A 58,881-nucleotide genomic window follows, 5' to 3' on the forward strand; every position below is an offset into this window, starting at 1 on the left:
GAAATTACTTTTCTTTATTGACCTGTGACCTTTGTTGATTTTATTTTTTCACCATAATCTTCAAAATGGCGCTTGAGGGTTTCATGAATTTTACAAAAGATCAAAAATACTTTAGTTTTGTCTTTTTCCTTTTTTTTTTTTTTTTGGCTGCAACTTTAAGGATTATGTGACTTTTTGCTCTAAAAGGGGTTATCTGGACTATTTGAGAAAGTAGCTCCTAACTATCTGCCTGTTCTGTCCGGCGCCGGCTAACAGTGGTCCTGCACCGCTCCTGCCGGCGATTGTGCTGCTTCATTTGATTTCACGCCAACAGAGCTGCTCTACCTCTTCTGGACTGTTCTGTCAACAAGGCATCATGGCAGACGTCACTCTGATTGACAGCTGGCTCCCTGCAGTGAGGCAGCGGGGAGCCAACTGTTGACATGAAATCAGCAGAGACACCCCTTCAACAGCAGATTGAAGTGAAGCAGCTGCTCGCCAGAAGCCACAGAATCACCGGCAGGTGTGGTCTGTGACCGCCATGAGCTGGCATCGATCTGCATCTGGCAGAACAAACCCATAGGTCAGGATCACATAGGTGAGGAATACAGCCGAGTCTCGCATGTTAATCCCCGGCACTGCCGCAGTCACTCGGGAGCGGAGTGTGCAGCTCCATGTATTGCTATGCGGCCGTGCACTCCGATCCGAGTGCCGGCGGCAGTGCCGGGTATTAACATGCGAGACTCTGCTGTATTCCTCGCATGTGTGATCCCGGCCATAAGAAAATTCTTAGACCCATAAGAAAAAAATTCAAATGATCCCGGATACCCTCTTTAAAGTGTCGCATTATCGAATAGTAGGGGCGTGACTAATAGGCTGAGAACCAGACACTATGCATCCCCCTTATGTGAACAGCGCCTTATACGGGCCTTTATTGTGCAAACTTATACTAAGCAGTCACTCCCCCTCCATGAATGGGTAGGTGGTGAGTGGATGTCTATTTAGTAATTTGCACCTGTGTTGTGTAACATCTTCGCTATATGGGCTGGCTGCATCCTGTAGTGCATTTGTTCCAAGACCTGGGCAGGTAAGAGGTGCTGTTATTTTTTTCTGCTTCTTTTTTTTCTGCTCTTTTTTTTTTTTTTTTTTATTTTCTGCTCTTTTTTTATTTTCTGCTCTTTTTTTATTTTCTGCTCTTTTTTTATTTTCTGCTTTCTTTTTTTCTGCTTTCTTTTTTTCTGCTTTCTTTTTTTCTGCTTTCTTTTTTTCTGCTTTCTTTTTTTCTGCTTTTTTATTTTCTGCTGCTTTTTTTTTTTCTGCTTTTTTTTTTTTTTTTTTTTTTCTGCTCTTTTTATTTTCTGCTCTTTTTTTCTGCTCTTTTTTTTTTTTTTTTCTGCTCTTTTTCCGAGTCTGTCATTTGCACAGACAATTTCTGACGTTCAATAAAAATCACTCCTGTGGAGAAGAACAAGTAGAAAATAGACTTAAAATTAAAAAGAAATCTGAGGATTTGTTGCAAAAAATAAAAAAGCCTCAAGATGGAACAAAAATAAATATAAAATAAGCGGAAATGCAATAATGAATCGGGCCCTTTGTGATTTAATGCTCCACTCTCAGAATCTGCGCTTGCTGTCAAGGAATGGATAAAATATTGCTTATATTTGTAGTTAGAAAGCGACTCCTGGTCTCGTCCCGCTCACAGCAGAGGCTGTGTATTTGTAATGTCGGCTCAGAGTATATATAGGGGAGAATCCTCCCGGCAGTTCTGGCCGTAGTATCATTGTTTCCATTAATCCTATTTACTGAGGTGTATTTTTCATTAGTGCCCCTCAGTGAGGCAACAACTCCACTACATGAGCGGTCCTGTGTATCCAGCTGTCTGCACCAAAGGCGACGTCTGTGAGTCTTTCCAGACACTGCAGAGATGTCTCATGATGGTTCATATCCGTACAAGAAGCATTTGTGGATTCCCTGGTAAAACTGTGAAATGTCAGAATATGATTTGTTTTTTATTGGACAGAAGAGGACGACTCTGGTATCATAAGTATTATTTGTATAAAATCTGATCAACATAGTCCATTAATCCTACTGCAGAGCTGTAGTCGCAATTCTGCATGCTTCAAAACTGCCCAGGTGCCCTGCTTGTTCAGTGACTGCACGCAGCTTTATGATTTTATTTATTTTATTTATTTTTTTTTACAAAAGACACCGTACAGTAAACTGAAAAAATGAACTGCTCCTGTATTCTAGGATCTCAGATAAGCTGTTTAGGGATGTCAGCTAATATACAGCTGCAATAACATACAGCAGAATAGTGAGTTCAGCTCTGGAGTATAATACAGGATGTAACTCAGGATCAGTAATGTATGTACAAAGTGACTGTACCAGCAGAATAGTGAGTGCAGCTCTGGAGTATAATACAGGATGTAACTCAGGATCAGTAATGTATGTACAAAGTGACTGCACCAGCAGAATAGTGAGTGCAGCTCTGGAGTATAATACAGGATGTAACTCAGGATCAGTAATGTATGTACACAGTGACTGTACCAGCAGAATAGTGAGTGCAGCTCTGGTGTATAATACAGGATGTAACTCAGGATCAGTAATGTATGTATGTACACAGTGACTGTACCAGCAGAATAGTGAGTGCAGCTCTGGGGTAAAATACAGGATGTAACTCAGAATCAGTAATGTAATGTATGTACACAGTGACTGCACCAGCAGAATAGTGAGTGCAGCCCTGGGGTATAATACAGGATGTAACTCAGGATCAGTAATGTATGTACAAAGTGACTGCACCAGCAGAATAGTGAGTGCAGCTCTGGAGTATAATACAGGATGTAACTCAGGATCAGTAATGTATGTACACAGTGACTGCACCAGCAGAATAGTGAGTGCAGCTCTGGGGTATAATACAGTATGTAACTCGGGATCAGTACAGGATATGTAATGTATATACATAGAACCTCCACCAGCAGAATGTTGAATGCAGCTCTGGAGTATACAGGATCAGTAAAGTATGTACCCAGCAACTGCACCAGCAGAATAGTGAGTGAAGCTCTGGAGTAGAATTAGAGATGGTCTGGATCATTATAAGAGAAATAATATTATTACAAAATGACTCGACTATTTATGTGGATTCATGTTATTTGAAAAATGATCAAATCCATAGTTACCAATGTGATGGTTGTTTATCTATATTTTGTGTGTTTTTCTCTCTCATACACTGGATTTCCCCTGCCGCTCTTGGACGCTGTCTTTTCCATGTTTCTTGTGACTTAAACACAATGAGTTTGTCGCTGTCTTATAAATTCTCCCAGACGATCGTTCAGAAGAAGCCGGCGTCTTCATACATTTATTTGCACCCCTGCTGCACTGACCCAGATTTTCGTTGATTGAACACGGATGAGACAGGCTTTTTTTCCTTCTTTGCACTTTTGTAACAGCTGAATGCAATCCAGTCACAAGCGATGAAAGCCGGTGACGCGTAATCTAGTAAGAACCTGCTGCTTTGGTGTGAGGACAATGTAAGACTTCAGGGTAAAAAAAAATAAAAATTGCAATAAATGAAATCTTGTTGGTGTTTTTTTTTTTTTTTTTTTTTATGGTGCAGCAAAGGTTGCATCTTGGATGAGTCAATGACGGTGACCAGTGCAGGGTGCAGAGTCCGCTGGGCTCGTTGGTACCAGAATTTCATAGAATGTTAGAGTTGGAAGGGACCTCCTGGGCCATCTGGTCCAACCCTCTGCTCAAAGCAGGAGTCACTAAACCATCTTAGACAGATGTCTGTCCAGCCTCTGAAGACTTCCATTGAGGGAGAACTCACCACCTCTCGTGGCTGCCTGTTCCACTCATTGATCACCCTCACTGTCAAAAAGTTTTTCTAATATCTAATCTGTGTCTCCTCCCATTCAGTTTCATCCCATTGCTTCTAGTCTTTCCTTGTGTAAATGAGAATAAAGTTGATCCTTCTACAATGTGACAGCCCTTGAGATATTTGTAGACAGCTATTAAGTCTCCTCTCAGTCTTCTCTTTTGCAAGCTAAACATTCCCAAATCCTGCAACCGTTCCTCATAGGACAGGGTTTGCAGACCGGTCACCATTCTGGTCACTCATCAACTGGAGCAAGTTCAGAAAAATCTTTTTTAAAATGTGGACACAGTGTTCCAGATGGGGTCTGACCAAAGAGGAGTAGAGGGCAATAATGACTTCACGTGATCTAGACTGTATGCTTCTGTTTATACATCCTAGAATTGCTTTTACCTTTTTTGCTGCTGCATCACACTGTTGACTCATATTCAGTCTGTGATCCATTAGTATACCCAAGTCTTTATCACATGTGCTGTTGCTTAGCCCTATTCCTCCCATTCTATATATGCTTTTTTTATTTTTATTGCCCAGATGTAGTACTTTGCATTTTTCCCTGTTAAAAACCATTCTGTTAGTTGCTGCCCACTTCTCCAGTTTATTTATATTTTTTTGAATCCTCTCTCTCTCTCTTCTCTAGTATTAGCTATCCCTCCTAGCTTTGTGTCATCAGCAAATTTAATCAGTTTACCCTCAATTCCTTCATCTAAATCGTTGATAAAGATGTTGAACAATACAGGGCCCAGGACAGAGCCCTGTGGTACCCCACTTGAGACATTCTTCCAACTGGATGTGCAGCCATTTACGACCACTCTTTGGGTCCGATCACTAAGCCAGTTATGAATCCACCTAACAGTTGCCTTGTCCATTCCATACTTATTGAAAAAATGACTAAGGATGGTGTGAGATACTTTGTCAAATTTGTACCACTGTGGACCGGATGGTACTGAGACACTGCCCATTAGTAATTACAATGTGCTCTTGAGATCCTGTCTCCCCCCTGGGGATTTCTATTTAGAAGTGATGCAGCTATTTTGGGGGGTTACATAGTTCACATTTTGAAACCTGTTCACAGAGAGACCACTGCAGGGGAATTGTACTGTTGTGTTCTTGTTTTTTTTTTTTTTTTTTTTAGCTCATATATGGAAAAAAATTATTCTTTTAGTGCTGTGACTTTGTCGCCCTCTGACTGCTCTCATGAGTATTTGTGGAGACAGCTGAGCTTTAGATGCAGGTCTTTTCCAGACATGGCCACAAATACTCGGCTGCTGAGGCCGGGCGCGGGGTCCAGGGTTTCCTGTCCAGATGAGGGTTTACGAAAGATATTAATACCTGCTTATGACAAATGAAATTACATTGTTACTTCCCATCTATAGATTTGTCATCTGAAATGTTAAATTGCAACAATGTTACAATTGGACCAGACGTGTGTGTGTGCATGAGTGTCTGAGCCTCCGCTGCGACTTGCTGTTGTGCGACTATTTTAGAGCAGCGATTCTGCTGTAAGTAAAGCAGCCGAGCTGCAGACAAGTCGCATTTCATGTGGGATTGGAGTCTACGGAAGAAGCGTCACCTGCAACAAAATCCAACACATTGGAAAACCAATGCCACGGCCCCCGCCTGTCACAGCATGACACCAACGTAAATCATCACATCCAATGCTGCAATGTGTCGGTGCGATTTTAGTGTCTCACTACATACGTCGCCATATAGCCCAGACTAAAGCTGACAACTATTCTACCCTCCCCTTCCCCATACACCTGCTCCGCACAGCTGGTGTTCCCAATGCACAGAGGTGGTTGTCAGACGCCTCTGGCCGCAGCTTCTCGCACTTGACAGTAATGGATCGGACATGTTTAAATCCAACATGCCCAATCCTCCTTTTCCCCAACATCCCCCTGATTAACATCACAAGAGTTTTCTAAAGAACAAGAGGGAGAAAGGTGAAAAGTATGGGATGTGATCAGAGCAAATGGGGCCTGAAGCCAAATGATGCAAGATGGGATTAGATACACGGCTCAGCAGTCAGTATCATACAGGAGAGGATTAGATACACGGCTCAGCAGTCAGTATCACACAGGATAGGATTAGATACACGGCTCAGCAGTCAGTATCACACAGGAGATGATTAGATACACTGCTCAGCAGTCAGTATCACACAGGAGAGGATTAGATACACGGCTCAGCAGTCAGTATCACACAGGAGATGATTAGATACACTGCTCAGCAGTCAGTATCACACAGGAGAGGATTAGATACACGGCTCAGCAGTCAGTATCACACAGGATAGGATTAGATACACTGCTCAGCAGTCAGTATCACACAGGAGAGGATTAGATACACTGCTCAGCAGTCAGTATCACAGGAGAGGATTAGATACACGACTCAGCAGTCAGTATCACACAGGAGAGGATTAGATACACGGCTCAGCAGTCAGTATCACACAGGATAGGATTAGATACACGGTTCAGCAGTCAGTATCACACAGGATAGGATTAGATACACTGCTCAGCAGTCAGTATCACACAGGAGAGGATTAGATACACTGCTCAGCAGTCAGTATCACAGGAGAGGATTAGATACACGGCTCAGCAGTCAGTATCACACAGGATAGGATTAGATACACGGCTCAGCAGTCAGTATCACACAGGATAGGATTAGATACACGGTTCAGCAGTCAGTATCACACAGGATAGGATTAGATACACTGCTCAGCAGTCAGTATCACACAGGAGAGGATTAGATACACTGCTCAGCAGTCAGTATCATACAGGAGAGGATTAGATACACGGCTCAGCAGTCAGTATCACACAGGATAGGATTAGATACACGGCTCAGCAGTCAGTATCACACAGGATAGGATTAGATACACGGCTCAGCAGTCAGTATCATACAGGAGAGGATTAGCTACACGGCTCAGCAGTCAGTATCATACAGGATAGGATTAGATACACGGCTCAGCAGTCAGTATCACACAGGAGATGATTAGATACACTGCTCAGCAGTCAGTATCACACAGGAGAGGATTAGATACACGGCTCAGCAGTCAGTATCACACAGGAGATGATTAGATACACTGCTCAGCAGTCAGTATCACACAGGAGAGGATTAGATACACGGCTCAGCAGTCAGTATCACACAGGATAGGATTAGATACACGGTTCAGCAGTCAGTATCACACAGGATAGGATTAGATACACTGCTCAGCAGTCAGTATCACACAGGAGAGGATTAGATACACTGCTCAGCAGTCAGTATCACAGGAGAGGATTAGATACACGACTCAGCAGTCAGTATCACACAGGAGAGGATTAGATACACGGCTCAGCAGTCAGTATCACACAGGATAGGATTAGATACACGGTTCAGCAGTCAGTATCGCACAGGAGAGGATTAGATACACGGCTCAGCAGTCAGTATCACGCAGGATAGGATTAGATACACGGCTCAGCAGTCAGTATCACGCAGGATAGGATTAGATACACGGCTCAGCAGTCAGTATCGCGCAGGAGATGATTAGATACACGGCTCAGCAGTCAGTATCGCGCAGGAGATGATTAGATACACGGCTCAGCAGTCAGTATCGCGCAGGAGAGGATTAGATACACGGCTCAGCAGACAGTATCGCGCAGGATAGGATTAGATACACGGCTCAGCAGTCAGTATCGCGCAGGAGAGGATTAGATACACGGCCCAGCAGACAGTATCACACAGGATAGGATTAGATACACGGTTCAGCAGTCAGTATCACACAGGAGAGGATTAGATACACGGCTCAGCAGACAGTATCACACAGGAGAGGACTAGATACACAACTCAGCAGACAGTATCACACAGGATAGGATTAGATACACGGCTCAGCAGACATCACACAGGATAGGATTAGATACACGGCTCAGCAGACAGTATCACACAGGAGAGGATTAGATACACGGCTCAGCAGACAGTATCACACAGGAGAGGATTAGATACACGGCTCAGCAGTCAGTATCACACAGGATAGGATTAGATACACGGCTCAGCAGACAGTATCACACAGGAGAGGATTAGATACACGGCTCAGCAGACAGTATCACACAGGAGAGGATTAGATACACGGCTCAGCAGACAGTATCACACAGGATAGGATTAGATACACGGCTCAGCAGTCAGTATCACACAGGATAGGATTAGATACACTGCTGACAGTATCACACAGGATAGGATTAGATACACAGCATTACCCATAAGCTTAGATACATGACAGGTTTGCAGTACTCTCTCCCTAGTATTCTCTCTGTATTGCTAGGAGCCATGTTCCCTCCTGACATCTCTGCTTATATCCAGGGGTTAAATCTCTTTCCATGGAAGTAGGTCATTGTGGCGCCATTCACTGTCGCAGCGATTTAGATTACGGTAATCACTAGATCGGGAGGTGCAGGATCTGGAGAACCCGTGATACATGTCCGGCCATCTGCAGAAATCACTGTGCAGAGCATCGGTTATTTACCCCTGCGTATTTATTACCAGGAGCAATGCTCTGCAGACCTATTACAGGGGGTCTTTTCCCATCCAGACCCTTGAGCGAGATCCCTAATGGTGCAGCTTCTCTTGGAATATCCTGCACCAGGATCGGGCCCTTTATCTAGGGCCCATAAGGAGCCACATGGTGTAGGATATAACATTCTGGACTCTGCTGTCGCTGGATAATGGGGTCTAATCATAGGGGGCACTACTCTGAATATTGCCATAATTGTGAGCCAGAAAATGAGAAAACAAAAGCGTGGAGTCGCTGTCCCGACGCAGACAAGGATGAGAAGGGGAAAAAGAACCATCATGTGTTAAGACAGCGACGCGTTTCACCATTGATCTGATTTCTTCCTCGAGCTTCATACAAAGAAGTATATAAAAGCCTCGGATACATTTCATTCCTTCATTTACTGTTTTCCGTTTGTATTCTGATTTACTAATCATCTGTTTTTCTCTTGTGTCCGGGTTCTGATTCTCTTCTGTAGGTGGGACGCGTCATTTCCTTGGATCGCGGCTTCCGTTATAAGATGATTTATCATATATACTTCAAACCAGATCAGTTGTGAAACGCGTCGCTGTCTTGTAATAAATGCTGATTGTTCTTCCCTTTCTCATCCTTGTCTTCATCATGACCCCGACCCCACAGTGTTTTATTTATTTCTCATTTTTTGCCTCAATTGTTTTAATGAGCCGTTCTGTCGGGTGGAGCAGCCGTCTATACGAGGACTACCACCTCACTGCGACTCTCATCAGAGCTGTGGCGGACCTGCAGGACTTCACCAGGTGAGCGCTTTCCATTAACTCTCCCCTTATCACCAGGACTTCACCATGGAGCCTTCTATAGAATACTACAATCAGGACCCTGTATATCCCCCGGCTTATAAATTCCAGGCTCCTTCCGGGCCTCCAGCCTGAAATGGCTGATAACAGAGAGCAATGCAATGTATTCCTCTGTTGCACTGACAGCCTCTCTCCAGCCTGAAATGGCTGATAACAGAGACAACAGCTTGCATTCAGCAGCTCCGCCACGGACACCACAGATCACTACCGCCAGACTGGTCTCCGCTCACATCCATGCAGCGCTGTCTGGCTCCTATCAATGCGCCATTGTTCTGCGCCTTTGCATGCAGAGAGGAAAATACAGGAGGACCAGGATAAAGCCCCCTGTGGCCATTGACCGGACTGAGGATCTCATTACTATCTCATGGTGCCGTCCAGACAATGGCCTCTGCTGTAAGACCCTCAGGACAGATATCACCCCCATGTCTCCGCTGCAGAATATTCCCTTTCTATACGACTCCTCTTAGATCTGATATTAATTGATAAATACATTTGCAGAAATATCTGCGCTTTTGACACTGATGTTAGATTTCATTATCCTCCACTCACATCCAAAGCTGCAGGCAGAATTTGTCTGGTCTCTTGGCAGTCTCTGCTGCCCCCTGGTGGGATTTATTGAGAATGTTGCTCAGTGTAATGCGGCCCCCCCACACCTTTTTCTATTCTGTTTTTCAGAGGTGTAGCTAGGGGTTTTGGTTCAGGGGAGCAAAACCAGGTAACCCTGATTACAGCTATGGTGGCGCCTCCTACTAGTGAATGAAGAAGAACCTCAACAAATGACTGCGCTGTTACTAATAAAAGGACCAACACTGATATTCCCGCCATATAGTGGAAGCTACCGATACTGCAGAACATATAGAGATCACAGCACAGGTATTGATGTTGACTTACAGCTGACGTTCTTTCTGATGGAATTGTTCACTTTACTCAAGTGCCCCTATAACAATAAGTGCCCACTTTACATTTAATAATGTCTCAAGTCTCCCCCTGTTACAGCTCCCCTATACACAGTATGATGCTCCCCTATGCACAGTATAATGGCCCCCACACAGTATACTGACCCCCTTAGCCCTCAAACTGTTTGATGGCTCCCACACTGTAATCCCCACGCTTTATGATGGCCCCTAAAAGAGCCTCCATATAATATATTGCACTCCCCATAGTCCTCAATATAGTATAATGCACTACTCATAGTCCTCAATATAGTATAATGCACTCTCCATAGTACTCAATATGGTAGAATGCACTCCCCAAAGTCCTCTATATAGTATAATGCACTCCCCATAGTCCTCTGTATAGTTTAATGCACTCTCCATAGTCCTCTATATAGTATATTGCACTCCCCATAGGTCTCCATATAGTATAATGCACTCCCCATAGGTCTCTATATAGTATAATGCACTCCCCGTAGGCCTCTATATAGTATAATGCACTCCCCATAGGTATCCATATAGTATAATGCACTCCCCATAGGTCTCCATATAGTATCATGCATTTCCAATAGACCTCTACATAGTATAACTCACTCCACATAGACCTCCATATAGTATAATGTCGTAGGCCTCTTTACAGTATAATGCACTCCTCATTAAAAAAAAATAAATGGATACATACAATGCTACTCCTCATGGACAGAGTAATGTATCCTGTGGTCGTGTACAGCACATAGAAGATAGAAATCATCTGAGACCACAAAGGATAATGAGATATTTATTATGGATACATCGCTATTAATTCCACAGCTTTACAGATATTCTCATCAATGTCCACATTGGGGTTCACAATCTAATTATCAGTCTCTCCTGAGATTTGAATTATAATAGCTGGAAAATGAAATGTTATGTCCACTGTAACATATAGAGAAATCCAATCAGCTGAAAAGACTGTTATGTACTGATCCTGAGTTACATCCTGTATTATACTCCAGAGCTGCACTCACTATTCTGCTGGTGCCGTCACTGTGTACATACATTACATTACTGATCCTGAGTTACATCCTATATTATACTCCAGAGCTGCACTCACTATTCTGCTGGTGCAGTCACTGTGTACATACATTACATTACTGATCCTGAGTTACATCCTGTATTATACTCCAGAGCTGCACTCACTATTCTGCTGGTGCAGTCACTGTGTACATACATTACATTACTGATCCTGAGTTACATCCTGAATTATACTCCAGAGCTGCACTCACTATTCTGCTGATGCAGTCACTGCATACATACATTACTGATTCTGAGTTACATCCTGTATTATACTCCAGAGCTGCACTCACTATTCTGCTGGTGCAGTCACTGTGTACATACATTACATTACTGATCCTGAGTTACATCCTGTATTATACCCCAGAGCTGCACTCACTATTCTGCTGGTGCAGTCACTGTGTACATACATTACATTACTGATCCTGAGTTACATCCTGCATTATACCCCATAGCTGCACTCACTATTCTGCTGGTGCAGTCACTGTGTACATATATTACATTACTGATCCTGAGTTACATCCTGTATTATACTCCAGAGCTGCACTCACTATTCTGCTGGTGCAGTCACTGTGTACATACATTACATTACTGATCCTGAGTTACATCCTGCATTATACCCCAGAGCTGCACTCACTATTCTGCTGGTGCAGTCACTGTGTACATACATTACATTACTGATCCTGAGTTACATCCTGTATTATACTCCAGAGCTGCACTCACTATTCTGCTGGTGCAGTCACTGTGTACATACATTACATTACTGATCCTGAGTTACATCCTGTATTATACCCCAGAGCTGCACTGACTATTCTGCTGGTGCAGTCACTGTGTACATACATTACATTACTGATCCTGAGTTACATCCTGTATTATACTCCAGAGCTGCACTCACTATTCTGCTGGTGCAGTCACTGTGTACATACATTACATTACTGATCCTGAGTTACATCCTGTATTATACTCCAGAGCTGCACTCACTATTCTGCTGGTGCAGTCACTGTGTACATACATTACATTACTGATCCTGAGTTACATCCTGCATTATACCCCGGAGCTGCACTCACTATTCTGCTGGTGCAGTCACTGTGTACATACATTACATTACTGATCCTGAGTTACATCCTGTATTATGCTCCGGAGCTGCACTCACTATTCTGCTGGTGCAGTCACTGTGTACATACATTACATTACTGATCCTGAGTTACATCCTGTATTATACCCCGGAGCTGCACTCACTATTGTGCTGGTGCAGTCACTGTGTACATACATTACATTACTGATCCTGAGTTACATCCTGTATTATACTCCAGAGCTGAACTCACTATTGTGCTGGTGCAGTCACTGTGTACATACATTACTGATCCTGAGTTACATCCTGTATTATACCCCAGAGCTGCACTCACTATTCTGCTGGTGCAGTCACTGTGTACATACATTACTGATCCTTAGTTACATCCTGTATTATACCCCAGAGCTGCACTCACTATTCTGCTGGTGCAGTCACTGTGTACATACATTACATTACTGATCCTGAGTTACATCCTATATTATACTCTAGAGCTGCACTCACTATTCTGCTGGTGCAGTCACTGTGTACATACATTACATTACTGATCCTGAGTTACATCCTATATTATACTCTAGAGCTGCACTCACTATTCTGCTGGTGCAGTCACTGTGTACATACATTACATTACTGATCCTGAGTTACATCCTATATTATACTCTAGAGCTGCACTCACTATTCTGCTGGTGCCGTCACTGTGTACATACATTACATTACTGATCCTGAGTTACATCCTATATTATACTCTAGAGCTGCACTCACTATTCTGCTGGTGCAGTCACTGTGTACATACATTACATTACTGATCCTGAGTTACATCCTGTATTATACTCCAGAGCTGCACTCACTATTCTGCTGGTGCCGTCACTGTGTACATACATTACATTACTGATCCTGAGTTACATCCTATATTATACTCTAGAGCTGCACTCACTATTCTGCTGGTGCAGTCACTGTGTACATACATTACATTACTGATCCTGAGTTACATCCTATATTATACTCCAGAGCTGCACTCACTATTCTGCTGGTGCAGTCACTGTGTACATACATTACATTACTGATCCTGAGTTACATCCTGTATTATACTCCAGAGCTGCTCTCACTATTCTGCTGGTGCAGTCACTGTGTACATACATTACATTACTGATCCTGAGTTACATCCTGAATTATACTCCAGAGCTGCACTCACTATTCTGCTGATGCAGTCACTGCATACATACATTACTGATTCAGAGTTACATCCTGTATTATACTCCAGAGCTGCACTCACTATTCTGCTGGTGCAGTCACTGTGTACATACATTACATTACTGATCCTGAGTTACATCCTGCATTATACCCCAGAGCTGCACTCACTATTCTGCTGGTGCAGTCACTGTGTACATACATTACATTACTGATCCTGAGTTACATCCTGTATTATACTCCAGAGCTGCACTCACTATTCTGCTGGTGCAGTCACTGTGTACATACATTACATTACTGATCCTGAGTTACATCCTGCATTATACCCCAGAGCTGCACTCACTATTCTGCTGGTGCAGTCACTGTGTACATACATTACATTACTGATCCTGAGTTACATCCTGTATTATGCTCCGGAGCTGCACTCACTATTCTGCTGGTGCAGTCACTGTGTACATACATTACATTACTGATCCTGAGTTACATCCTGTATTATACCCCGGAGCTGCACTCACTATTGTGCTGGTGCAGTCACTGTGTACATACATTACATTACTGATCCTGAGTTACATCCTGTATTATACTCCAGAGCTGCACTCACTATTCTGCTGGTGCAGTCACTGTGTACATACATTACTGATCCTGAGTTACATCCTGTATTATACCCCAGAGCTGCACTCACTATTCTGCTGGTGCAGTCACTGTGTACATACATTACATTACTGATCCTGAGTTACATCCTGCATTATACCCCAGAGCTGCACTCACTATTCTGCTGGTGCAGTCACTGTGTAAATACAATACATTACTGATCCTGAGTTACATCCTGTATTATACTCCAGAGCTGCACTCACTATTCTGCTGGTGCAGTCACTGTGCATACATTACATTACTGATCCTGAGTTACATCCTGTATTATACTCCAGAGCTGCACTCACTATTCTGCTGGTGCAGTCACTGTGTACATACATTACATTACTGATCCTGAGTTACATCCTGCATTATACTCCAGAGCTGCACTCACTATTCTGCTGGTGCAGTCACTGTGTGCATACATTACATTACTGATCCTGAGTTACATCCTGTATTATACTCCAGAGCTGCACTCACTATTCTGCTGGTGCAGTCACTGTGTGCATACATTACATTACTGATCCTGAGTTACATCCTGTATTATACTCCAGAGCTGCACTCACTATTCTGCTGGTGCAGTCACTGTGTGCATACATTACATTACTGATCCTGAGTTACATCCTGTATTATACTCCAGAGCTGCACTCACTATTCTGCTGGTGCAGTCACTGTGTACATACATTACTGATCCTGAGTTACATCCTGTATCTCTTTTATTATAAAAATATCAAAAACACAATACATAATACATAAGACAGACAAAAACAACATTCCAGAACTAAAAAACAAGACAAAACCATACAGAAACATACAACGCCTGTGCAAAACTTGCAATGTCCTTTGTGGTCCTCAAGCTTTCCAGCTTGGAAGGCCCCCAGCAGGAACTCTCCACCAACACTATACAATTTAAAAAATAAAAAACCCCAGATATAATCCATTCATCCTCATGCATACCCGTTCACGCCCCATTCACGTTTCCCACCCATACCTATATACAAATAACTAAAGAAATTCTTCCGGCCCATACTGCCTCAAAACTAGCTTTAGCCATTAACTTGGCAAAAAGAACCACCACCGAGCTTACCACCCCTATCCTTTTTTTTTTTTTTTAAATTTTTTCCCCCCACCTTTTTTCCTCACCACAGGTCCATATACGGCCATGGCCTATCACTCCACAAGGTCCATAACAGTTCGTGGCCTATCACATCTACTTGAGGAGCACGAAAGTTTTATGCCCCTCAAGAAAAAAAAAAAACCCTCCACCATTTGCCTCCGATGTGCTCCAGCATGCCTTCTTCCTCCATGGTCCATGGTATATCTCAACTTGCCACTTCCCTTGACTTGGGGTCCTTTGATTTTTCCATTCTCACCTCCCCCATTCACCCCCCTCCCAACCTCACTATACCCTCCCATGCCCTCTAACTAAAAGAAAATAACACATACACAACACATAATAGCATACAATACAATACATAATACAATATAACACCAATTAAATATAATTACTAAATACACCATACCCTTCAAAACGTTTCTTACAGGCCCAAGTTCAGTGCCTGCAAGCCCAATATCCATTAATGCTCTATGTTTCCAAAACAAAAGACTAGAGTGGCATGCTTTTAGCCCACCACCAGGAAAAGGAGTTCTCGAGGCCCCGTCCCTCACTAACTCATTCACCCTGTCCCTTAACAACTAAGACTGTCCCTGCTTCTGTCCCTAAAGAAACTGTCCCTATCTGTCCCTTCCTGTCCCTACTCCACCTAACTTAACATAACTAACTCTCTGTCCCTCAGTGCCTGTCCCTCCCTGCCCCTACTTCTGTCCCTAACACACCCAGTGAAACTTATGCTATCCCTACCCTCATTCACATGGAGCTAGCCCTCCCTTGAGTGCGTTTTTAAAAGGAGAGGCCTCTCCAAAGCCAAGAGGCCTTCCTCACACCCAACCTTTCGAACTCCAAAGAACGGACCTTCACCAGGTCACCCAAGATGTTTCCTACCACCTCATCCCTTGGGAGGGTTTTTTTCCGCGTCGAAACTAGGCACCGTGCATTCCAAGTGTAGAACCTAACCACTACACTGACTAGGAATAAAGTGCACGGGTCCCGGCCACCCAGGGATCTGAACGCTCCATAGGCCCACTCAGCGTAGGAGAGGGACGCCAGCCGCGGCCAGCGTATGGAAGCACCCACCCTGTTGTACACCTCTGCATTAAAGGGACACTGAAGCAGGAAGTGCTCCATGCTTTCCAGCACGTCGCCACACTCCTCACGGGGACAACCCCGATCATCGGATTTCCTGCACTTCAAGTTATCCTTTACATACAGCCTCCCGTGGAAGCAACGCCAGGTCAAGTCCCAAAACTTCATGGGGATCCGCTTAGAATTTAAAAGCCCCAGCCCGACCTCCAGATCCCGGCCTGGGCAATCCTTAAGGGCCAGGGGCTTCTGGAAATGGGTCAACAGGACCCTCCTGTCAAGGCATTGCCTCGACATGGTCCTGATTTCCCACATTCCCAGACCCCACCGGCGGATCACCTTCAGAACCGGGGTAGCGTAAGCCGGGAGATGCCCATGAGGTGTGCGTAGGTCCTTCACCTGCCCTCCTGTCTCCCATTCCTGGAAGAAAGGCCAAAGCCAACCCTTGCAGGAGACTACCCACGGAGGAGCCCTCTCTTGCCAGAGGTTGGAGATGTTAGTCTTAAGAAAGGTGTTTACTAGAAACACCACCGGGTTGACCATACCCAACCCGCCTAGTCTCCTCGTACGGTATGTAACCTCCCTCTTGATTAGGTTAAGCCTATTCCCCCATAACAATTGGAAGAACAGGCTATAGACCCGTGTCCAGAGAGGTTCCGGCAAGATGCACACACTGCCCAGGTATATTAATAAAGGTAGCAGAAAGCCTTTAGCCAGGGCAACCCTTTCCCTCAGGGTTAAAGACCAACCCTTCCATTGGTCCACCTTTTGGGCGGCGATCTTAAGTCTGCCCTCCCAATTTTGCTGGGGGTAATCCCCGGGGCCAAATTCGATGCCTAGAATTTTGGCGGTGGCCTGGGGCCCTGGAAGGGTGTCCGGGAGATCAAACCTGGGATCTCCCCCTCCCAGCCAAAGACTTTCACACTTATCCCGGTTGATCATGGACCCGGATGCCTCCGAGTAGCGCACTACCTCCGACATGACCCAATCCGCCTCCCCTCTCGAGGACACGAAAAGGGAAACATCATCAGCATACGCCACCACCCTCAGAGAGGACCCAGAGCCCGCCTGGTCCATCCAGACTCCCGCCAACGGTCCACGATCTACCCTCCTTAGGAAGGGATCGATCGCAAACACGTATAAAAGCGGGCTCAGCGGACAGCCCTGACGGACCCCAGAACCCACCTCAAAAGGGCGACCTGACCAACCGTTCACCAGCGGAAAAGTCTCAGCCCCTTGGTACAAGATCTCTAACCATTTTACAAACCTCCCAGGCAGACCATACCTCAAAAGAACGGACCAGTGGTACTCGTGGTTGACCCGGTCAAAGGCTTTCGCTTGATCTAATGACAGCAAGTACCCCTTCCAGTGACCTGCCCTACCCTGCTCCACTGCCTCTCGGACACCGAGCACAGCACTAAAAGTACTGCGGCCTGGAACAGAGCAATGCTGGGCCCCTGACAGGAGCCGGGGTGCAAACTTCACCAGCCGATTAAACAGCACCCTGGCCAGAACCTTCCGGTCCGTATCGAGAAGCGCTATGGAACGCCAATTCTCAATACGGGACGGATCCTTACCCTTTGACAGAATAATGAGGGCTGACTTCCTCATTGAGTCGGGAAGAGTGCCCGAGGAGAGACACTCATTGAATACCCCTGTCAAGAGGGGGACCAAGGAGTCCCTAAAAGTCTTATAGAACTCGGATGTTAAGCCATCCGGACCTGGCGATTTCTTGGGCCGAAGCCCATCAATGGCCAGTCTCACTTCCTCTTCCCTGATTGACTCTGCCAAAACACCAAGAGAGGGATCACCCCCTGGCTCAGGGACGGTTTCAGCCAGGAAAGCCGACATCCTGTCCCGATCCAGATCCTTCTTTTCCAAGAGGTGTGAGTAGAAGGATCTGACCACCTCCAGGATCCCTGATTTGGATCTGTTCAGGGACCCCGTACTGTCGATCAGTCCTGTCACCATCTTACAATTCACTGACATCTTACAGTTTCTGTAAGGGTCGGGTGAGCGGTACTTCCCGAAGTCCCTCTCAAAAACTAAAGATGTGTGTCTATCATACTGACACCTCTTGAGCAAAGATTTCACTCTGGAGATTTCCTCACGGTCACCTCCAGTCGAGACAAGCTGCTCGAGTTTCCTCCCCAGGGCCTGGTACAAGCGGTGCCTGTTCAGACTCCTGAGGCTCGAGAGCTGACGGAAGAACCCCGCCACCCGCTTTTTGAAGATCTCCCACCACTCTGACTTACTACTACAGAGATCCAACAGCGGTACCTGGCTCTGAAGAAAATCCTCGAAGGATTGTCTCACCTCCGCTTCTTCCAGCAGGGACGAATTGAGCTTCCACAGCCCTCTTCCCATCCGATGAGTCTCTGCAACATTCAGAGAAAAGAAAATTAGACAGTGATCGGAGAACTCCACCTCAACGGCGGACACAGCAGAAAAGATGGCGTCCTCCTTCAAAAAAAACCTGTCTATTCTAGACCTACTGCTACCCCTATGGTAGGTGAAACCCCCGTGGCCTGGGGTGTGCCGGATGTGGACATCCACCAGGCGAGCTTCACTAGCTATGCTATTAAGCGCGACGCTGTCATAAGCCAGGCGGTCTCCGGGACCCCCCCGGTCACGGGACCTCGTAATGGTGTTGAAGTCCCCACCGAAGACCACTTGCCGGCTCGTAAAAAGAAAGGGCTTGATCCTCAGAAGAGACATTTGCGGTCCCACTTGGACTGCGGGCCGTAGATGTTGATGAGCCGGAGCTCTTGTCCCCTCATGAAGACATCTAGGATCAGGCACCTCCCCATTTCCAACTCAGTAACCCGTCGGCATTCAACAGCTGCAGTCTTAAAAAGGACTGCCACCCCGCTATACGGCTCGGCCGCAAGAGACCAGTATGAGGGCCCGCACCTCCACTCCCTCCGTGCTTTATAGATGGCCCCCATGTCTGTTAGTCTGGTCTCTTGCAAGAATAAAATTTCTGCCTCAATCCGGGAGAAAAAATCAAAGGCCGTGAAGCGAGCCGCATCTGACTTTATGCTGGCAACATTAATAGATGCCAGCGTCAACGGGGCGAGTTCCGCCATCATGGGTGATCAAGTTGGATGGCCAACTTCTTACCACTGCTATCACCTCCTCCTGGGGAGGGGTCGGACACCTTCCTTTTCAGGGAAGCTCCCGTTGTGTCCATCCCACCCCCCCCGGTGTCCTCGCCCCCGGGTTCCAGGTCTGTCCCCCCCCAGGAGGAACACTGCCCCCTGAGGGACGGACCCCACCATCCCCCGAAGGACCCTCCGGTGGTACCCCCGGCCCAGCATCCTCGTCTTGCGGCCCATCATCCGAGCCTCCGAGGACGCTGAACCGGTTGGAGAGATCAATCAGAGGGGGGTCAGCGGGCCCTTCCGTGCGCACCCTGGTGGTCGGGGGCGGGGGAGATTTTGAAGGCTTGCCAGCCTTCTTCCCCCCCGATTTGTTACGATTGGCACGTTTACTTTTGCCACCCGCTGCTGTAGGCTGCTCCTGGACCTCCTCATCAACACTTTCATACTGTGAGGACCCGTCCGAGTCAGCCGCTTTATCCTCCCTCTCCATCCTCCTGATCTCCTCTCTCACCACACTCTCCCTCAGGACCTCAGAGGCTTTTGCCACGGGCCTGGAGGGAGGAGCAGGCATCGACCCGGTTGCCCGAGACTTCACCTGCCCCCCACCCCCATGGCGTTTTTCTTGCCTCCGCACATACGCGGGGCCCCTCACCTTGGCATTGCCCTTCCTCACCGGTCCCTCAGCCCCTTCCCCTCCGCCACCACCTGCCACAGCTGCAGGAGCGCCGCCAGAGGTTTCTCCCTCACGGACTCCTCCCGCCGGGCCTGCAGCGGCATTAGAAAAGGAGCGAGGGCAGCGGCTGAGAGGGTGACCTAGGTCACCACACAAGTGACACCGAATGTCTTTACACGAGGCGGCCAGATGACCTACCCCACCACACAAGGCACATTTCTGTACCTTGCAGCTAGCGCTGAAGTGAGTGGGGTCGCCGCACTTGTGGCAGACCTACGGTTGCCCCTGGTAGAAGACCAGGATCCTGTCCCTTCCCAGGAACGCCGAGGAAGGGATGTGGGTGACCGTGCCGCCGGAAACCTTCAGTTTAACCATGAAGGTCCAGCCCCCCGACCAGATGCCGAATTCGTCCCTGTTCTTTTTGGGGACCTCGGTGACTTCCCCGTAACGGGAAAGCCACGTCATAATGTCCACGCCGGCAAGTGACTCGTTACAAGTGACCACGGTCACTCGCTTGACGGAATTTTGGCGAGACACCGCTTGCGCAACGAAGTCTCGCCATCCGGGCTCTTCCCGCACCAGCTCATAGTTAGACCAGAAGAGCTCAAGCCCCTCTGGCCGCACAAAGCTGACGTCGAAGAAGCGGGACGCCGAAGGATGTATCAGGGCAAAGATGTCATTCGCCCCGAAGCCCATCTTAAGGAGGAGCTCCACCACCTTGCTCCTAGGTGGACAAGCTTCACTGCCCCCCCACCTAAGACGGACCACATTCCTTCTTGGCGGCCCCTGCCCGGCTGTGGGGAGAGACCAAACAGTCCCTCCCTCCCTTTGGTTTTGGAAGGCAGCAAGGCCGTGTCTCTCTATCCAGAAAGACAAGTCCACTGTCCTCCCCTCTACCACTATCGACCTTTCTCCTTTTTTGAGGGCCTCCAGGAAACGGTGGTGCAAAGCGCCGTCCCTGGAGCCCGGAGGCGAGGAGACCCCCCCAGGACCACCCCGAGGACCACCCTGACCCCCAGCCGCGGCCCCCGCATAACTATGTTGGGGTCTTGCGGCCAGGGGGGCAGACGGGCCAGCCCTCCCACCACTACCACCACTTGTGCCAGCACCCTCATTCGTCCTCCCACTCACTCTCCCATTCACTCTTTTATTATTTGCATTCACTCCAGCACACTCACCCACATTCACAGTAGCACTCACTCCCTCATCCATGTCACTCATATCACCATTCACTTCAGCAAACATCTCCTCAAATATGTCCACTCCGCTTTCGTACTCACTCTCACTCGCACAATTGGTGTTCATAGCAACATTATTTACATTTTTTACATTTTTAACATTTCCCAAACCAGTGCAGTTCCTCTCTTTGCCTGCTGGGGGCCCTGAGCTCTCTTGCTGGGAGCTACTCCAGCTCCTGTCCAGGAGCGCTGCTGCCCCTTTAAATGCCTCAGTGCTGATGACATCATGCACCCTGCCCTGGCTGGGCCTAGGAGCAACAGCAGCTCCTGGTTTCAGCTCCATTTTTTTTTCTTTTGCTGAGGTTTCATTACTCTGGGCAGGGACGGCCACTGGCACCGCTCCCTGCCCTGCACTTTTCTTCACCCCCGCCGCCGGCTTGCCAGGGAGCGCCAGAGTCCCCGCACCCTCAGATGAAGGTAGGTGGGCCGGGGACCCCGACAACTCCCCGCCAGCTTTTGGGGGCAGCACAGCATTACTTGGAAGGGTGTGTGGGACAGAGTGCAGCGGGCCCGCAGCGGCCACGCCCCCCCCGCCGGTCGCAGCCACCCCAGGCAGAGCCGCGGCCCCCTGCGAGGCCACGGCCCCCCCGGGTGACGCGAGCACAGCGGGCGGAGCCGCGACCGCTGAGGCCACGCCCCCCCCGCCAGCCACAGCCACCACGGGCAGAGCAGCGACCCCTTGCGAGGCCACGCCCCCCCCGGGCGACGCAGACGCAGCGGGTGGGACGACGGCCGAGGAGGACATGCCCCCCCCGCACGCCACAGCCTTTGCAGGCCGGGCAACACTCGGGGAGGCCACGCCCCCCTCACGGACCACCGCCGCCACCCTATGCCCACCACTTGAGACAGGCAAGGCCGGCCACTCCCCCTCGTCGCCCAGCGGCGGCGGAGCCCCCTGCACGGACCCCTTTTTGGGTCGACGTGCCGGAGACCCCGCTCTCACCACAGGCGCCGACATGGGAGCGACCAGCACTTTGCACCGCCTCAGCTGCTGCTTGATGTTTTGTTCGCCCTTCCTAGGCTTCTGGACCCCCACTAGCGATCCAGACTTAGCGGATCCGTACGTGAGGGGTCCAGAAGCCCCAGCACTCGCCGCCGGAGGTGCGGCCCTGGCTGTACCAACTTTACCTGGTGCCAGGCCAGCCCCCCCTGCCACTGAGGGCTGAGCCTGGACACCACCACCACAACCAGCACCGACCTCCATGTCGCTGCCCTGGTCTGAACTGTCACCAGATGCGACAGTCAGGTCACAAGTCATCTCTCTCCCCGCTCCCTCGCTGCGGACCCACCACAGGGCCCGAGCCGGGGTGGGTAGCGGGTTCCACACAGCAGGACAGAGGGGCCCCGGGAAGAGGAGCAAAAACCAGTTGTTCCTCCACGCCTTCAGAGGCCTTACGCCTGCGCCTCCTGTTTCTCCTCTTCCCGGTTGCCTCATCCTCCTGGCAGACCTCATACCCAAACAACAGCGTGCCAAACCGTGCTGGGGATTCAGTCTGCCGTACTTGTTTAAGGATGAGGCAGCCCCCCTCAGAACTACTCCCGCTCCCTCCATCCTCCCCCTCGCTCCCGCTTTCCTCCGCGTTACTGGAGTCCAGCGGGAGAGCCACCTGCTCGGGGGCTATCCCGCTGCATGTTACCTGGCTCACGCTGGTGTCCGCCAGGTCTTCAGGTGGAGGTGGCCCGGATGTGGTGTGGGCGCCATCTTGCTCTTCCTCCTCCTCGCTTTCCTCCACCTGGACGGGGACTCCTGACCCCCCAGGAGACCCACCGGCCATGGCCCTGAACCGGTCCTCGTTCTGCAGCTTCTCCTGGAAGGGGCCGCTGCCGGCCATGATGGTACTTCGCCTGTCCTCCAGGGCCCGAATCTCCCCTTTCAGCCGCTTGACCGTGGCGGTGACCTCCGCTCTCTTTGAGGCAGGGAGCCTGTTTTTACTGATGACCCGGGCTCCCTCCAACTCCCCCCGGAGTCTCCTGAGCTGCTTGCCGGCCTCCTCGTACTCGGAGAGGTGGGCATGAATGCGGGAGGCGTAGGTGGTAGCTGGCTCTCCCGCAACCTTGGAGCCCCAGATGTTAAGGGGGGGCCCCGCCTCACCTCTGCCGGCTGCTGCACCTCCGGGGGAAGGGCCCGCCACAGCCTTCACTTCGGGGGTCCCAGACCCTGGAGCCTTGCGGCCCCCTGGGGTCCGCTTTTTCCCCATCCCTGGGACTGGCTGGCTGTGCCTTGGGCCTCCTGGTGGTGGATGAGGCCCCCCACCCCCAGCTGGCTTGCCGGAGGGTGGGAGCCAGGGGCACAGCCCCGGCGCTCAGTCCCAAGGAGAGTCCTCTTTCCTGGGAAGGGGGCAGATGGAAAGTCCTTGCAGGAAAAAAAACCTCCCTTCCCAGGAGCTTAGCAAAACCCCAGCCTGCAGACGCTCAGCACAGACGCTCCTCCTCTTCCTGGGCGTGCCCAGAGCTGCACTCACTATTCTGCTGGTGCAGTCACTGTGTACATACATTACATTACTGATCCTGAGTTACATCCTGAATTATACTCCAGAGCTGCACTCACTATTCTGCTGATGCAGTCACTGCATACATACATTACTGATTCAGAGTTACATCCTGTATTATACTCCAGAGCTGCACTCACTATTCTGCTGGTGCAGTCACTGTGTACATACATTACATTACTGATCCTGAGTTACATCCTGCATTATACTCCAGAGCTGCACTCACTATTCTGCTGGTGCAGTCACTGTGTACATACATTACATTACTGATCCTGAGTTACATCCTGCATTATACCCCAGAGCTGCACTCACTATTCTGCTGGTGCAGTCACTGTGTACATACATTACATTACTGATCCTGAGTTACATCCTGTATTATACTCCAGAGCTGCACTCACTATTCTGCTGGTGCAGTCACTGTGTACATACATTACATTACTGATCCTGAGTTACATCCTGCATTATACCCCAGAGCTGCACTCACTATTCTGCTGGTGCAGTCACTGTGTACATACATTACATTACTGATCCTGAGTTACATCCTGTATTATGCTCCGGAGCTGCACTCACTATTGTGCTGGTGCAGTCACTGTGTACATACATTACATTACTGATCCTGAGTTACATCCTGTATTATACTCCAGAGCTGCACTCACTATTCTGCTGGTGCAGTCACTGTGTACATACATTACTGATCCTGAGTTACATCCTGTATTATACCCCAGAGCTGCACTCACTATTCTGCTGGTGCAGTCACTGTGTACATACATTACATTACTGATCCTGAGTTACATCCTGCATTATACCCCAGAGCTGCACTCACTATTCTGCTGGTGCAGTCACTGTGTAAATACAATACATTACTGATCCTGAGTTACATCCTGTATTATACTCCAGAGCTGCACTCACTATTCTGCTGGTGCAGTCACTGTGTACATACATTACATTACTGATCCTGAGTTACATCCTGTATTATACTCCGGAGCTGCACTCACTATTTGCAGAGTATATGACAGCATTTAGTGTGGAGCCTTCTCTATAGCACTTGCCACTGATCTCAGCCAATTTTACTCGCAGCAATACCCAGACTGGCCACTAGAGGCCGTTGCGCGCCGGTCTCTCAGCCTCGGAACCTACAGTCTCGTTGCCTGTACCCGGCGGAAGAGTGAGTGGAGACTCACTCGCGGAAATCACAAACGGAAAAAGGATGGCGCGGGCGGGAAAGGTACGAATGCCGGGAATGTTCCGCTGGCGGCCTCGGTGCTGAATCAGAGCTGGAGCTGTGGCGCTACTCACACGTGTTGTAGCTCGAAGTCTTGTTCTGTGCGGTGCTGCAGTACAGGCAGTAGACACACGGTCACTATTGCACATAGATGGCGCCGGTGCAGTGTTATTCTGATGTGAAGGTTACAGGCTCGGCGGCCAAATAACGTGCGACTCCCACAAGTCTGGGCAGCTCCCAGGGGGCGCAGTTCCGGCAATCACCGCTAGATGGAGCGCTCACACTGCGCCAGTGGGTTCCAGTGCAAACTCAGTGCTTGCAATTCCCACTTTTCGCCACCAGATGCCGCTGTATTATATATATTGTGTAGCTATCATGGCTTCTACTGGAACTGCCTCGGTGCTCCTCTGCTGTGCTGGAGCTGCCTCCGAGCTCCTCTGCTGTGCTGGAGCTGCCTCCGAGCTCCTCTGCTGTGCTGGGGCTGCCTCCGAGCTGCTCCGCTGTGCTGGGGCTGCCTCCGAGCTGCTCTGCTGTGCTGGGGCTGCCTCCGAGCTCCTCTGCTGTGCTGGGGCTGCCTCCGAGCTCCTCTGCTGTGCTGGGGCTGCCTCCGAGCTCCTCTGCTGTGCTGGGGCTGCCTCCGAGCTCCTCTGCTGTGCTGGGGCTGCCTCCGAGCTCCACTGCTGTGCTGGGGCTGCCTCCGAGCTCCACTGCTGTGCTGGGGCTGCCTCCGAGCTCCACTGCTGTGCTGGGGCTGCCTCCGAGCTCCACTGCTGTGCTGGGGCTGCCTCCGAGCTCCACTGCTGTGCTGGGGCTGCCTCCGAGCTCCACTGCTGTGCTGGGGCTGCCTCCGAGCTCCACTGCTGTGCTGGGGCTGCCTCCGAGCTCCACTGCTGTGCTGGGGCTGCCTCCGAGCTCCACTGCTGTGCTGGGGCTGCCTCCGAGCTCCACTGCTGTGCTGGGGCTGCCTCCGAGCTCCACTGCTGTGCTGGGGCTGCCTTCGAGCTCCACTGCTGTGCTGGGGCTGCCTTCGAGCTCCACTGCTGTGCTGGGGCTGCCTCCGAGCTCCTCTGCTGTGCTGGAGCTGCCTCCGAGCTCCTCTGCTGTGCTGGAGCTGCCTCCGAGCTCCTCTGCTGTGCTGGAGCTGCCTCCGAGCTCCTCTGCTGTGCTGGAGCTGCCTCCGAGCTCCTCTGCTGTGCTGGAGCTGCCTCCGAGCTCCTCTGCTGTGCTGGAGCTGCCTCCGAGCTCCTCTGCTGTGCTGGAGCTGCCTCCGAGCTCCTCTGCTGTGCTGGGGCTGCCTCCGAGCTCCTGTGCTGGGGCTGCCTCCGAGCTCCACTGCTGTGCTGGGGCTGCCTCTGAGCTCCTCTGCTGTGCTGGAGCTGCCTCCGAGCTCCTCTGCTGTGCTGGAGCTGCCTCCGAGCTCCTCTGCTGTGCTGGAGCTGCCTCCGAGCTCCTCTGCTGTGCTGGAGCTGCCTCCGAGCTCCTCTGCTGTGCTGGAGCTGCCTCCGAGCTCCTCTGCTGTGCTGGAGCTGCCTCCGAGCTCCTCTGCTGTGCTGGAGCTGCCTCCGAGCTCCTCTGCTGTGCTGGGGCTGCCTCCGAGCTCCTGTGCTGGGGCTGCCTCCGAGCTCCACTGCTGTGCTGGGGCTGCCTCCGAGCTCCTCTGCTGTGCTGGGGCTGCCTCCGAGCTCCTCTGCTGTGCTGGGGCTGCCTCCGAGCGCCTCTGCTGTGCTGGGGCTGCCTCCGAGCTCCTCTGCTGTGCTGCAGCTTTGCTGATCTCTGTTCACACATTGTTTCATTCATAAATTCCTCTGGAAATTTTTCACTATAACCAGAATGGTCAGGATGCTGGTGACAATTCATGATTGTAAGTGATGAAAATGAATGAGTGTGAGTAGGATTTGGATGATGTCTCCTGTGAGCTCTGTAATGGTGGCCACCCAGCTTTTCCAGGATCTGGTAGCACCTGGTGGAAGAGGGCGACTTGTGGGCATTCACACTGGATTATTTGATGACCCCGGCGCTTGGCCAGGACTTCTACAATGTGACTTTAATGTTTCGTCCTGTTTTCTTCACAGACGGCGATTGTTCTGTGTATGGACGTCGGACTCGCCATGAGTCACTCCAATCAGGGGGAAGAGACGCCATTTGAACAGGCGAAGAAAGTTATGACGCTGTTTGTGCAGAGACAGGTAAAGGCCTCATTGTGACTTATTGCCAGGAGGACCTGGAGGAGGGCCAGACGGTGATAGCCAGGAGGAGCTGGAGGAGGGTCTGAGGGTGACTGTCGGGAGGAGGGTCTGACGGTGACTACCGGGAGGAGGGTCTGACTGTGACTGCCAGGAGGACCTGGAGGAGGGCCTGATGGTGACAGCCAGGAGTAGCTGGAGGAGGGCCTGACGGTGACTGTCGGGAGGAGGGTGTGACGGTGACTACCGGGAGGAGGGTCTGACTGACTGCCAGGAGGAGCTGGAGGAGGGCCTGACGGTGACAGCCAGGAGGAGCTGGAGGAGAGCCTGACGGTGACTGCAGGATGGTCTGACGGTGACTACTGGGAGGAGGGTCTGACGGTGACTGCCAGGAGGAGCTGGAGGAGGGCTTTAAGGTGACTGCCGGGAGGAGCTGGAGGAGGGCCTTACGATGACTGCCGGGAGAGGCTGGAGAAGGGCCTGCCGGCGACTGCCGGGAGGAGCTGGAGAAGGGCCTGCCGGCGACTGCCGGGAGGAGCTGGAGGAGGGCCTCACGGTGACTGCCGGGAAGAGCTGGATGAGGGCCTGACGGTGACTGCCGGGAGGAGCTGGAGTAGGGCCTGACGGTGACCGCCTGAAGGAGCTGCAGGAGGGTCTGATGGTGACCGCCGGGAGGAGCTGGAGTAGGGCCTGACGGTGACCGCCTGAAGGAGCTACAGGAGGGTCTAATCGTGACCGCCGGGAGGAGCTGGAGGAGGGCCTGACGGTGACTGCCAGGAGGAACTGGAGGAGGGTCTGATGGTACAGATGCCAGATTGTCTGTGTCTTCCTGTGAGTCAGTGACGCGATTCTCCGCTGTTTCAGGTCTTCGCAGAATCCAAGGACGAGGTTGCAGTCGTGCTGTTTGGCACAGATGGCACCGACAATGCGCTGGCGGCTCCAGACCAGTACCAGAACATCACGATGCAGCGACATCTCATGCTCCCGGACTTCCAACTGCTGGAGGAGATCCATGACGTGATCCAGCCTGGCGTCCAGCAGGCCGACTGTATCCTCCGCACAGCCAGGCGGGGGCGCCCTCCCCACTACCACTCCGAATCTCCACTACAGCTTTCCCTTTACTCACCGAGTCATGGCTCTGTCTTGATTATGTGGCAATTAGTGATACATATATAACGTGTGTGATGGTTATTACAGGGTCTCCCCGTCTGCCGGCGCTCCAGATCTCAGCGAGGTTGGACGTGGGACCAAATTCGTCTGTCACCCTCCCCCCACTGAATAACATGGTGCAGGGTGTGCACTGGCAACCCTTCCCGGATAATGGGGTCTGGCCCCACACTCCCCCCATTAGCAGCTGAACCAGGACTGTAGCGACCACACACAGGGAGGATGAGGAGGCCGCACTAAGGCAGTAATAACTGCACCACTGGGGGGAAGATGGTGCAGATGACAGCGCACACAGTACGGCTGCGGAGGGTCACACCGAACTCTCTGGAGGTCTGCCTTTTACAACCTTGAGTCCCCAAAAGGCTCCAGTTAGAAGCCAGGCTTTCGAGTCGGTGTCCATTTTGGTAGCATTGGTATAAAAATATATAACAAATCATATATAACACATCAGGTGCAGTAGTACAATGCAGGATCTGCTGTAAGTGTTTTCATAAAAATTTGGGAAAGATATAAATTGTCCTATAAATGTCTGTTCTGTTTCTGATCTGAGGATCTCGGCTTTTAGTGGACATGAATCTGTGCTGCACTTTATGCACACGCTCAGTAGTGGCCGGGGCTGCGGAGATGAATCTGTGCTGCACTTTATGCACACGCTCAGTAGTGGCCGGGGCTGCGGAGATGAATCTGTGCTGCACTTTATGCACACGCTCAGTAGTGGCCGGGGCTGCGGAGATGAATCTGTGCTGCACTTTATGCACACGCTCAGTAGTGGCCGGGGCTGCGGACATGAATCTGTGCTGCACTTTATGCACACGCTCAGTAGTGGCCGGGGCTGCGGACATGAATCTGTGCTGCACTTTATGCACACGCTCAGTAGTGGCCGGGGCTGCGGAGATGAATCTGTGCTGCACTTTATGCACACGCTCAGTAGTGGCCGGGGCTGCGGAGATGAATCTGTGCTGCACTTTATGCACACGCTCAGTAGTGGCCGGGGCTGCGGAGATGAATCTGTGCTGCACTTTATGCACACGCTCAGTAGTGGCCGGGGCTGCGGACATGAATCTGTGCTGCACTTTATGCACACGCTCAGTAGTGGCCGGGGCTGCGGACATGAATCTGTGCTGCACTTTATGCACACGCTCAGTAGTGGCCGGGGCTGCGGAGATGAATCTGTGCTGCACTTTATGCACACGCTCAGTAGTGGCCGGGGCTGCGGAGATGAATCTGTGCTGCACTTTATGCACACGATCAGTAGTGGCCGGGGCTGCGGAGATGAATCTGTGCTGCACTTTATGCACACGCTCAGTAGTGGCCGGGGCTGCGGAGATGAATCTGCTGCACTTTATGCACACGCTCAGTAGTGGCCGGGGCTGCGGAGATGAATCTGTGCTGCACTTTATACAGACGCTCAGTAGTGGCCGGGGCTGCGGAGATGAATCTGTGCTGCACTTTATACACACGCTCAGTAGTGGCCGGGGCTGCGGAGATGAATCTGTGCTGCACTTTATACACACGCACAGTAGTGGCCGGGGCTGCGGAGATGAATCTGTGCTGCACTTTATACACACGCTCAGTAGTGGCCGGGGCTGCGGAGATGAATCTGTGCTGCACTTTATGCACACGCTCAGTAGTGGCCGGGGCTGCGGAGATGAATCTGTGCTGCACTTTATGCACACGCTCAGTAGTGGCCGGGGCTGCGGAGATGAATCTGTGCTGCACTTTATGCACACGCTCAGTAGTGGCCGGGGCTGCGGAGATGAATCTGTGCTGCACTTTATGCACACGCTCAGTAGTGGCCGGGGCTGCGGACATGAATCTGTGCTGCACTTTATGCACACGCTCAGTAGTGGCCGGGGCTGCGGAGATGAATCTGTGCTGCACTTTATGCACACGCTCAGTAGTGGCCAGGGCTGCGGAGATGAATCTGTGCTGCACTTTATGCACACGCTCAGTAGTGGCCGGGGCTGCGGAGATGAATCTGTGCTGCACTTTATGCACACGCTCAGTAGTGGCCGGGGCTGTGGAGATGAATCTGTGCTGCACTTTATACACACGCTCAGTAGTGGCCGGGGCTGCGGAGATGAATCTATGCTGCACTTTATGCACACGCTCAGTAGTGGCCGGGGCTGCGGAGATGAATCTATGCTGCACTTTATGCACACGCTCAGTAGTGGCCGGGGCTGCGGAGATGAATCTGTGCTGCACTTTATGCACACGTTCAGTAGTGGTCGGGGCTGCGGAGATGAATCTGTGCTGCACTTTATACAGACGCTCAGTAGTGGCCATGGCTGCAAGGATGAATCTGTGCTGCACTTTATACACACGCTCAGTAGTGGCCGGGGCTGCGGAGATGAATCTGTGCTGCACTTTATACACACGCTCAGTAGTGGCCGGGGCTGCGGAGATGAATCTGTGCTGCACTTTATACACGCGCTCAGTAGTGGCCGGGGCTGCGGAGATGAATCTGTGCTGCACTTTATGCACACGTTCAGTAGTGGTCGGGGCTGTGGAGATGAATCTGTGCTGCACTTTATACAGACGCTCAGTAGTGGCCATGGCTGCAAGGATGAATCTGTGCTGCACTTTATACACACGCTCAGTAGTGGCCGGGGCTGCGGAGATGAATCTGTGCTGCACTTTATACACGCGCTCAGTAGTGGCCGGGGCTGCGGAGATGAATCTGTGCTGCACTTTATACACATGCTCAGTAGTGGCCGGGGCTGCGGAGATGAATCTGTGCTGCACTTTATGCACACGCTCAGTAGTGGCTGGGGCTGCGGAGTTAGTGTTTTGGCTTACTGACTCCACAGTCCAGAATTCCGTCTCCCACTTCCCCTAGTCCCTTGACGTCCTTTCACCTTCCCCCCACCGATCCCAGTTCTGCTCTCCCACTTACTGGGGTTAATAGCACTGGGATACCCCCAATGGGCCAATTCCTTTGCACCCCGTGACCGTGCTCCTCATGTTTTCCTTAACCCTTCCAGTCCTGGACGCCTTGATCGTCTCTATGGATATTCTGCAGAAGGAAACGCTGTAAGTGACCAGTGACGTACAGAGATGTGATACCTTTAAACAGCAAGTCAGGGGTCTACGAAAGCCGTAGTTTTGCCGCTAGGGCTCGGTGTGTGCTGTTGGGTCTCATGGGTGCTGTCCCTGTTCCTGCTCAGGCTCGGTGGGCGCTGCTGGGCCTCATTGGCGTTGCGATCGCCAGTGCTTGGTTCGCTCTGCTGGGCCTCTGGCACTGCCGTCGTCGGGGCTTGTTGGGCACTGTCGGTGCTCACTATGAGCTGCCGTTGCTGAGGTTCGGTGGGTGCTGACGTCGCCGGGGCTCGGTGGGTGCTGCCATTCGTGAGGCTCGGTGGGCACTGTTAGTGCTCACTATGAGCTGCCGTTGCTGAGGTTCGGTGGGCGCTGCCATTGCTGAGGTTCGGTGGGTGCTGACGTCGCCGGGGCTCGGTGGGTGCTGCCATTCGTGAGGCTCGGTGGGTGCTGACGTCGCCGGCGCTCGGTGGGCACTGTTAGTGCTCACTATGAGCTGCCGTTGCTGAGGTTCGGTGGGCGCTGCCATTGCTGAGGTTCGGTGGGTGCTGACGTCGCCGGGGCTCGGTGGGTGCTGCCATTCGTGAGGCGCGGTGGACACTGTTAGTGCTCACTATGAGCTGCCGTTGCTGAGGTTCGGTGGGCGCTGCCGGGACTTGGTGGGAGTTTCCGAGGCTTGGTCGGCGATGCCGGGGCTCAGTGGGTGCTGCTATTGCCGGGCTTGGTGGTCACTGCTTGCTTCTTTTTTGTGATTTTCTTTTTCTTAGAGGGAAGAAATACGAGAAGCTGCACATCGCGGTGCTCACCGACCTGAGCAGCCCCTTCACCGAGGATCAGCTGGAGATCATCATCGCCAACATGAAGAAAGCCGGCATCACCCTGCAGTTCTTGTACGTGATCTGAACCTGCTGGGGAACTACAAATCCCAGCACAACCAATGCAAAATGCCCCTATAATGGAGAATTCTGCAGCTCTGGCGTTCCTTGTTCCTGTGGCCTCTTCTTGCTGTCAGTGAATGTAAACCGTCTCTCCTTTCATCGGCCTGACGCCTCGCTGTGACCTCACACTTCTCCCACAGGTGACATCCGTCTCATGAGAATCACTGGTGGTAACTGACACATTGTAACAACTGCCGCACCCGTGTGAGAGAATTAGGTCAGGATGCATTCAGACCTGTAGGGCTCCATTCACTGACATGAAGCATGTGAGGAACATCCCATGACGTCTCCATCTGCGCCTTTCATCTGACCTCTGTGCCGGTCACCGTGCGTTATAACAATATAATCATCTGTCCGCACAGTTTGCCCTTCCATGTGGATGAGGATGGAGCCGGTGACGGGGGAGATGACGGCAGGCGGTTCGGCCCGGGCAAAGGACTCTCTGCCCAGCAGAAAGATGGCGTACAGATGGTGCGGCAAATCATGTTCTCTCTGGAGGGTGAAGACGGCCTGGGCGAAGTCTATACCTTCAGGTAATCACACATGGTGGGCACTTCCATGTAAGTAAGCGGTGCTGCAGTGTGAAGCATGGGGGATGGAGTTAGGGCCTGAGTTTGTGGTCAGACAGGAGGGGAATGAAAGACCAAGTCTGACTCGCTGGACTATGTCGGCCTTTTATTTGCAAGCCACTTAGTTTATTATGAGGCCAGTGACATTTTTCTGTTTTTGGGGGATTCAGGGACAGCCTGGAAAATCTCTCCATGTTCAAGAAGATCGCGCGGCGTCCCATGGCGTGGCCGTGTGTCCTGACCATAGGATCCAACATCTCCATCCGAATCGTAGGATACAAGTCGGTGAGTGTTAGTGACGCGATCAGCGATTGTCCACAGTTGTCAGCCAATTGTCATTTATAGTGAGAAAAATGGGCCACCAGACAACCCGGCCGCCTCTGATTTAAAGAGTCAGTCTCCACTTTGCATGATCCCTCTCTTCCCCAGGAGGACATGTTAAGGACATGCTGGGAGTTGTAGTCCCCCAGAATCGCTGCCATACATATCAGATGGTTAGTGAATCTGGTGAGATCCATGGAGACAGCGGCTCGTGGATGGCTGGGGGTTTGTTACAGTTGTATCCAGTGCAGACAGTCCTCTGTGACAAAGATTGATAAGTTTTTCCTGCGCTGACACATTGTAGCAAACTGTCTCGGTAGAAGAAGGACTTGTGCTGCTGCTGATTTGATCTAGACTGAATCCGATTGTAACAAATCCTCAGCTGTGACGCGCATTACATCTGTGCAGGTTTCTATTTCCTTTCACTGGCAGCAAGCGGTGATCTTACAGACGGCTAAGACCAGTAGGCGATAGCGAATGCTTTGTAGTGTTAATGGTTTAACCCTGTTTTCGCTGCCCCAGGTCACAGAGGAGAAGGTGAAGAAGAGCTGGATGAATGTGGATGCCAAATCCCTGAAGAAAGACGACGTCCAGAAGGAAACGGTTTTTTGTCTGAATAACGACGAAGAGACGGAAATTGACAAAGATGACACCATACAAGGTGCGGACAACCGGCGGCGAGACACTGGGAAGCTGGGACTGTAACCAACCCATCTCAAAACATGACATACATACACAAAACGGCGTCGGGGATTGGGAGCGGCGAAACACCGGGAAGCTGGGACTGTAACCACCCATCTCAAAACATGACGTACAGTTAGGTCCATATATATTTGGACAGAGACAACATTTTTCTAATTTTGGTTCTAGACATTACCACAATGAATTGTAAACAAAACAATTCAGATGCAGTTGAAGTTCAGACTTTCAGCTTTCATTTGAGGGTATCCACATTAACATTGGATGAAGGGTTTAGGAGTTTCAGCTCCTTATCATGGGCCACCCTGTTTATAAAGGGACCAAAAGTAATTGGACAATTGACTCCAAGGCTATTTCATGGACAGGTGTGGGCAATCCCTTTGTTATGTCATTCTCAATTAAGCAGATAAAAGGCCTGGAGTTGATCGGAGGTGTGGTGCTGCATTTGGAAGGTTTTGCTGTGAAGGAAACTTGCGGTCAAAGGAGCTCTCCATGCAGGTGAAACATGCCATCCTTAAGCTGCAAAAACAGAAAAAACCCATCCGAGAAATTGCTACAACATTAGGAGTGGCAAAATCTACAGTTTGGTACATCCTGAGAAAGAAAGAAAGCACTGGTGACCTCATCAATGCAAAAAGACCTGGGCGCCCACGGAAGACAACAGTGGTGGATGATCGCAGAATAATCTCCATGGTGAAGAGAAACCCAATCACAACAGCCAACCAAGTGACCAACACTCTCCAGGAGGCAGGCGTATCAATATCCAAATCTACCATAAAGAGAAGACTGCATGAAAGTAAATACAGAGGGTTCACTGCACGGTGCAAGCCACTCATAAGCTTCAAGAGTCAAAGGGCGAGACTGGACTTTGCTAAAAAACATCTAAAAAAGCCAGCACAGTTCTGGAAGAACATTCTATGGACAGATGAAACCAAGATCAACCTCTACCAGAATGATGGAAAGAGAAAAGTATGGTGACGGCGTGGTACAGCTCATGATCCAAAGCATACCACATCATCTGTAAAACACGGCGGAGGCAGAGTGATGGCTTGGGCATGCATGGCTGCCAGTGGCACTGGCTCACTAGTGTTTATTGATGATGTGACACAGGACAGAAGAAGCCAAATGAATTCTGAGGTATTCAGAGCCATACTGTGTGCTCAGATCCAGCCAAATGCAGCCAAACTGATTGGTCGTCGTTTCATACTACAGATGGACAATGACCCAAAACATAAAGCCAAAGCAACCCAGGAGTTTATTAAATCAAAGGAGTGGAATATTCTTGAATGGCCAAGTCAGTCACCTGATCTCAACCCAATTGAGCATGCATTTCACTTGTTAAAGACTAAACTTCAGACAGGCCCACAAACAGACAGCAACTGAAAACCACCGCAGTGAAGGCCTGGCAGAGCATCAAAAAGGAGGAAACACAGCGTCTGGTGACGTCCATGAGTTCAAGACTTCAGGCAGTCATTGCCAACAAAGGGTTTTCAACCAAGTACTAGAAATGAACATTTTATTTACAATTATTTAATATGTCCAATTACTTTTGGTCCCTTTAAAAACAGGGTGGCACATGTTAACCCCTTTCTGTCATGTGACGTACTATCCCGTCCATGTGCCCTGGGACTTAATTCCCAGGGACGGGATAGTACGTCACAGCGATCAGCGGCGCCCATGTGGTGAGCACCGCTGATCGCGGCCGGGTGTCAGCTGATTATCACAGCTGACACCCGGCACAATGTGTCAGGGGCGGTCACGGACCGTCCCCAACACGTTAACCCCTTGCACACCGCGATCAAACACGATCGCGGTGTACCGGGGGTTAAAGGGAAGCATCGGGAGGTAGGGGGCTCCCTCCGTGCTTCCCTGAGCCCCCCACAGCAGCGCAATGTGCAGCGCTGCTGCGGGGGGCTCCATCCCTGCAGGTCCCCGAATCCAAGATGGCGACAGGGACCTTTGGGTGCCTGCAGGGAGCTGGCTTCCTCATGACTGCAAAGCGCAGGCAAGGAGGAAGCCTTGTGCAGTGCCTGTGACAGATCGCTGATGTGTCACAGGACAGTGATGTCCCACCTGGAACAATGTAATAAAGTTAAAAAAGTGTAAAAATAATTTTAAAAAAATCGCTAAATAAAAAAAAAAAAAAATTCCCTAATTCATTTTTTGGAAATTAAAAAAAAAGTCAATAAAAGTGCACATATTTGGTATCGCCGCGTCCGTAACGACCCGCCCTATAAAACTGTCCCATTAGTTAACCCATTTAGCGAACCTATTAAAAAATAAAAATAAAAAACGAAGCAAAAAATAATGATTTATTATCATACCGCCGAACAAAAAGTGCAATAACGCGCGATCAAAAAGAAGCATATAAATATCCATGGTACCGCTGAAAACGTCATCTTGTCCCGCAGAAAGCGAGCTGCCACACAGCATCATCAGCGAAAAACTAAAAAAGTTATAGCTCGCAGAATAAAGCGATGCAAAAATAATTATTTTTTATATAAAATAGTTTTCATTGTATAAAACCAACAAAACATAAAAAAGACCTAAATGAGGTATCGCTGTAACCGTACCGACCTGAAGAATAAAACCGCTTTATCAATTTTACCGCACGCGGAACGGTGTAAACGCACCCCCCCAAAAGAAATTCATGAAACGCTGGTTTTTGTTCATTCTGCGTCCCAAAAATCGGAATAAAAAGCGATCAAAAGATGTCATGTGCCCGAAAATGATACCAATAAAAACGTCAACTCGTCCCACAAAAAATAAGACCTCACATGACTCGGTGGGTCAAAATACGGAAAAATTATAGCTCTCAATATGTGGTGATGCAAAAACTATTTTTACAATTAAAAGCGTCTTTTAGCGTGCGACAGCTGCCAAACATAAAAACCGCCATAAATAGTAAATCAAACCCCCCGTTAGGGTTAGGGCTCAGATTAGGGTTATGGGTGTGTTGGGGTTAGGGTTGGAGTTATAATTGGGGGGTTTCCACGGTTTGGGCAAATCTGGGGTCTCCCAATGCAACATGGCGTCTGATCTCAATTCCAGCCAATTATGCGTTGAAAAAGTGAAATGTTGCTCCTTCCCTTCCAAGCTCTGCCATGCGCCCAAACAGTGTTTTACCCCCACATATAGGGTATCCGCCTACTCAGGACAAATTGCAAAACAACTTTTGGGGTCCAATTTCTCCTGTTACCCTTAGGAAAATAAAAAATTGGGGGGAATAATATCATTTTTGTGGAAAAAAAAATGATTTTTTTTTATTTTCACGCACGGATGTTATAAACTTCTGTGAAGCACTGGGGGGTTCAAAGTGCTCACCACACACCTAGATAAGTTCCATGGGGGGTCTAGTTTCCAAAATGGGGTCACTTGTGGGGAGTTTCAATAGTTTAGGTACATCAGGGGCTCTCCAAATGCACATGACACCCGCAGACCAATCCATCAAAGTCTGCATTCCAAAACGTCACTACTTCCCTTCCGAGCCCCGACGTGTGCCCATACAGTAGTTTTCTCCCACATTTGGGGTATCGGCGTACTCGGGACAAATTGGACAACAACTTTTGGGGTCCATTTTCTCCTGTTACCCTTGGGAAAATAAAAAAATTGGTGACTAAAAGATCATGTTTGTGGAAAAAATACGATTTTTTTGTTTATCACGCCCGGGCGTTATAAACTTCTGTGAAGCCCTGGGGGGGTCAAAGTGTGGAAATGTGGCCGTGTTGCTTTGATACATGTCCGCCTCTACATACAGTTCTGGGAGCGATGACATTGCTGACTTTCTGATATTCTGGACGCCATACCTAGTTATTAAGGGGCTCGGTCTTGTGACCGTGGGCATGCTGGGAGTTGTAGTGTGGCAGTGGTTGGGAAGACTCGTTCTTTATGAATCCTGTGACACATTTTCTCCTTTGCCTCTGATCAGGTTTCCGCTATGGCAGTGACATAATCCCGTTCTCAAAAATGGATCAAGATCAGATGAAATACAAAACTGAATCCAAGTGTTTCTCCGTTCTGGGGTTCGCAAAGGCGTCGCAGGTCCTGCAAACGTTACTGCCCCTTTAATTGACTGGCCATAAATTACATCAATGCTTATGATGCAAAGCCACACATCACAGGTTACACTCCATTCTCTACTCACATCCAGAGCTGCATTCTTTGCCTAACACTGTAATGTGTGCATTGCATTGTGTGCAGAGCACAGCGCACCTGAGCAGAGTATGCACCACGCAGACCCTGAATTCACAGGAAGATGTGAGGGCTTGCAGCCTTAGAGGTTACCAGCAGAATTTTGGATGCAGCTCTGGATGTGACTGGAGCATGAAATGTCACATAAGTGAAGCTGCGCTGTAGGATATGGCTCCCTGTGAACGCTTTTTCATGGTGACCTGTCTCTGATTTCAGATCGAGAGAACGCATTTTCTGGGCAATCAGGTTCTGAAGGTCTTTGCCCCCAGCGATGATGAAGTAAGTGCCAGTAGACTTAACAGGAGCTGCTGAATGATCGCATTAACCCTTCCCGACGCCGTATGCCCGTGTGCTGTGGGTGAGCAGATTCCAGCTCGGCGACCTCTGATGGCTGCAGCATGTAAATGGTTAACAGCAGTCAAGTATTTAAGTGGTTCCAGTTGTTGTGGGCATCTGTTCACACGCCCGTGGCCTGTCCCCCTCTCCCACCAATGCGTCTACTGAAGACCCCGTTGCCGCCATCTTTGTGCTCCTGTGTGTTGAAATTCGAACATGAAATCATGTAACAAATAACCACATTTGGTGCCGCCGCGACCATAAAAGTCCAATGTCTGAAAGCCTAAAATGAAGTAACTTGTACGGTCATCGATACAAAGAAAAAATAGTAATCACAGAATTGTTGTGTTTTTTATTATTTCTTTTGCAACAACAAAAAATGCAAAGAAGTGATTAAAAAAAGCAAATTAACCCCACAATGGTATCTGTGCAAAACGTCTGCTCGCCCTGAAAATACCCCCCCCCCCCGCACAGCCGCAACGCCTGAATGGACTGTGGTTTGCAGAGAATGGAGACAAAAAACTTTGTAAAAAAAAAAAGTTTCTGAATATTTTAAATTAAATATATGTACAATCCGTCCTTAGATTCCTGCTCCTTTTATGTCGGCAGCAGATCCACAAGAAATGTACAAATCTGCAGGACACGTAGTTCCTCCTAGATCGCCTGCACGGCACCGGCCTCATATGTGTCCTGGTTCTGTTCCTTAGGCCGCCACCATCGCTCTGTCCGCACTGATCCGCGCACTGCATGACATGGAAATGGTCGCCGTGGTGCGGTACGCCTACGATAGGCGGTCTAATCCTCAGGTCGGAGTGGCATTTCCACTCATCAAGGAGAAGTACGAGGTGATTACTATGTAACAGGGTGACAATGAATAATGTCATGTGCAGTGCATTGTGGGAGAAAAGCTGATCACATATAGATAAACCAGGGAGTGCAGCTCTGGAGTATAATACAGGATGTAACTCAGGATCAGTAATGTAATGTATGTACACAGTGACTGCACCAGCAGAATAGTGAGTGCAGCTCTGGGGTATAATACAGGATGTAACTCAGGATCAGTAATGTAATGTATGTACACAGTGACTGCACCAGCAGAATAGTGAGTGCAGCTCTGGAGTATAATACAGGATGTAACTCAGGATCAGTAATGTAATGTATGTACACAGTGACTGCACCAGCAGAATAGTGAGTGCAGCTCTGGGGTATAATACAGGATGTAACTCAGGATCAGTAATGTAATGTATGTACACAGTGACTGCACCAGCAGAATAGTGAGTGCAGCTCTGGAGTATAATACAGGAGGTAACTCAGGATCAATAATGTAATGTATGTACACAGTGACTACACCAGCAGAATAGTGAGTGCAGCTCTTGGGTATAATACAGGATGTAACTCAGGATCAGTAATGTAATGTATGTACACAGTGACTGCACCAGCAGAATAGTGAGTGCAGCTCTTGGGTATAATACAGGATGTAACTCAGGATCAGTAATGTAATGTATGTACACAGTGACTGCACCAGCAGAATAGTGAGTGCAGCTCTGGGGTATAATACAGGATGTAATTCAGGATCATTAATGTATGTACACTATGTACACAGTGACTGCACCAGCAGAATAGTGAGTGCAGCTCTGGGGTATAATACAGGATGTAACTCAGGATCAGTAATGTAATGTGTGTATACAGTGACTGTACCAGCAGAATAGTGAGTGGAGCTCTGGAGTATAATCTAGGAGGTAACTCAGGATCAATAATGTGATGTATGTACATAGTGACTGCACCAGCAGAATAGTGAGTGCAGCTCTTGGGTATAATACAGGATGTAACTCAGGATCAGTAATGTAATGTATGTACACAGTGACTGCACCAGCAGAATAGTGAGTGCAGCTCTTGGGTATAATACAGGATGTAATTCAGGATCAGTAATGTATGTACACTATGTACACAGTGACTGCACCAGCACAATAGTGAGTGCAGCTCTGGGGTATAATACAGGATGTAACTCAGGATCAGTAATGTAATGTGTGTACACAGTGACTGCACCAGCAGAATAGTGAGTGCAGCTCTGGAGTATAATACAGGAGGTAACTCAGGATCAATAATGTAATGTATGTACACAGTGACTGCACCAGCAGAATAGTGAGTGCATCTCCGGAGTATAATGCACGATGTAACTCAGGATCGGTAATGTAATGTATGTACACAGTGACAGCACCAGCAGAATAGTGAGCGCAGCTCTGGAGTACACTAAAGATGATGTATGTAGATATTTAGGGGTTGTGTATATCTGGTTGATACCATCTCTGTGCTGATACGTTGTTACAGATGTCTCCTCTGCTTCCAGTGTCTGATATATGTGCAGCTGCCGTACATGGAAGATCTTCGTCAGTACCTCTTCCCATCGCTCAGCAATAATAATAAGTTCCGGCCCACAGGTAGAGCGTTCCTTACCGCCAGACGTCTCAGTGTGACTGTGGTTGTTACACTTATTTCCTCCCAACAATAAACTTTCATTTTGTCGCAGACGCTCAGCTCAGCGCTGTGGATTCTCTGATTGACAACATGAGATTGGTTCATGAAGATGATGAGGGGACTGAAGATTTATTCAAACCAAGCAAAATTCCAAATCCCCAGTTCCAAAGATTATTCCAGGTAAAAGCTCTTTCATAAAGAGGAATTTATAAACTTGTTCATTCTGAGCTTCCTGTGTTCAAGAATAGGAGGAAGCTCCCTGCATATTGATTTATACAGCCACCACTAGGGAGAGCTCACTACATACAGATTTATACAGTCACCACTAAGGGGAGCTCACTACATACAGATTTATACAGCCACCACTAGAGGGAGCTCACTACATACAGATTTATACAGCCACCACTAGAAAGAGCTCACTACATACAGATTTATACAGCCACCACTAGAGGGCGCTCACTACATACAGATTTATACAGCCACCACTAGAGGGCGCTCACTACATACAGATTTATACAGTCACCACTAGGGGGAGCTCACAGCATACAGATTTATACTGTCATCACTAGGGGGAGCTCACTACATACAGATTTATACAGCTACCACTAGGAGGAGCTCACTGCATACAGATTTATACAGTCATCACTAGGGGGAGCTCACTACATACAGATTTATACAGCTACCACTAGGAGGAGCTCACTGCATACAGATTTATACAGTCACCACTAGGGGAAGCTCACTGCATACAGATTTATACAGTCATCACTAGGGGGAGCTCACTACATACAGATTTATACAGCTACCACTAGGAGGAGCTCACTGCATACAGATTTATACAGTCACCACTAGGGGAAGCTCACTGCATACAGATTTATACAGTCACCACTAGGAGGAGCTCACTACATTCAGATTTATACAGTCACCCCTAGGGGGAGCTCACTGCATACAGATTTATACAGTCACCACTAGGGGGAGCTCACTGCATACAGATTTATACAGTCACCACTAGGAGGAGCTCACTACATTCAGATTTATACAGTCACCCCTAGGGGGAGCTCACTGCATACAGATTTATACAGTCACCACTAGGGGGAGCTCACTGCATACAGATTTATACAGTCACCACTAGGGGGAGCTCACTGCATACAGATTTATACAGTCACCACTAGGAGGAGCTCACTACATTCAGATTTATACAGTCACCCCTAGGGGGAGCTCACTGCATACAGATTTATACAGTCACCACTAGGGAGAGCTCACTACATACAGATTTATACAGTCACCACTAGGGGGAGCTCACTACATACAGATTTATGCAGTCACCACTAGGGGGAGCTCACTGCATACATATTTATACAGTCACCACTAGGAGGAGCTCACTACATTCAGATTTATACAGTCACCCCTAGGGGGAGCTCACTACATACAGATTTACACAGTCATCACTAGGGGGAGCTCACTACATACAGATTTATACAGTCACCACTAGGAGGAGCTCACTACATTCAGATTTATACAGTCACCCCTAGGGGGAGCTCACTGCATACAGATTTATACAGTCACCACTAGGAGGAGCTCACTACATTCAGATTTATACAGTCACCCCTAGGGGAGCTCACTGCATACAGATTTATACAGTCACCACTTGGGGGAGCTCACTGCATACATATTTATACAGTCACCACTAGGGGGAGCTCACTGCATACAGATTTATACAGCTACCACTAGGAGGAGCTCACTGCTTACAGATTTATACAGTCACCACTAGGGGAAGCTCACTGCATACAGATTTATACAGTCACCACTAGGAGGAGCTCACTACATCCAGATTTATACAGTCACCCCTAGGGGGAGCTCACTGCATACAGATTTATACAGTCACCACTAGGGGGAGCTCACTGCATACAGATTTATACAGTCACCACTAGGAGGAGCTCACTACATTCAGATTTATACAGTCACCCTTAGGGGGAGCTCACTACATACAGATTTACACAGTCATCACTAGGGGGAGCTCACTACATACAGATTTATACAGCCACCACTAGGGGGAGCTCACTGCATACAGATTTATAAAGCCACCACTAGGGGGAACTGACTACATACACATTTATACAGTCACCCCTAGGGGGAGCTCACTACATACAGATTTATACAGTCACCACTAGGGGGAGCTCACTGCATACAGATTTATACAGTCACCACTAGGGGGAGCTCACTGCATACAGATTTATACAGTCACCACTAGGAGGAGCTCACTACATTCAGATTTATACAGTCACCCCTAGGGGGAGCTCACTGCATACAGATTTATACTGTCACCACTAGGGGGAGCTCACTACATACAGATATATACAGTCACCACTAGGGGGAGCTCACTACATACAGATTTATACAGTCACCACTAGGGGGAGCTCACTGCATACAGATTTATACAGTCACCACTAGGGGGAGCTCACTGCATACAGATTTATACAGTCACCACTAGGAGGAGCTCACTACATACAGATTTACACAGTCATCACTAGGGGGAGCTCACTACATACAGATTTATACAACTACCACTAGGGGGAGCTCACTGCATACAGATTTATACAGTCACCACTAGGGGAGCTCACTACATACAGATTTATAAAGCCACCACTAGGGGGAACTGACTACATACACATTTATACAGTCACCACTAGGGGGAGCTCACTGTTTGAAGCCTTGCAAAATGCATTAGAGTTAAACAAATAGGTTTGCAGGACCTTGGACCAGTAGCCATGTCAGTATTTTGTAGCCATTGGACTAGAGCTCTGGTAACTTCTTGGTACGTGTTGGCATTCTAGGCACCTCTATGATTAGGCCTTGTGTAAGGAGGTTTACCAGACTACGCCTTGCTGGCTATGGACTAACAACATGGCCACTGTTCCTGGGAATCTTTGTTCAACTCTCATATTTGTGCTTTCATTCTCTTGCTTGCCTCCAGTAATGAGACACATGACAGATCTGGTGCCCTATAACATAAATACTAACTGCTGGTAAGTGAATAGATCATTTTGGTGACAGCTGCAGCCGCCTCGCTGGTCTCAGGCACCTTCGCTATGGACTCGTGACATTAGTGATGAATCCGCGTCCTCCAGGTCACCAGGAGTCTTCATGACCGTGTGCTCACCTGTAATGATGGAGTCCTGACGCGACGATCCCCGTATATAATGTTCTGTGTCTGGGAAAAATGGGTTACCTTTCTTATGATGGTCATTACACCTTGCACATCATTACTCTGCTGTCCTGGCTCCCGAGTGGCAGATCTGCTGATGGAGCCCTGGCCGATCCACTACATCACTTGGCAGATCTGCTGACAAAACCCTAACTGATCCACTACATCACGAGGCAGATCTGCTGACGGAGCACTGACTAATCCACTACATCACCAGGCAGATCTGCTGACGGATCCCTGGCTAATCCACTACATCACCAGGCAGATCTGCTGACGGAGCACTGACTTATCCACTACATCACCAGGCAGATCTGCTGACGGAGCCCTGGCCAATCCACTACATCACCAGGCAGATCTGCTGACGGAGCCCTGACTGATCCACTACATCACTTGGCAGATCTGCTGACAAAACCCTAACTGATCCACTACAACACCAGGCAGATCTACTGACGGAGCCCTGACTGATCCACTACATCACCTGGCAGATCTACTGACGGAGCCCTGACTAATCCACTACATCACCAGGCAGATCTACTGACGGAGCCCTGACTAATCCACTACATCACCAGGCAGATCTGCTGACGGAGCCCTGACTAATCCACTACATCACCTGGCAGATCTGCACTGTAAGGTGTAATGGCGGCGTGGTACCAGATGTGGTCGTCTCCACTGTGTCGTCAGCACTTACATGTATCCTCCCTTGTATATCACAGTGCCTACAACACAAGGCGTTGCACCCTGATGACCCCCTCCCGGACATTGAGCAGTGCCTCCTGGACTTGCTGCAGACCCCGGCAGAGGTGAAGACCCAATGTCAGGCTGCAGTGGAGAAGGTGAAGAGCTGCTTCCCCTTACAGGAGTCCAGCAAGAAGAAGGAGCAGGTGACGGCCCAGCACGTCTTCCCAGATAAGTGCGTCCCGCGCCTCCGTGTGCTCCATATCTTACATCTGCCCAGAGTCCTTTCTTCATGTGTCTGTTACAAAGCCAGTAAACCCATCTATCACCTCGGCTGAATTACACGCACCTCAATGTAGTAGCCGTCACGGCTCCTTCAGGTCTGCTCGGGGTTTAAAAAAATCACAGAAAAGAAAATTTCCTCCCCTAAAACAAAAATAAGATCATTTTTTACATTTACCATAAGGTATACGATATTTTGGAATTTGGTTCCTCTACAGTCGTGATGACTGATTACATAAAGGTAATTTTTTTTTCTTTTTACGTCATTGTAAAGTGCAAAAAATAGAATTTTTTTTTTACTTTCACAAAGGAGAGTAGTAACTTCTCACACCCCAAGAGAGCAGCGGTATAAACTGCGATCTGTGACTCTAACAACAAGTGCTTTCACGGCGGCGGGAAATAAAGTGTCTTACGGGAAGCGCCAATGAAAAACTCCCAGGTTGTGCTCGGACTTTAGGGGGTAAATAAAATCCTGATGCCACCTGTGATTTCTGTCCTGAGGGTGATTGACAGGTGGCCGCAGCGCTGCCGCCTCTTACCGTCGGGCAGACATTAGATTGGAGTATGTGGTGCCCCGAGTCCAGATGACGGGGTTCACTGCGTTCTCTTCACACATTGCACAAAGGGGGATTTCGCAGAATCGAGCGCCGACCTCTGCTGCCTGTATGATCGGGGTTAGGTGGGCGCTCCTTATTAATGCCCCCGTTTCTGCAGATGTCCTCCATGTTGCTTCTGTGTCAGCTGCAGATGACTGTTTCCAGGCGCTTGACAGCGTGAGCGGCGTTGCTGCCCGGGGCGTATAATTAGATGCCACTTGGGTGAATGTCACAGGCCAATTACTTGCGGCTGGCGCTCGTGTTACTGCTGCGCCTTCTCTTTCTCAGCCTCCTTTGTTAGTCTCGGTAACGTCCATCTCCCCCAGATGGGAAGTCGCAGTAATGAGCAGATGAGACGTGTCCCTGCCATACACACTGCCAGCGGCTGAGGGGTTAACGCCGCGCTGCTGCTGAGGCCAGGCTCGTCTATTAGGCTGCAGGCTGGATTCCTCATTTGCAGCTTTCCACTGTTTGATTACAGCCCCGGCTCCTGACAAGTCTTGTGATTAGCTGATTGCAAATGATTGATTTCTGCTCTGAAGCCCAATAATGGAGCCTTGTCCTGTCTGATCTGTGCTGCGAGATTAACTCCCACCCTCACCAGACGGGGGCAGCACTGCAAGATCCTGACAACCTGATATTACTGTGCATCATGTGGCAGCTGCGTCCAGGAAGAGTAATCCCTGCCCAGGGGGAAATAGTGATCCGCAGGTGGAGGAGGAGACGCTGCACAAGTGACACTGCGGGCAGAACCGCATAAAGCAGCACCCTGACTCCGGGGGACACTGGGGGTGGGGGGATGGTAATGTACATAGGCCCTTTTGGCTTCTGTTCTCAAAATCCATCTCTGCGGTATCAGTGTGATCACTTATCGTTAATGTTACTTATTAATTGTAGTAACCAGGAGCCCGATTCCAAGAGACTGAAGACCGAGGACGAGGATTTCAGCATCTCCCAGGTGGCAGATGCCAACGTCACGTCGGTAAGCCCCAGCGCCTGCACGTTACACGCGCACACTCCAGAAAATCACATCGTATGAGTTTTACAGAATTAAATTGCATTTTATTGCATGAAATAAGTATTTGATACAATAGAAAATCAGATCTTAACATTTGGTCCAGAAACCTTTATGTGCGCTGCAGGATTGTAATCCATGACGGTGCAGTGTGTTACTAACGGTAATGTGTGAGACTGTGATCTCAGCGCTCTTCAGGTCATTGACCAGGTCCTCCCGTGTAGTTCTGGGCTGATTCCTGACCTTTCTCAGAATCATCCTTACCCCACGAGGCGAGATCCTGCAATGGAGCCCCAGACCGAGGAAGACTGACAGCCATCTTGTGTTTCTTCCATTTTCTAATAATTGCACCAACAGTTGTTGCCTTTTCACCAAGCTGCCTGCCTGTTGTCCTGTAGCTCATACCAGTCTTCTGCAGGTTTACAAGTTTGTCCCTGGTGTCCTTAGCTCTTTGGTCTTGGCCATGGTGGAGAGGTTCGAGTGTGTGGGCAGGTGTCTTTTTATACAGGTAACGAGGTTAAACAGGTGCAATTAATCCAGGTGAGTGCAATTAATCCAGGTCTGTGAGAGGCAGAATTCGTGCTGGTTGGTCGGTGATCATATATTTATATCATGCAATAAAATGCAAATTAATTATGTATCAAATACTTATTTTCCCCACTGTACACATATTTCCTCCAGGAGTCAGTCCTGATAATTCACCTGACGGTTTATTACACCGCATTGGTCCGGACAGTCCTCTTTGAGCCTCATGCAGCAGCATAGATCCTTTTTCAATGTGCTACACCATATCTGCATGGATTAAAGGGGTTGTCCCGTCTCCTGGTGAAAGTCTGCAGTCTCTCTGTGAGTGCAACCCTCTGAATCCTGACAGTGTGCAGTGCACACACGCTGTCGTCATTCTCCAGTGTTCCCGGGAGAGCGGGCAGTCACGTGACCACAAATATGTGATTTGCATATCTCTGGTCCATTCTGACTAGACGTGCCGTGCACCATCAGTGACTTTAAAGAGGACGACCACGTCTAGTCTGTACATGTCTGCAAATCGCATAGATGTGGTCACATGACCGCCCGCTCATACCGGCAATAATGGACAATACCAGACTTCTATCAGAAGATCGGACAACCCCTGTAGTTGTATCATCCTTCTGTCCAGAAGAGCAGGGATGTGTGCTGCTGAAGACTGGACTACATGGTGATATTGTAAAATTCCATAAATACAGGGATACATTTATTCACCAGCGTCAGATCAGGCATGTGTCCCATGTGAAATCACTAAGCAAAAAAGTGATGATGTCTTGGGGACAAACTTTACATAACTAATACAGCCTGATAAGTAACGGGGCTGAAATCATTCTCCTTTGTGATGCCGCCCCCTGCTACATCTGCAAGTGTCAAACAAGCGACTTCATGTTCTGATGTCTTGGTCAGAACTTAATTTACAAGAAGAAATTATTATAGGGTGGTAAGACTGCGCCCGTGAATGCGGGGTGGTGGCATGGCTGCGCCCGTGAATGCGGGGTGATGGCATGGCTGCGCCCGTGAATGCGGGGTGGTGGCATGGCTGCGCCCGTGAATGCGGGGTGGTGGCATGGCTGCGCCCATGAATGCGGGGTGGTGGCATGGCTGCGCCCGTGAATGCGGGGTGGTGGCATGGCTGCGCCCGTGAATGCGGGGTGGTGGCATGGCTGCGCCCGTGAATGCGGGGTGGTGGCATGGCTGCGCCGGTGAATACGGGGTGGTGGCAAGGCTGCGCCCGTGACTGCGGGGTGATGGCATGGCTGCGCCCATGAATGCGGGGTGGTGGCATGGCTGCGCCCGTGAATGCGGGGTGGTGGCATGGCTGCGCCCATGAATGCGGGGTGGTGGCATGGCTGCGCCCGTGAATGCGGGGTGGTGGCATGGCTGCGCCCGTGAATGCGGGGTGGTGGCAAGGCTGCGCCCGTGACTGCGGGGTGATGGCATGGCTGCGCCCGTGAATGCGGGGTGGTGGCAAGGCTGCGCCCGTGAATGCGGGGTGGTGGCAAGGCTGCGCCCGTGAATGCGGGGTGGTGGCAAGGCTGTGCCCGTGAATGCGGGGTGGGAAGGACCTACAGATAAAGAGCCCATGATATTGCGACCCCGCCCATTGAACTGACCAGAGAGGCTTTCCTCATAAAAACAAAATAGAGAAACATCCGTGAAAAGAACGTATTTAAGCAATCTGGGTAGGCAGGTTCTACAAATCAGGCCACAGTAGAGTATCCACCCTTTAAATACAAGGAGTACAGGATTCACCAATTAAAAGGACATGATTGTGTGGCTCCACCCATGAAGAGGACAGGACTGCGTGGCTCCACCCATGAAGAGGACAGGACGGCGTGGCTCCACCCATGAAGAGGACAGGACTGCGTGGCTCCACACATGAAGAGGACAGGACGGCGTGGCTCCACCCATGAAGAGGACAGGACTGCGTGGCTCCACCCATGAAGCTGACAGGACTGCGTGGCTCCACCCATGAAGCTGACAGGACTGCGTGGCTCCACCCATGAAGCTGACAGGGCGGCTTGGCTCCACCCATGAAGCTGACAGGGCGGCGTGGCTCCACCCATGAAGAGGACAGGGCGGCTTGGTTCCACCCATGAAGCGGACGGGGCGGCGTGCTTCCACCCATGAAGCGGACCGGACGGGGCGGCGTGGCTCCACCCATGAAGAGGACAGGACGGCGCGGCTCCACCCATGAAGAGGACAGGACGGCGCGGCTCCATCCATGAGGGGGACAGGATGGCGTGCTTCCACCCATAAAGCCAGGAGCTTTCAGAGAAGGTTGGGAAATGTGCCTACACCTGAGGATTGGGGGTGCATTGGTCCGTGTTGGTTACAGTCCCCTGTGATGCCATTGCCTTATGCAGTGGGGGCATCCTCATTATAAATCCCCTGGAGTGCAGTTCTCTTAATATAATGGTTGTCCTTTCACATCGAAATCCATGTGGCGCGTCCTTGGCAATGTGCCCCTGTAGCAGACGTTTGCCTTTAAGGGTCGTCCAGACTCGTGTAAATGAAGCTTAATCCTTATACAGTAAAGTTCTGTAACGCTCCGATATTCCATATCTCCACTATCAGTGGTATAAGGGTATGTGCACACGGTGCAGATTCTGCTGCGTTGTACAGTACCTTTATTTCCTATGGAAATTAAAAAACGCAGTGCACATGCTGCAGATTTTTCCGCGCGGTTTTGCTGCGGTTTACAATCCTCAGCATGTCGGTTGTTTGGTGCAGAAACGCTGCAGTTTTATACCTCATCCATTATGAGGTGTAAAACCACAGATAATCCGCAGGACTTTTTTCCTGCGGATTTACCTGCGGTTTTCTCTCCAAAATCAGCACACCAAAAAAACTACGTGTGCACATAGCCTGAGATCTCTGCTTGTGGTCAGTGAACTGATTACATAAGTATGAAAACCCATGGTGACCTGGACTGACGCTGATCCATTGCTACAACCCTGCAGCTGTGGATGCTCAGTCAGGTCCGGACAGACTTTCAGCCTTTTGGAATATGATTGTCTTCATTCACTGGCAGCAAGCAGTGGTATAAAAAAGAACTGAAACAATGTATCATGAAACTACTGTATTGGATCTAGTGCTGCTCACACAGCTGATGGGTTTGATACAATGTAAATAACAGATGTGAGTGACATCTAATGTTGTAGGATCCCAGATTGTGTGCATGGGCCCGTGGTGGAGATCTGTGCCCGCTGACAGCCGTGATTCATGGCGCTGCCCTTCCTGCCAGACTCTTGTCACAGTGACTGAGTGCAGCGAGCTCTGGGTCACACCGGTCTGGAGATACGTGGGGTGTACAGGGATATACAAACGCTCATCACCTCAGCAGCCAATGCTCAGAACGGGGACTTATGCAAAATAGAAAAACACGGCACTCCATGAGGAGAGAGGTGCACAAGTCGGGTATCCACCCAACAATGTAGTACAAAAACTTGGCACTCAAAAAGAAAAATTGGTTTGACGGTTCCTTTATTGTGAAAGGCGTCCAGTTGAGTACATTCCTTTAAACGTTTTCGGTCATACAATTGACCTTCATCAGAAACAGAATTTTTTTCACAGTTGGTTTTAACTAGAATGAGTTTACAAAAGGACAAGGCATTATAATTAGTGAACAAATGAATATGTAACAAATATCCGAGCAACAGGAGGCCGATGATAAACGTATGAACATCATGTACAGTTTAAACACGAAGTCGATGACTAAATAAAAACTGAAACAGCGAATCCTGAGATAAGGTTGAAGTGAGCCTAGTGAGACTCCACAGGTTCCAAGGGCGGTGATGGTTTGTAAGGAACATATGTAAGAAACAGGCAACAAGTGTGACACTAAACAAAAAGGATACTGTGAACTTCGTGGTCGGTGCTACTTGCTGTGCAACACCACATAAAAGGTGATAGCCGACTGGAATGAGTGCCAAGACAGGTACCCGAGAGGAGCTGTAATGGAAAATGCCATATGTTATTATTAAAGAACCGCGGTCGTGAGGAGGCACTATTCAGTACTGGAAGAAAAAGAACAAGACGGTGAGTGACAGTGGCACATGTACATATAGGGGGATGTTATGTAAATGAAGAAGGTGACAAAGTCCACAAACAGTTAATTAATACCTGGGTATATTCGTTAATAATGTGAAGAAAAAGACGTCTGAGAGGCAGCAGCTACTGAGGATGATAAGTAAAATGAGTATAAATGTCTGTACTGAGGCTGAGGATATGCACATAATGTGGACTAGATTACCCATTCATGTAGGAGATCACAAGATCCACGGGATTGACACCTTAAGTTTATGCAGGGACCGGTATATCCAATAAATGGTATCGATGTCCAGAAATTTGCACTATGATTGAAACAGGTAGAGGACATAGGTAATACTGAGGGGACCTGTCCATTGTTCAGGTGGAGGTTATAATGACACTACTGAGAAGGAAGAAACCGTCCGTAAGACCACAGCTCCATACGAGGCTTCACCAGCCGTCCCACTGTCCTGGATAACCCTATTGTTACTGCAGATATTCAATGTACACATGTGTATATACTGTGCTGTGACCCATACTACCAACATGTCACCTTATTTCAGGTGGGAAGTGTGAACCCAACTAATGACTTCCATGCGTTAGTCAGACAGAAGAACGCAAACTTCCAGGATTGTAAGTTCATAGATATTTGTGATTATGATTTCTAAGATTGTTAAAAGTCCACCCACCCCCACCAAGCCCAAAAGTAATACCTGTCTCGCAACACTCTACATCTATTAATCTAATCTATGTCCAGTAACCTTTTCGAAAAATCCAGCAACTCTAGGTGCTCAAAAAGTTTATACATCCTGTATTATACTCCAGAGCTGCACTCACTATTCTGCTGGTGCAGTCACTGTGTACATACATTACATTACTGATCCTGAGTTACATCCTGTATTATACCCCAGAGCTGCACTCACTATTCTGTTGGTGCAGTCACTGTGTACATACATTACTGATCCTGAGTTACATCCTGTGTTATACTCCAGAGCTGCACTCACTATTCTGCTGGTGCAGTCACTGTGTACATACATTACTGATCCTGAGTTACATCCTGTATTATACCCCAGAGCTGCACTCACTATTCTGCTGGTGCACTCACTGTGTACATACATTACATTACTGATCCTGAGTTACATCCTGTATTATACCCCAGAGCTGCACTCACTATTCTGCTGGTGCAGTCACTGTGTACATACATTACATTACTGATCCTGAGTTACATCCTGTATTATACCCCTGAGCTGCACTCACTATTCTACTGGTGCAGTTGCTGTGTACATACATTACATTACTGATCCTGAGTTACTTCCTGTATTATACTCCAGAGCTGCACTCACTATTCTGCTGGTGTAGTCACTGTGTACATACATTACATTACTGATCCTGAGTTACCTCCTGTATTGTACCCCAGAGCTGCACTCACTAGTCTGCTGGTGCAGTCACTGTGTACATAGGGCTGTGGAGTCGGTAAGCCAAACCTGTGACTCTGACTCCTCAATTTCCCTTACACCGACTCCAACTCCCACATATATCGCTTATATTTAAGTGAAAAATGTATTGTAGTACAATGTAAACACATTTAATCATTTCTATGATCCAATAATCTAGATATTTAGATAGAACATAATATCTATTTATTGGAATACAACTTTAGAACACAAAAAACTAATAAATTGTAAATATGTAATACACTGTATACATGTATACAGTACAGACCAAAGTTTGGACACACCTTCTCATTCAAAGAGTTTTCTTTATTTTCATGACTATGAAAATTGTAGATTCACTCTGAAGGCATCAAAACTATGAATTAACAAATTACCACATGTGGAATTATATATTTGACAAAAAAGTGTGAAACAACTGAAAATACTGTATGTCTTATATTCTAGGTTCTTCAAAGTAGCCACCTTTTGCTTTGATTACTGCTTTGCACACTCTTGGCAGAGCAATGCCTGTCCTGGGCGTCCTTTTGGGCAGCTATGAGGTGTACCGGACTGGTGCTAAAAAAAAGGAGTGTTAAGGCCCTTTTACATTTAGCGATCCGACCTGGTCAGGATCGTTGGTGCATCGCTAAATGATCGCTAGTGAGCTTTCATACAGAAAGATCTCACAGCGATGCAGCAGCGATGCAGCGCACAATACTTACCTTTCACACACAGCGATCCTGGCGTCCTCCCGCCCGCCTCCATGCGTCGCTCGTCGTCACAGCAGGAAGCCCAGCAGGAAGCTGACGACGAGAAATGGAGCCGGACATTCTCGCGCGATCAGCGATGGACAGCGGGGGAGCCGGTCGTTGGTAAGTATCACACATAGCGATATCGCTAGCAATATCGCTATAACGTCACAACACCAGTGACGTTTTAGCGATATCGCTTAGTGTAAAACCCCCTTTAGTCTGTGTGCTATCCAGCTTTCATTGTTTTTGGTACAGATATGATATGGATAGACAGATATGGATAAATGGATATATAGATAGAGCAGATTTCTAATCTGCTTTTGATAATGAAAACATTATCTATGAACTCAAAAACCTTTCAGGTGATGCGGTTTTTTAAAAAGCTGATCTGCTTTTGTAACTGAAAAACGTATCCTCAAAAAACGCAGGAAAAACGCTGTGTGTGAATGTAGCCTTAGATCAGGAATAGAACAGTCATTTATAGGACATTTCATAACTTTCCCAAATTCCTATGAAAAAATATTCAGCACATTCTGCATTGAACTACTGTACCCAATTTATTATATATTTTAGGAGTCGGAGTCGGTCCATTTTATACCGACTCCGACTCCACCAAAATGAGCACCGACTCCACGACTCCACAGCCCTGTACATACATTCCATCCTCTATTTAGTTTCTCATTATGGTGAAGGGTTTGCCTACTACCGCCCCCAGCATCTCTCATCCTTCTTACTTTCCTTTTCAGTAAGTGAACAGTTGGTGAAGCGGATCTACGAGTTCCTGGACATCAAACAGTCGCAGTATTACATGAAGAGCATGAGCTGCATTAAGTGTTTTAGAGTAGAAGCAGTTCGGGTCGGCATTGCTCTCTGTTATCAGCCCTTTCCTGGCAGGGATGTGTACATGTGCTCATTGTTCACGTCTCTTTTACCCCCGCAGATGTCTCACGCCCCAGATTTCAATGACTTCCTTCAGTCTTTGAAAGAGAGGACGGCGGGCAGCGTGTTCACAGAATTCTGGGAACTCGTGGTACAAGGTGGGTAATTTGTGTCTGTCGCAGGACGGACCCTAGATGTTACAGATCTGTGGATTCATTATTGGGATCGTTCACTTCAGTCTGCCTTGACATTTTGCTCTTCCCTGCACTGCTACATTGTATCGACCTCCGGGCTTTGCTGACACATTGTATCAGCCCCTTAGGGTGTGTGCACACATTGTGGATCTGCAGCAGATCCGCAGGCATTATACAGTAGAATGCAAATCAATGGGATTTATAAACCGCAGTGCCCATGCTGCGGATTTTTCCACGGTTTTAAATCCACAGCATGTCAATTCTTTCCTCAGATTCTACTGCGGTTTGTCACCTGTTCCATTGTCCAGGTGTCAAACCGCTGGCAAATCCGCAGGTCACTTTACCTGCAAATTCGCGCGGAGAAATCCGCAGATGATTCTGCACTGTGCGCACATGGCCTTAGTAGTGAGACGTTATTGACCTAGAGAGTTCACATTCGCCAACAAGGAGATACAAAGCCCTTAGAGGGTCTCCAGTGGGCAATCACAAGAGACCCTCTGACCCCCTAATCACCCACCACAATTTTATTATTTTCAGTTATTTTTCGCTGCATTTTTGCTGCTGCAGCTTTTTTTGTCATTGTCGCAGCTGTGTGACGCTTTGTTTTATGGAGCATAAATTGTTATTGTTTAGCGCTGGTTTGGGGTACAAATAAATAAGAACCTGTGATGCAGCTCACCCAAACATGGAATCCTCGGCTCATGAATAAGGACTGAGACTCAGCTAGAAACTTGTAGGAAAAACTCACAATTATGTTTTTTAATGTTTCCTGTAGTTCTGGGAATGTTCTATTTCATTCAATCTTACAAATAGTTTTGTGATAAATTTTAGCAAAACAATAAAATGGCTGGACAGCCTTCACTTTTTTCTACAAGTAAATGATGTTGTGATTTTATACCATTTTTTTTTTTTTAATTTAGAAAAAAAAATCTTTTATCTATATTTCTTACTGTTGTCCTTTATCACCAAATAACCCGATGAATTCTCCAGGGCATTGTAGTCCTATGGATGCACAATGTGTCGGTTTTATGGGTTTTTCATATGCAAATATGGAAGTTTTAATTTGTTTTTGTCTTTTAAAGCAGCAATATATGTATTCTATTTTTTTTTCCTTACCCAACGACCCTTAAGGCCATACTAGCTGCTGCTCCGACGAGATGAGTGATTGGTCGTATCAGATTGAATGTGTCCTGTTATGGGGGTCCCTGCAGGTAGCGGTGGTCCGTCGTCCCGTCATGTTTGTCATCTTCTTTGTTTTCCAGATGGAATTTCCCTTATATCCAGTAAAGAATCTGCAGGCAGCGCAGTGACTCCTGACGAGGCTCAACAGGTACCGGACTCCTAATCTGAGGCTGCCCTGCGGGCGGCAGCGTCATTGCCCGGGTGTCCACCATCACCCCGATCCAGCGTGCACCCCCAACCTCACATTATCAGCCAGTCTGGCCATCAATCCCCCCCAGAAGATGACCTCCCCTTTTACAAGGATAGCAGTGGGTGAAGGGGAACCTAAGGTTGCAGAGTTCTCGCTTTTCCTTCCTATCCGCTGCCGTCAGATTAATTAACCCTTCACCCGCTACACCAACTGATAACCGCCCCTTTAATCACATCTTCATCTCTCGTGCAGTTTTTGGCTCGAAGTGAGGAGATGAAGGAGGACAAGTCCATGATGGAGGAGGGCGGAGACGTGGACGATCTGGTAAGATATACAGGTGTACAGCGCACAGATGAGTGAGCGTACATCCATGTAGTCAGACCACATACGAGCAGCTTCGTGTTTGCACAATTAACTTTCATTTATGTTGAGTTTTGCATTGATGAAACTGATGTACTTACTGTGAAAATGCGCGTGAGAATGGCTGGGAGATGCTTTATAAATGGTTCCCTGACTTATTATTGAATTAAAGAGGGTGTCCACTACTATTGCATTGATGCCCTAGCCCTATCCTCAGGATGGAGCATCAATGTCTGATTGGGTGGGGTTCCGGCGCCCCCGCCGATCAGCTGTTAATGGTGGAAGGACTTGAAGTACTTACGGAGCTTGGCTGTGAGTGGTCGGGGCTTGTTACTGCACACCCGTCTCCTATTGATTTGTATAGCAAACGGATGTGCGGCACCCTGTGACGGCCACTACAAGTAGACGGCCACGCTCCGCAACTACTTCTTACCGGTGACCGCCGCCACCAATAGCAGCTGATCAGCGGGGATGCCAGACCCCGACCAATCAGACATTGATGCCCTATCCTAAGGATAGCGTAGTGGACAACCTCTTTAACATATTTTGGAGAGTGGCTCAAAATGCTCTTTATGTCTGGATTGTACATCAGGATCAGTAATGTAATGTATGTACACAGTGACTGCACCAGCAGAGTAGTGAGTGCAGCTCTGGGGTATAATACAGGATGTAACTCAGGATCAGTAATGTAATGTATGTACACAGTGAGTGCACCAGCAGAATAGGGAGTGCAGCTCTGGGGTATAATACAGGATGTAACTCAGGATCAGTAATGTAATGTATGTACACAGTGAGTGCACCAGCAGAATAGTGAGTGCAGCTCTGGGGTATAATACAGGATGTAAATCAGGATCAGTAATGTACTGTATGTACACAGTGAGTGCACCAGCAGAATAGTGAGTGCAGCTCTGGGGTATAATACAGGAGGTAACTCGGGATCAGTAATGTAATGTATGTACACAGTGACTGCACCAGCAGAATAGTGAGTACAGCTCTGGGGTATAATACAGGATGTAACTCAGGATCAGTAATGTAATGTATGTACACAGTGAGTGCACCAGCAGAATAGTGAGTGCAGCTCTGGGGTATAATACAGGAGGTAACTCGGGATCAGTAATGTAATGTATGTACACAGTGACTGCACCAGCAGAATAGTGAGTGCAGCTCTGGGGTATAATACAGGATGTAACTCAGGATCAGTAATGTAATGTATGTACACAGTGACTGCACCAGCAGAATAGTGAGTGCAGCTCTGGGGTATAATACAAGATGTAACTCAGGATCAGTAATGTATGTACACAGTGACTGCACCAGCAGAATAGTGAGTGCAGCTCTGGAGTATAATACAGGATGTAACTCAGGATCAGTAATGTAATATATGTACACAGTGACTGCACCAGCAGAATAGTGAGTGCAGCTCTGGGGTATAATACAAGATGTAACTCAGGATCAGTAATGTATGTACACAGTGACTGCACCAGCAGAATAGTGAGTGCAGCTCTGGAGTATAATACAGGATGTAACTCAGGATCAGTAATGTAATATATGTACACAGTGACTGCACCAGCAGAATAGTGAGTGCAGCTCTGGGGTATAATACAGGATGTAACTCAGGATCAGTAATGTAATATATGTACACAGTGACTGCACCAGTAGAATAGTGAGTGCAGCTCTGGGGTATAATACAGGATGTAACTCAGGATCAGTAATGTAATATATGTACACAGTGACTGCACCAGCAGAATAGTGAGTGCAGCTCTGGAGTATATATATGGAGTTTATATATTACGGCCTCTTTCTCTCCTGTTCTCTCTGCAGTTGGATATGATATAACAGACACATTATGGGACATCTGACGACGCTCAGGATCTTCCATGTTTCCTTTCTACCTTTTCTTCTTTGGATCTTTCTCGCTGATTTCTGGATGTTCGGAGATCGTCGGCTGCAGACATGTGAAGGAACTGATAAATGCTAATAATTTAATACACCTTGATTTGCCTTTTTCTTCGCAGTGCAGGTGATGGCACTTGGGGGGCTACGTCTCACCTCACAGACCCCCTTGCTGTACATGAGATGTTGGGGAGGGGGACATACATTCCAGCACTTTTCTCTTATACTTTATATTACGCTACAGCGGCCATTCAGGATCGGCGCTTCATGTCTGACAAGACTCATGAATATGACGTATCTGCTTGCAGAATTGTGATTGCAGCTCTGGATCAGCCATCTCAGGACATGGCAGCAGGAATCACAGGACTATGCACTATGGGGGTATAGTGGGAGGTGACGGCCATGAAGGAGGCGCATACTTGTTTCTATGATGCACTTGCCCCAGAGACTTTTCCTTAATAACTTTGATTTTTGTACTGCACAGAGATATAATAAATCTCAGACCCCAGCCTCGTCTGCTGCGGGACCACTGCGCCAATCAGCTGTCTGCTGTGGGGTGAGTAAGTTATATGGAGCCCCCATATACACACACTGAGCTGCACGTGGGGATAAGAGCGGCAGCAGGAGGTAAATGGCCGACGCTGTTCATGATGCTGTGACTGGGGGACTAGGTGTTATGGGGGGGCTGCGATCCCACTTGCCCACCTGCAGCCATTAATGAGCTCATAAGTACCTGCTGGTGGGCACAAATCAGGCTGCACC

The 58,881-nt window shown here is 48.8% G+C and overlaps 1 protein-coding gene across 4 annotated transcripts; it reads left to right on the forward strand.

Moving 5' to 3' along the window:
* Window positions 1-21,528: 21,528 nt before the first annotated feature.
* XRCC5 (X-ray repair cross complementing 5) lies at window positions 21,529-58,627 on the forward strand. 4 transcript variants are annotated; one of them, XM_073545355.1, is made up of 21 exons: window positions 24,857-24,997; window positions 27,067-27,180; window positions 28,042-28,225; window positions 31,329-31,377; window positions 32,151-32,273; window positions 32,684-32,854; window positions 33,061-33,175; window positions 33,734-33,872; window positions 37,839-37,951; window positions 38,318-38,380; window positions 39,145-39,282; window positions 40,785-40,875; window positions 40,965-41,092; window positions 44,828-45,024; window positions 46,565-46,649; window positions 51,803-51,872; window positions 54,171-54,280; window positions 54,365-54,461; window positions 55,760-55,827; window positions 56,122-56,193; window positions 58,048-58,627. In XM_073545355.1, exons 1-21 carry the CDS (start codon window positions 24,980-24,982, stop codon window positions 58,060-58,062), a joined length of 2,160 nt encoding a protein of 719 aa, XP_073401456.1. In that variant the 5' UTR covers window positions 24,857-24,979; the 3' UTR covers window positions 58,063-58,627. The 4 variants fall into 4 exon arrangements, 3 of the variants coding, with proteins under 3 accessions (XP_073401455.1, XP_073401456.1, XP_073401454.1); XM_073545354.1 differs by lacking the exon at window positions 24,857-24,997 and adding an exon at window positions 21,529-21,700 and having other exon boundaries at window positions 54,171-54,461; XM_073545353.1 differs by having other exon boundaries at window positions 54,171-54,461.
* Window positions 58,628-58,881: the final 254 nt, after the last annotated feature.

The sequence above is a fragment of the Dendrobates tinctorius genome, unplaced genomic scaffold, assembly GCF_039654945.1.
Source record: "Dendrobates tinctorius isolate UK_male_01 unplaced genomic scaffold, ASM3965494v1 ptg000143l, whole genome shotgun sequence".
NCBI lineage: Eukaryota > Metazoa > Chordata > Amphibia > Anura > Dendrobatidae > Dendrobates > Dendrobates tinctorius.

Excerpts from the sequence above, each read along its gene's own strand:
- XRCC5 (XM_073545353.1), top strand. Across the intron at positions 32,855-33,060 it reads GGCGAAGTCTATACCTTCAG|GGACAGCCTGGAAAATCTCT; the intron begins GTAATCACACAT and ends TGGGGGATTCAG. Across the intron at positions 51,873-54,170 it reads GAACGCAAACTTCCAGGATT|TAAGTGAACAGTTGGTGAAG; the intron begins GTAAGTTCATAG and ends TTTCCTTTTCAG.